At 38.2% G+C, this 72,089-nt stretch overlaps 3 protein-coding genes and 1 long non-coding RNA gene across 8 annotated transcripts; 2 read left to right on the top strand and 2 right to left on the bottom strand.

Moving 5' to 3' along the window:
• Window positions 1–4,893: 4,893 nt before the first annotated feature.
• LOC134225683 (large ribosomal subunit protein mL45) lies at window positions 4,894–6,157 on the bottom strand. The gene is made up of 2 exons (XM_062705957.1): window positions 5,999–6,157; window positions 4,894–5,940 (listed from the first exon to the last, which is right to left on the bottom strand). Exons 1-2 carry the CDS (start codon window positions 6,044–6,046, stop codon window positions 4,981–4,983), a joined length of 1,008 nt encoding a protein of 335 aa, XP_062561941.1. The 5' UTR covers window positions 6,047–6,157; the 3' UTR covers window positions 4,894–4,980.
• A 5,019-nt stretch (window positions 6,158–11,176) lies between these two features.
• Window positions 11,177–46,436, top strand: LOC134220153 (protein krasavietz). 4 transcript variants are annotated; one of them, XM_062699140.1, is made up of 11 exons: window positions 11,177–11,335; window positions 14,422–14,562; window positions 18,948–19,019; window positions 31,483–31,656; window positions 31,724–31,824; window positions 32,076–32,214; window positions 32,701–33,002; window positions 35,230–35,337; window positions 35,667–35,886; window positions 35,962–36,084; window positions 45,982–46,436. In XM_062699140.1, exons 3-11 carry the CDS (start codon window positions 18,959–18,961, stop codon window positions 46,005–46,007), a joined length of 1,254 nt encoding a protein of 417 aa, XP_062555124.1. In that variant the 5' UTR covers window positions 11,177–11,335; window positions 14,422–14,562; window positions 18,948–18,958; the 3' UTR covers window positions 46,008–46,436. The 4 variants fall into 4 exon arrangements, with proteins under 4 accessions (XP_062555124.1, XP_062555125.1, XP_062555126.1 ...); XM_062699141.1 differs by having other exon boundaries at window positions 11,184–11,335; window positions 14,464–14,562; XM_062699142.1 differs by having other exon boundaries at window positions 11,186–11,335; window positions 14,459–14,562.
• A 17,335-nt stretch (window positions 46,437–63,771) lies between these two features.
• Window positions 63,772–65,711, bottom strand: LOC134226890 (alpha-1,3/1,6-mannosyltransferase ALG2). Of its 2 annotated transcripts, XM_062707970.1 has the most exons (3): window positions 65,587–65,711; window positions 65,350–65,508; window positions 63,772–65,229 (listed from the first exon to the last, which is right to left on the bottom strand). In XM_062707970.1, exons 2-3 carry the CDS (start codon window positions 65,504–65,506, stop codon window positions 64,262–64,264), a joined length of 1,125 nt encoding a protein of 374 aa, XP_062563954.1. In that variant the 5' UTR covers window positions 65,507–65,508; window positions 65,587–65,711; the 3' UTR covers window positions 63,772–64,261. The 2 variants fall into 2 exon arrangements, with proteins under 2 accessions (XP_062563954.1, XP_062563953.1); XM_062707969.1 differs by having other exon boundaries at window positions 63,772–65,508; window positions 65,587–65,710.
• Window positions 65,712–71,192: 5,481 nt separating this feature from the next.
• On the top strand, window positions 71,193–72,055 carry LOC134226443 (uncharacterized). The gene is made up of 3 exons (XR_009983480.1): window positions 71,193–71,626; window positions 71,688–71,830; window positions 71,901–72,055. It is a non-coding gene; the product is annotated as an uncharacterized LOC134226443 (long non-coding RNA).
• The last annotated feature ends 34 nt before the right edge of the window (window positions 72,056–72,089 follow it).

The raw sequence follows: 72,089 nt of genomic DNA on the forward strand, positions 1-72,089 counted from the left end.
ATTAAAAAGTATCAACACCCATTTAAACACATTATGCTGTCAGTTCTCAATTTTGTGCTGTGATTTTGTTTTGATTCATTTGTACGGTTTTGACAGTCGGATTAACGAGAGAAACCCCGGTAGTCCGGCCATACATTTGTCGGATCAGCGGGGTATACTGTATTTTTTTTGTTAAAATTTTCTTCCGAAGACACCACCTATGTCAAATCAACCGTTCGCACGTAAATAAAAAAACGCACGTTTTTGGCTTGTTGCGCCCACTGTGCGCCGCTGCAGAGTTAAATACACAGGATGTCATTAACAACAACCACAGAACCGTATGTGCCGGGCACGATCCCCTTTTCCCAATATTTGGAACAATTAGAGTTCCTTTTTGAGCACAATAATTATACAGCAGACAGATATAAAATATCATTTTTAGCCGTTTGTGGAGTGGAAGTTTACAGTCAGCTGAAGTTGCTTTTTCCGGGTCAGAATATTAAAGATTTATCTTACAAACAAATTACTGATGAATTGAAAAAGAGGTATGACAAGAAAGACTCTGATATATACACGTACAAATTTTGGACCCGTAGGCAAGAGCAATTTGAAAAATCAGAGGATTTTGTACTTGCTATTAAGCAAATGGCAGAACTTTGCGGTTTTGGCGATTTTAAAGAAAGAGCCATTCGTGATGCGTTGGTTATAGGGACCTACGATAGGAATGTGCAGAGGAGATTATTCGACGAAGATGAATTAACAGCTGCTAAAGCAGAAAAGCTTATTGTGAACCAAGAGTTGTCTTCAAATAGGACTCGATTTGTAAACCGCGATGAAGAAAAGAGACTTAGCGTAGTCGCTATATTGGGCAGAAGAAAGGAGCGAGATTCAGGTAGACACCTGTTCCGTAGTAGGAGTAGAAGTTATGATCGTAATAGATCTTATTACTCAAGGAGTAGGAGTGATGACAATGGACGTAAAAGTGATAAAACTGGAAAGCTATTTAAGTGCTCGTTTTGCCATAAAACTGAGCACACGAAGAAATTTTGCTATAGATTAAAAAGAAAGAGCCCTCGTAAAACAAGGCAAACCGTTAAATTCATTGACTCCCCAACACCTTCGACTTCTCATACGTCAGGCCTTTTCAAACGCCTTAAGGAAGATTTAAATAAATCAGATTCTGACGACGAAGACATTCACTGTATGATGGTTTCTTCTAAAAATCGAGGAAATGAACCATGCTATGTGAAAGCATGGATTGAGAATAGGCAATTATCATTGGAGGTGGATTGTGGCTCCACGGAGAGTGTTATATCTGAATCGTTCTATCTAAAGAATTTTAGTAAATGCCAATTAAAGGAGACTAATAGAAAACTGTATGTTATCAACGGCAACCGATTGAGTATTTTGGGCAAATTGCGAGTTTCGGTAAAATTAAATGGAATAGTGTCTGTCCAGTATCTTATCGTATTGCGTGGTGCGAATGACTTTGTCCCGCTTTTGGGACGGAGCTGGTTAGATACTTTCTTCGATGGATAGAGGAGAACCTTTTTGCAGCCGATGGCGCCAAATAATCAACGTATCAATGCGATGACAGATGAGAACACAGTAGAGGAAGTGATTAATGATGCAAAACATATCCTTAAACGGTCGGATAATTTCGGCGCACAAGCGTCAAATTAAATTTGTGGAAGACTTTCGCCGACGATCTTTCCGTCGTTTTGTGTTTAATGGAGAGAGTCCAGTCCATTTTAGCACAACCCAGCAGCAACACCAGTAATTTTGATGAATTTTCCGGAAGTGCCGGTCAAAGTAGGAAACGTAAAAGAAGTGAAGATGAGAGCGAACACTCCGATTCGGACTTTTATGGCTTCGCGGCCGAATCTATTTTGTTCGATGAGGAAGAGCTCGCCGGTACGACTTCCGTTCCTGCCTCAAATGTGGTCGAAGTCGATTGCCGCAGTATCGAGAGGCGAGCATCAAGTCGGACTGATGAAATGGAAAATATTCCGGAAGAGAATGTTCGAATATTCCGCGAAGAAGAACGGCCTCGACGTAGCAAAAGACAGACAAAAAATAGAAGAAAAAAGGTCTATGTATATTATTGAAATAAGTTATATGATCGAATTCTGTTTTAGTTTTGAAATTACGGTAGTTTAAAATGAAGACTCGAATATGCAAACACAGAATGAAAAGTTTGCTTTCTGAATTGTTACACTTAAGTTTTTCAATTAAAAAAAATTCTGAATTATAGTTTTGAGCATTGCTATCCTCTACTAGACTATAAACTTAAGGGGAAAAGAGTTGTAGTGGCAAGCGTAGATTACGCTATTCGGTAAAATAGCAGAACCCACCTTGAGGTTCTCTGAGCATACAGATATGTTTGAATAAACAGTTGTTACTAGATTGACCACGAACTCAGACGTTTTATTTTAAAACTAAAGAAGACTCTTTTCGATAGCAGTAAGCTATTACAGTCCTGACGGTTGTCATTCGAACCACGGGTGCATACGTTTCTTGATAGTCGTACCCTTGAAGTTGGGAGCATCCTTTGGCCACAACCCTTGCTTTGTACCTGCTGATTGAGCCGTTATCTGCATACTTGAGCTTAAATATCCACTTGCAGGGAACCGCTCGGGCACCGGCTGGAAAATCTACGTGCTCCCACGTGTTATTTTTCCGGAGCGCATTCATCCGCGAAGATGGTCAGCTGCAGTTATCTCAAGATGCAAGCATTGATAAGCTGATAACCCGTTTCGGAATGCCTGAATGTAATCCAGCGCGAACCCCGATGGAGAAAGGCTTGGTGCTAACACATATCAATAAACCGTACCGGGAATTACTCGGTTCATTAATGTACGTTATGCTTAGTGTTCGATATATGCTATCCCGTTAATTACCTAGGCAGGTTCCAAAAACAGCCGTCCACTGAGCATTGGCAAGCTCTAAAGCAAATCGTTCGCTACTTGCAAGGCACAAAGAAATTGACGTTCTAGTGGAATTCGTGCATTGAAGTCGTGCATTGATAGGATTTGTAGATGCAGACTGGGCTTCCGACACTGATGATAGGAAATCCATCAGCGGATATATTTTCCAAGTGTTTGGGTGTACGGTAGCCTGGTGCAGTAAAAAGCAGACCACTGTTGCCACTTCGTCTAGCGAGGCGGAGTACGTTGCACTTAGTGCAGCAGTTTCAGAATCCTTGTGGCTGCAAGGAATACTTGAAGATCTTCAACAATCGTCCAGACCCATTACAATTTATGAAGATAACAGAAGTTGCATTTGTATGGCGAAAAATCTGGAGAAGAAGCACACAAAACACATAGACATTAAGCACCATTTTGTGCGCGATCATGTGGTCTCAGGGACTTTGAAGATTGAACCAATTAGGACTCAAGACCAAGTGGCGGATATCTTTGCAAAGGCCCTAGAGTTCAACAGCAGGCTTGTAAAATGTCATCTGCATGTCATTTGACTAATTTGTTCCTAACTTTCTTTAGAAGCAAAATTTCTTCCATACTTTTGAATGTACTCATAACGCTTGAGTAGGATTATATTTTTGTCCAAGGGTACATTGCTCTAAGTATAACATCAAAGGCTGGAGAGTGAAAACTCTCCAAAATGTCACGTGTCATTTGACATAATGTCATTTGAATGACATTTTGCCTCCTACGCCCCAGATTACATATTTACAGCAAAGTCGCGTTAGACAAAGTTGTAGGCCCATTTAACCGCTATAAGTTCGTCATACAACATGAATTGGTAGCTACCTTCTGAAAAAAGTTCTGGGAAAATTATACAAACGAATGCAAATGACATTTTACAACACTGTTCAACAGATTCAAGACCCTGAGAACAGAACTAGGATTATCCGATTGAGCGGGGGTATAATCAAGTTAACATTTGAACAATCAAGATACCCTAGCTACACTATGTCCCTAGTTACTAGAACTTGTTATTTTTCACAAACAATCATCTATATATCATCTTCTTCTTCTTCTTCTCTTCTATATACATAAAAATGAATTTCTGTCTCTCTGAACCTTATAGACTCGGAAACTACTGATCCGATTGGCGTGAAAATTTGTATGCAGAGGTTTTTGGGGGCAGGGAAGGTTCTTAAGATGGTTCGAGACCCCTCCCCGCTTTGGAAAGGGGAGCTCCCATACAAATGAAACATTTCTTCATAACTCGAGAATGTATCAAGCAAATGGAACCAAATCTGGCATGTGGAGGTTTTGGAAGCGAAGATATGTTTATGTGGTGGTTCGAAAACCCTCTACCTTCTGGAAAGGGGGGCTTCCATACAAATGAAACAGAAATAACTCGATAACTAATCAGAGAATAATTAAATTTTAGGCGAAACGAAGTTCGTCGGGTCTGCTAGTATTACAATAAACCTCAGTTAAAGCTAGACGCATTTTGACTCTTCTATCAATTCGGTATCCCAAGAGTTCATCAACAGATACCTGTGGTATATAATTCGAGCTCTATCGTCGTTGTCACCGAAGAAATTCGGGATCGGAAGTGGGGCTGGGTCGGCCACACTCTACGTACTGGGGCGGAAACGAAATCTGTTAACAAGCATTAGACTGGAACCCAGCGGGACATCGTAGCAGAGGCAGACCCAGAGGCTCATGGCGGCGAAGCCTCAATAAAGAAATAAAAGAAGTCGACCTAAATCTAACCTGGCAACAGGTTAAAGCAATAGCTGGACAACGTTCAAGATGGACATCTTTCGAGTCGGCCCTTTGCACCACCGGAGGTGTACAGGATCCATAAGTAAGTAAGTCACTTGATTGGATGAAGTTTGCATTTTTCCATACAACTGCGCACCACTCTAATACATAACATGTATAAAAGTAGATTCTGATTGCTTTTAAATGGGGAGTGATATCTAAATGATGTAAAAGATTTAATTATTCTAACATTTTCTCCATGAATCTAAATATTTTGTTATATATGTGTAACAACTTACTTTGAGGTTCCAACGCTAGTTTTCTAAGCATTGGCGGTTGTTAACTTATCCGCATCGGCTTCAACAGTTGCTGCTACATCTTTAGGTTGCTTATCGTTGGAAGGCGTAGGTTCATCGTCTACCCGATAAGTTATGTAAGCTGGCGACTTCGGTGGCGTCCAGTCTGGGATTATTTTTTCGTGTAGCCGCCAGACTCCATATTCGTTAGAAAGATGCTTCTCGAATACGACGTACTCCAAGCAATCTTTCGCGATTATTTCACTTCCATGCATCAATCGTCCAAATCGATCGTAAATGGCGAGTGACTGTTGGGTATGGAATCGCACCGTCACTTGACCGAAAATATTATCCTTACTGACAACATCTGTGCAACGAGCATGAACGACTCGTGGAGGCTCTAACGACTTGATGAATCTCCAGCGTATGGTCTTATCTTTCACATTGTGCATCAACTCCGGATAGGCTCTTTCTGTCACTATTTCACGAATCTTGTACTTGTTCTTCTCAGCCAGTAAGGTATGCGTTTGGATGTATATCTCCTGTGCCGCAGCAGCAAATTCCGGAGGTTCAAAGTCGTCATCAAAGCTTCGTATTTTTCTTACGGCCATCATTGATTTTGTTTTCTTCTCTAGTTGTTCGAATTTTTGTTTAGCACCTTCCTTCGAGACTGCCGACATCTTTCCATCCCCTTCTGGTGGAACGTACGGTTCGAACACCCCTCCAGTACAACTGATGTGAAATGGGCGCTCCATCCACGGACGCGGTGGTAAGATTCCACGCTCTTTCATTCTTGTTTTGGTCTGCTCCTGGCTGAAATCCTCCGCCTTTTCGTTTAAATTTGGAATATCTACCTTGACGAATTTTTGTTTACGCAATCGCTTCCACTTGGGATCGAAATGCTTGGTTCGCCGGTGACGGACTTGGTTTTGTTGAATTGCTGCCACAGCCTGGACATACGGAGCAAGAAAACCCGTGTGAGGCAGCTGGAAATAAACGAAAAAGATGAGTATCAATACAATGGTAGAATAATATTGTTAGCACCTGAAGAAATTTTAATCCAACGCGGCAGATAGTCGAAATCGATGCCATGATCAACAGAGAAAAAAAAAATCCGTGTTATTTGGATGACTGGATGACTGACGTTTATTTTGGATTTTGCCGAATTTGCCCAAAGATTTTTGTCGATGCGGCGCTGTCAAACAGGAGAAAGGGGAGAACCGGTTTGGTATTTTCAAACCGATCTAAAACAGTGCAGGGATGTATGCGGTGTGGTATTGTCGGCGTAGCACCAACTTAGAATTCGGAAGTCGGGACTTCCAAACCGAACTTTCTTCCGAAGTTTTATCTGTCAAACTAATTGATGCGTTGTATAGTGCATCTTTAGGCGAATCCAGCGCACTATATCCGAAGTTGGGAAAGTTGCCTGTATCTGGAGAAAAATCCAACTTCGGTATAAAAAGCGGTATAAATTTATTCCGGATACACAATATATATATCACAGAGAACAGACATACCAGAGACTATTATATATAGAGTTACGCAAAGAGGATATTCTTAAGCAGACCCCACACGACGGAAAAAGTTTGACAAACTCTTGATTATTGAAGAAAAAGATTGATCGTGTGAGTACGAACCCAAAATATTGAAGTAAATATTGAGGGAAATCAGAAAAGTTTGATATTCTTTTCAATATTTCCCCTCATCTCCCCCCGCAGTTTTCCCACAGGAGTCGATGACGGTTGAGTGTGTGCGTGTTTTGTGCGTTATACCGCTATTTGATTCGTATTAGTTTAAGAAAAAATTGAGTTATTCTTCAGCTACGGCCATGCCGGCTAATCAGTGAAAATATTGAAGAAAAGTTTGATGAAAAGTTTGACGAAAAAAGTATTGTCAATATATGCCTCGTGTGGGGTCTGCTTTACACTTATTCTGAATGATGCTCTTGTTATTCTGTTTCCAACTTTCAATTTTGTTCAACCCTTCAAGTGACTTCACGGGAGCGTTCACTTCTAAAGCTTTTTAATTCGATAACCTATAGTCACCCGCAGAGGGCAAACACGTGAGTTTCTTGTTGCTACTTTATTAGGGAACGAATTGATGTTTTTTGAAGCTGTTTCTAGATCAAACCTAATACATTTAAATTCATGCGTTTTAATACGCCATAATAATCATTAGGCGATAACAATACTTCCGCCTCACCAACAAGCATTTGTTTACTTTGCTCGATAGGTAGACGGTTTGACAGTTCAATAGGTAGATTTGGCTTCACTCTTTGCGCAACTCTATATTATATAATAGACTCTGAGACAGACCCCAAGTAACAATCAGTTACCACAAATATGTTGGAATATCAGGTAGTGTGCGACGCTTCGCTGTAGATCGAAGATGGATAAGAAGCGGGCGCCGGTTAGTTGTAGTTGCTCTTTGGTATAGATTAAGGAAGTTTGTTATGGATTATTGTATATACCTATTGTTGAATAAAGAGAACTGCAGTTGCTGGCAGAAGTATCAGTCAGTAGCCTGCCGTGGTGTAGAGAGGGAACTCTAATTGTTATTCTTTGTGAGGGGGTTCCCTTTTTCTGGCCAACAGGTCATGGGCCCAGGAACGATTCCCGTTCTCCATCTTAGTGGGATGTTATTGCCGTCGACGTTATCGCAGTGGGATCATGGATCGGCCGCATAAGTCGCGTGGCGCAGTGGGATCATGGATCAGCCACGTAAGTCTTGGGTAGCGCCGGACGGAATTCATCAGGAGGTTGGAACGTTCGGTAGGATGCTGGCTGGTCAGCAGAACTCCAGGAGGAGCGTCGGAACATTCAGGAGCTGGTCAACAGAGGGTGCTGTGCAAACGTCGGATAGAGGCCATTTGTACGGGCAACGGATTGGGCCAGGAGAGGAATTGTTCGGCGATGAGGAGCTCTGGTCGGGAGGCTCGGTGTTAGAAGGAGCCAGGAGAGTTGCGAGGCGTGCACACTAAGGAGGAGTGTTGGAATATCAGGTAGTGTGCGACGCTTCGCTGTAGATCGAAGATGGATAAGAAGCGGGCGCCGGTTAGTTGTAGTTGCTCTTTGGTATAGATTAAGGAAGTTTGTTATGGATTATTGTATATACCTATTGTTGAATAAAGAGAACTGCAGTTGCTGGCAGAAGTATCAGTCAGTAGCCTGCCGTGGTGTAGAGAGGGAACTCTAATTGTTATTCTTTGTGAGAGGGTTCCCCTTCTCCGGCCAACAAAATAGACATCATTGTCGAACTAACGTTTAATTAAAGTATTCGTAGCTGAACAATATGTAGTATGGAATAACAAATTGGGCAAACATTGTTGACATTTGTAACCAGCTTCTGTTCTGCTTTCAGCTATGTATCTGTATAATACTTTTATAAACGTTACCGACTTATTTCTTTTTTAATCGAAATGTATATTGAACAACTAGCTAAATACAAACAACTTAAACTTGCAAAGTTTATGCTGTTCATCGTGATGCATATGTTTAAATAATTTGTTTTTGAAGCATCGAACAATCGTTTGAAAACTCTATTACGTGCTATTACAATCTACGCACGAGCATGAGTTTATTAGGAAGTCTAATAATTGACGTTATCAGTAAACATCATTGCGTCTGTTTCCGATTTCAATTTTGTTTATTTATATAATTTTGAAACGTTGAATAAACGTTTGATAATTCGCTTATTGCAATAACAACAATGGCTTTTGTTAAACGTTGTACGAACATTTATTCCACTCTACAAATAAATTTATTTTTAGCGGACTTATTCTTTTTAAAACATTTTGCACTTTGCCATTCACTATAGAGAATAAATTATTATTTTTATACTTACTTCGGGAATGATAGAAGAAATCTGCAGGAAAAATCTACCTCCATGATGGCAGATAGAAGGCAGCAGCTTCACTACTTACAACTAAATCAAACAATAAACCAAGACTGATAATTCACTTTTCGGAATGACATTACACTAACTATAACGTCATAGAACTCCTATTAAGCTTTTGTTCGATTGTTGTCAATTTTGTTGAGTAATGACCAACAACTCCATTACAGCTGTTCAACCAGAATTGTTCAACAACGTATAGTTTATATTTCTAATTCAGCTTGGTACTTTCCAAGGTGACAAATATAGCTGATGGTAAACAAGAGGGCTAGGGATTCAAAGGTCGTTGGATCGATACCGGTATGCTGTCCATAATTCATTTTTCATCTTATTTCCAGTATGTTGAACAATGCCTTAATAAGTGTAACAATGTAATGAAATAAATGTATTTAGAAAAGCATAATTAAAAAAGCCTAATCAGTGTGCTGCTGACTAGTTGAATTAACATTATGTTTGGTTTTTGAACAAAGTTGATGAATAAATATTTTTATCTACTATTTAAGTAAAGTTGAAGAGAGGTTGCTAGTTGTTGTTGAATAAATACTCCATTTTTGGGCGAACAATGCTGGGACAAATGTTGTCATGTATGATAGTATAATTTTTAATCAACGCTGGCTGAATAAATCTGACTATACTGATGTTTATTCAACTAGCAATTGTTACTTGGGACAAGCACGTTCTCAATCGTGTGTAAGAAAATCAACGGACGTTTTGAAACGCAACAAAAGTGGCAATCTCGTGGAGGCGCTTGCATCGCATAATTTCTCTCAAACGTCAGCAAATGTCAAACTCGAACAAAAACGATGCGCGCGCCACGAGTGATCGATTGGCCAACTAATGATTATTTGAATTGATCAGTAAATCATAGTGAACGATGAAAATTTTACGAGTGTTATGTCTGTTTGTCTGTGGTACTGTTTTATCCGGGAGCAGGGGGAGAAGGCGGAGCACTGAATCCCTACCCCGACATGTGCGACATCTGGATTTGGTTCTAAACTGTAAACAACAGTGTTAATTCTCTAGCATCTTTTTGTTATGGCGAGGCAATTTTTATGCACACTTTTGTTTTCGATATTTTATCAAAACTAAACACTCAATCATGCAGCAATATCCAGTTTTCCGCTAGCGGTAATGGCCGCCAGCTTGCTTGCGGCTCAGTCTCTGATTTGACGTGTCTGTTTTTTCGTGACGTGACGTGTTTTCCGCGAGCGGTAATAGCCGCCAGCTTGCCTGCGGGTTAGTCTCTGATTTGACGTTTCTGGAGGTCAACTGCGCCCACCATTCGAGAATTTTGATCAATGTGGTATATAAGAAGGCTTGAATTCACTGAATTAGCACCTTCTTATATGCAACATTGGTCAAAATTCTCGGAGCGGTGGGTGCAGTTGACCTCCAGAAACGTCAAATCAGAGACTGACCCGCAGGCAAGCTGGCGGCCATTACCGCTCGCGGAAAACTGGATAAGATATATGTGTCGCCGATATAAATGTTTGCAATAGCTCCACCCTAATATAATCGATATAGAATCACACATTAAATAGTTGCTAATTCGAGACCACACATAAAGTTTATTTGGATATATATTTTATTAGTAGTTTGCATGGAGAATGGTTATGTGTGCTCTGATAAATATACATCATAAGTCCTCGCCAGCAAAAGATGTTCCGGACAGCGACGACAGCGACAATCTTTATCTATCCAGTTTTCCGCGAGCGGTAATGGCCGCCAGCTTGCCTGCGGGTTAGTCTCTGATTTGACGTTTCTGGAGGTCAACTGCACCCACCATTCGAGCATTTTGATCAATGTGGTATATAAGAAGGCTTGAATTCACCGAATCAGCACCTTCTTATATGCAACTGGTCAAAATGCTCGGAGCGGTGGGTGCAGTTGACCTCCAGAAACGTCAAATCAGAGACTGATGGGCCAAACACAATTGATACGTTTGCGTGTGTTTTGACAGATTTCCCATGAGAAAACTGTCAAAACGCACGCAAACGTATCAATTGTGTTTGACCCATGACCCGCAGGCACGCTGGCGGCCATTACCGCTCGCGGAAAACTGGATAGTAACTAAAATATCTTTTGTATGTCTTGTCCGCCGGGAGCACAACGGCTTCGTCAAAGGCGAATATTTGCCGAAACTCAACGTAAATTCAAACCTCAACCATTTTTTCAAGCGAATTAGACCACTTTAGGAAATATAACATACCCCTGTGGTTTCCGGTAGATGTTTCTTTTTTTGTACCGGTTCGTGTTCGTATACAAGCCCTATTCACCTCACACAAGCTCAGAAATGAAAATACATTCAAAGCCATTTCCTCCGCACATCAGGCCCCAAACCGTGTGAGGTGTGACTACTAACTACTCTGCGCCATCTTCATACTTTGTCGAACGGGAATAGGCTCTCTTTCGTCCATTTAACGCGTGTAGTGTCAAGCAAACGGTTGTGTGTTGCGTGTGGAACTCTCCCCTGATAAATTCTTTCTGGTACTTACAATAATTTTACTGTGGTGTTTTAATCGATTGATTTGTTGTAGATTAAACTTGTTAATTGTCTGAATCGAGTGCGTTTCATGGTACATTTAGCTATAGAAAATGTCAAATATAGTGAGATATTCGGTCGATTTCGTAATCGCGACAGACTTTTTGTGGGCGGCAGCCACCATACTGGAAAACGGTGCAACCATGACGAAGCGGAGTAACATCCAGCAATATCGATGCTCGTCTGGAAGTATCTGTGGAAAATAATTATGTGACTCATTTATGTATTCCACGATCGTGATTTCGTACCGGATATTTCATTGGAACGTTTCGTCGCCATGGACAAAGAAGAAAAGTATCGCCTTTTCGATAGCATGCTGCGGCCTTCGATTTCTTTTTCTCACGATGGCGGTGGGTTGGGGAAATTCGCGCAGTGAACGGTATATAGACCAGGGATGCCAGATGCTATTAAACCTATCCATATTTTTGTTCTAGAAGGCGAATTCAATAATCAGTCTAATGAGCCTATAGTTGACGTCATTAAAAGTTCGTTCTTTTTTTGCCAACAAATGGAAATGAGTGGAATGGGAATATTTCCCAGCTATTTCATCTGCAGTCTTCAAAAGAAAAAAAATCATGAAATAATTCCCATAACATTATACCTACCTATATGATATTCAATTATCTAAATAATTTTTAAAATTTCAAAACGTTTTTTTTAAATAATTTAATGCACGATATAGACTTGTTTATCTATATTATGCATATGTTAATCCCGAAGAAGGTACCAAGGTACCGTGTTAAATTTTTGTGATTCTACTTTTCCTCTGATGACAGCGTTCATTCGATTCTACTAGTATTATGCTAAGTTTATACAATATATACCGATTATTATTTAAAAAATGGACTTAGTATTATTTCATCCTTTTTACTAAGATACAAATACCAGAGATTTAGTAGCGATGTCTTTGTCCCTTATCTGCCAAAGACAATATTGCGTTCTATTTAATCTGAAACAAATATGATGATATACAGTGGTGCTCGGAATAATACTAGCAGAGGCCGATTTTCTTGCCAATTATGACGTACTGGTACTTTTCCCGATGACCGATTGAGCTGAAATTTGTGCAGTGAACTACAAATCAAGCATTATTTTTCATAGCAACCTATGTAACGAAAGTAAACAAAGTCAACGAAAAAATCTTGCTTAACTTTTCAAAAGGACCTAAGTAACATTTTTTCATGAATTAATTTGAGTACTGCAATCAAAAGCTTTCATGTTGTTCTGTTGATTGCGCTATTCAAATTAATTCATGAAAAAAATGTTACTTAGGTCCTTTTGAAAGTTAAGCGAGAAATGCTCGCTCTGCTTTTTCTTTTGAAACACTTTCAAGAGTTAATTTGAATATTGCAATCATCAGAACAATATGAAAGCTTTTGATTGCAAAGTTGAATCATGGAAAATATGTTACATAGGCCCCTTTAAAATGTTTGTCATGTTATGAGTGCTGCAACTTTATTGACAATTTTGTGAAACGTTTTATCTTTTCGTCGTATCAACAATGTTTCTGTACAGAGCAGCGTAACATTTTAAAGAAAGTAGCACGACCCCGGTTGTCATGCTGACTTATCAAAATGACGTATGTATATGTTTTATCTGATGCAATATTTTCATCAAAATGATTGAAATATCCACACGCAGTTTAAATTCCTTAGTCAGTGACGCAGGACCTTTTCTTAACCCTCTCCCGCGGACAGGCGTCCCGGAATCCCAAAAAGTACTCGCGTTTCCAAAGGGCACCCCATTCAAACGGAAACATCGGGAACTTAAGATGGCAAAAATTTAGAGTTTGTGATTCGTTAATACTGCCGTAATCTGAAAAAGTGACGTATACGACATTTTATAAAAATGCGCTAAAAATTTTATCGAACAGTAAAGAAAAATGGAGAATAGGTTATAATTTGGCGCATACGTCACTTTTTCAGATTACAGCAGAATAATGGTCCATGAAACAAGACTTTACCGATCTGTCAACAGATTCAGATTGTTATAAGGCATTTTATGAGACGTTTGGCGGTGGCCCGTTTATTTACTTCTAATGTTTTGTTTTGGTATGATTCTGCGTGAACATTCCGTGAGGTCCGAACACAAAATAATGTGTGTAACGTTTTACTTTTCATTCGTGTTTTCTCCAGCATTTCATGCTTAGAATGCAATGGTATGAATTATCTAACGATACATTTTAAGAATCATATGAAAAACTATGTTCTAAAACCCTGGTAGACGAAAAGTAAAACAGGCAGAATTGATGATGGGACCCATGGGAATGTTCGGCGCGAAATTACCAAACAAACGGACTAATTGTCAAAGTAGATAAACACGAGAAAACAGCTGTTTCGATCTGTCTCATAAAATGCCTTATTTGGTCCTCACGCGTTCATTCGTGTCAGGACCAAAGAACAATCTAATCGCAGCGTAAGAAAAGTAAAAACCCAAGCAGAAATTGAAAGCACATCTGGCACCCCTGATCACGGCATCCGTCCGTCATCGACGTTCAGGTTGATTGTAGTGTGTGTGTTTCGTAAAAGCATACGTAGATAGTGGGAAAACGTCGACTTCGCTAGTCGATAATTATTCCGGTTTTCAACTGAATCGTGTATATTTTTGCATCAACATTCAACCATTCAACTGTTCTACTCGATTTTCTATCGCGTTTCCGTCATAGTGAATGTGAACCGGTTATGTGAGGACTGTATCAACGATGAAATACAGACATTGAATGTTGTGTAGTGACAGGAACAAAGTGGGAGAAATTGCCATCGTTTTGAAGACTGACAGAGACCTGCAGTACAGTACCAATATTCGGATGAGTATAATAGCGAAAGAGCGAAATAAACAGCGACGACAAAATTCCACGTTTTCCGGGTTTCTTGGGTTCGATGTGTTCGGTATTTGACAAAAGAAGAAAGTTTAATACGTGTTCATCGCTCTTCGGATTGTTAGCAAGTTTCATCTAAACAGATCGGTTTTGTTCGACGATCGCCTAAAAAGTCAGAAATTGATAGCATTTCTCTCTTTCTTTTTGTCCTAGTGCTACCTAAATTGTGATATTTTTTTTTTTATTTGAGTTAAGTTTATTTTTGTACCGAATCCGGAAGTCAATAGGAACCGTTATAAATTAAGTTTTATTTGAATTCGGAACCGGTGTATTTTGAGGAAACCCAGTTACTAAGTAAGATTTTGTTTGAAATTTCTATTATTTCCTAGTGTTAAGTCGAACGTAAATCGGAATGTTAAATTTTGCATACAGCTTCATTGAACCCTTTTTTTTTGTATGGGGCACCCTGTGACAGTGGTGTGACGACCGCACATGGATGGATGGATTTCACGCAGCAGAAACGGAATTTATTCCTGTTCCTCATAGAAGTTGGTCTCCATTTTATTTTCCTTTTGCTTTCGACTAGATTTTTCTTTGTAATAACTTTTGGTTACAATGGCGCACGTTGAAAGGCTAAAGACAGGAATTGTATATATGAATAGCTGTGCCATTTGATGCCTCTAAAAACTATACGATGTTTCTATAAATTTTCCATTTACGGTGACTTCATTTAAACTGAATCATTGTATTTCGAAGTTTCGAACAGAAATTAGTTGTTTGTTGAACTTTTGTGATGCCCCACGACAGACAAATACACGTGTGAAATACATGCGCTCATTTGGGTGATCTACTACGCGGTAGGCAAATATAGTACGTAACTGCTTCCGCATGGTAGGTACTTGTTGAATCAGTTGCTTATATGTATTTACCTGCATCGTGAGCGTCGTATTTTAATTACAACTCTTATCTTAAAATTTGAAGAAGAAAGTGAAGAACGGAGCTTTATTTTTCAAAGAAAATTGTGGCTCTGAGATTATTTTTATTCATGCTTTTTTAGGTTTTTATAGTGCTAATTTATATCCGTCTGCATCTTATGGGACCTGAGCTTTTCTTTATCTGATAAGGGGATGAGTTTTGGAGAAAAACTTTAACATAATGGAAATCGATAATAGTAGTTTTGTGCAACTAGTTGCAAACAGATGATTTTTTTTCTGCACGAGTTGTACGTTTATCCAACGAGGCTTGCCATGCATAGATCGATAGTCCATGAAGTGATTGACAAACTTGCCTTTGGAAAATTGTGATGTCATGTACATCAAACTATTTCATTTATTACGCGACGCAGAGCATGCACTATTTGAACACCTACATAAGTCAATTCAGTAAAATGTAGTCATGTAACTACTGTTCTGATGTTAATTTTTCGTTATAGCACCCAAATGAGTACTACAATTATTTGTTTTGCAATTCCTGATCATAATATTATCTGGTTTTCAGTTCGTATTTGAGTGATAAAACGGCCTACTTTTCCATACCAACGAAATGGGTGCTTTAATGAACATTATGCAACTCAAATAAGCTGCATAATATTCAATATAACACTTATTTGGGTTCTATAATGAAAAACCAACATCAGAACAGTAGTAACATAACTACATTTTGCTGAATTAGCTTGGGTAAGTGTTCAAATAGTGTATTCTCTGCGTTGCGTTATAAATTAATTAGTTTGATGGACATGACATCAAAAATGTCCAAAGGCAAGTACATCAATTGCTTTACGGCTTATCGAACTATGCAATGTAGTACGGTAACATGGCATCTGATTGTTCTCTGTAGCAACATAATTTATTGGCAAGAATAATCATGTGGAGTAAATTAGATTGTACAATTTTGGTACAGATTTATGAAATTGAAGTCCATTTTTCGTCATTGCAAAAAATAGCGTGTGCAACTCGTTGCAAAACTCAGTTTTTTCAGCACTCGTAGTATTTATCCAACTCGGCAAGCCTTGTTGGATAAACGTACAACTCGTGCTGATAAAATCATCTTTTGTTGCACAAATTACAACAACGTGCAAATTTTTTTGGATGTAGGAAGAATAGTTATTTAGCATGGTCTTGCTTTGTTCATACGGTTTGTACTATCGACAGTCGTGGTCCACTGATGGAATAAAACATTGTTCCTTCCGTGGTTATCCCCATTTCCGGTTGGGAAACTGTCAGATTAAATCACGGCCTGTGCTTAGCTATGTTATGCGAGCGATTTATCCCGCTCGGTTGTAACACGCAGCCTCGCCACATATGACCTTATCAAGCCATGTTATCATAGTTTCAATAGTCCTTAGTCAGGCCTGGTAGCGGGTCACTTTTTAGTGACTTGGTCACTTTTTTCGGCCTAGTCACTAAAAAGTCTCTTTTTTCGACCTCAAGTCACTAAAGTCACTTTTTCTCGCAAAAAGTCACTATTTTCAACTATTTTGAAACTATTGACCAAGATTTATAAAGCTTTATGTATCCATCGGATGATGCTTTGTTCATGGAAGAAATGAAATTACGGATCTTGGAAAAATGAAAGCTCTAAAACTACCCCAGCCATTTAACTCGCTGCTCTTATTGGCATTCCACCAGTAGCTAGTTGAAGGTGTTTTACGTCACAATTTGATAAATTGGTTTACAGTCATGCAAGCAGGCGACCTTTCGATTTCAAGATTGTAAAACTCAATCTTTATACAGTAGGGGAAGGTGGGGAGACTTGACCCCTTGGGATACATGCTTTTCCCCTGTTTTACCAAGAACTAAAGTAGTATTGGTATACCGTATGTTTATAATAGATCCTCTAGACAAATGATTGTTATGTGGCGAGTTTTTTTTTTGATTGACAAGACAACCTCATTTACTCTGTTATTTACTGTGTTTTGTTCCTCCTCAAGATGTTTTTAGTGGCCACGCAAAATTTGAATAACTAATGATCAAATGCTATCATTTATGTCAGAGCACAAATCCATAAATATGCTGAATGATCTTCATTGATGCCAACATTAAATCCCCAATTTCAGGATTTTTGCATTTTGACAAGCCTCAATTTGAGGAGACTTGATTAGTCATCTATATAAAAATTTGTCTAAAAAAATCAAGAAAATATAATTTGTTCTCTTTTTTGTAACTGGACAGATGTAATGAAGGGTTTGCTCTAAATAAATATTTATTGATTAGATATCATAGAAAGGGATTCAAGTCTCCCCAATTTTGAAGATTGCATGTGCTATTTAATTCCATAGCAAAAACCGTTCATGAATACACAGCAAGTCGGAAAATCTGCGTATTTTGTAGGAATAATATTTAAAAATTCAGAGAACATGGTCGTCATTACAAGCAGGAGGACGAGCGTTCACTCCCAGGCTCGTTGTACATGAATCTTCATAATTTTTGTTTCGTTTTCTTCCAAAACGATCCGCACTGTTGTTCCTGTCGCACTAAAATGCCAAAAACTTACGTGGTACCAGTGACAAATCGTAGAATTCTCTGCTTTTTTCTAAAGTAGGTGTTTAGCTAACCCAATTATTTCGCCGAGAAATCATTCTCGGGAAAGAAAAACAGGTACTATGTGCGATCTGATAACCATATTTCGGTCACTTCCAGCGGCGTAAAAATGTGATTTGCTTACAAGACTACTCATAGTTTTGAGTAGTCCTGCTTTTGACTGATCTTGAGTAAAATTTTCGTGGAGTTAAAAGAGAGGGCTATACAATTTTACTTAGTCACTGAGTAGATAAAAGTTAGCGTGTACGATTTTCGTTTCTCTTCTGAGTTTGTTCTAAGAGATGTTCTAAGAGTGGTGAGTGAAAGATGTTTTCCTCCACAAATTACGGAAAAAATATTCTCCTTCGACCCAAAAACGCTCGATTTCGTCTCATCGAACTTAAACTGAAATTGGAAGTCACTATTTGGTCACTTTTTCTGCAACTGAAAGTCACTATTTGGTCCCTTTTTTCGTCAGCTTTGGTCACTAAAGTCACTATTTTGAGTGGCTTCGATCGCTACCAGCCCTGTTAGTACGTTCATGTGCCATGAATCGTTTACAACTCCATCGTGCATTGCATTGTTTTGTCATCAATTTAAACAAACGAGTGCGGAACATACACACTTGGCCATGTCCCAAAACAGAAAACCTCAAGTATCAAGGACAGTCGTGGTCCACGGATCGAATATCAAATTCAAGCCAGTTCTTTTCGTGGTTATCCCCATTTCCAGCTGGGAGACTGTTAGATTAAAACACGGCCTGTGCTTAGCTATGTTATGCGGGTGATACCCCCTGCCCGATTGTAACACGCAGCCTCGCCACATTGCTCTTATCACACTATTTTACCGAATCATTCTAGATTGGGACATTGTCAGGAATAATTTCACATTGTTGTAGTTAAGAAATCATGACAACTAGGATGTAGTAGTCAAGAAGTATTATCGACCAAGGTGACACCATGCGCTCTCTCATCCATAAAAAATTAGGGTCAATGAAGCTGGCTGGAATTTATGACTACGTTAACATTTGTTTCGATTCTTTTTATTTCTTTACATTGTATTAAACTATTGATCGTCCTTCGAATAAGTGCGTGTGGCCTCCTTAAGCACGCAAGACATTATTAGAATGAACTTATCGTATATGTCGAATGTTAATCGTTCACTGTTTTACTTTCTCTCATTTTTTTCATCGGACGTACGTGGACGATTGTTGGTAAGCAGTAATTTGTTGTATGAGTCAGAAAGCCGAAAGACCAGTGCTATCAGGTCAACGCATCAAGACCAGGAAAAGGGGTAAGTCTAGAAAGCGATTTGATAATGTTACACTGGGGTAGTTTTTTGTTGATTTAATGAAACATTAACTCAATTATTACCTGTAATTTACAAGACTTTCAGCCTTAGGCTGGCTCATTTTAATCAATTTCACGAAGAATTCCACAAAAAATGGAAAAATTAGGTAGTATTGAAGAAGCGACCCAAGTGTAATGTTTTTGCCTTTCTCATCCAACAAAGTTGTACCGAAAGGCTATCATTTTAATCCAAAGACGACTTTTTATACAAGGCTCAGAGACCCATTATGTTATGTACCAATCGACTCAGCTCGACGAACTGAGCAAATGTATGTCTGTCCGTGTGTATTAGGGTGTCAATGGAATGTATGGAAAATATTGACCATCGAATTTCAAAAACGGGTAACGGTAATGCTCAAAAATTTCATCTCCTCGAAAAAAGTCCCTATGCAAAATGTCAGGTCAATCGGACTTCGTCTAGTATCAAAAGCGGTCAAAGTTTGACTGTTTTGAAACACAAAAAATTGTAACGAAATTTTTTTTTTTTGAAGTCACAAATTTTTAAAATCTTAAAAAGTCAATTTACTTTGATTTTTTTTTCGATGTAACACCATATTTGAGTTTAAGTTCTAAAAATTCCCAAAAAGTCAATTTTTTCTATTTTTTCTAGATAACACCAAATCTCGAAGTTTCATGCATTTCTCAGACATTTGACATAATAAAAGTCTCAAAAAGTCAATTTCCTTTGAAAAAACCATATTTGACTTAATTAAAAATTTCTGTGTAGGGAAATTTTTCGTGTTTCAAAACAGTCAAACTTTGACCGCTTTGGTCAAACACTTCACGAAGTCCGATTGAGCTGAAATTTTGCACAGGGACTTTTTTCGAGGAGATGAAACTTTTAAGCACTACCCGTTTTTGAAAGTCGAAAAGTCGATTTTCGTTGGCACCCTAATCTATACACCAGCAAGCTTCGTATAAACCAACCGAAAATTATATAAAAGTTCACTGAATCATCGTAAAATGTTCTTTTGACATCCAACCCAGCATGTTCTTCCTTTGTTGTCGCGCATCTAATTAGGAGCAAATTATTATTTTATAAGGCGTGTTTCATCTTATACAAAATATTTGTTTTGATTTAATGAAGAAAAAATCGGAAGAGGGAACGAATTTGACGAGTTATTAAAAAAAATGACAAAAAATCTCCAATACCAAGCGTAACGTAACAAATAGTTACTGTTGCCCGATTTTGTCACTCACCGGTTTTGTCTACCCCCGATTTTATCACGTTTTCGATCCGATTTTGTCACCCCAAATTTTTTTTTAAATTTTAGTCATGCTTTTCATTTCTGTAAATCATACCGCAAACAACATTGATTTTCATGAAATAACTTTCACCGCCTGTAGTTTATTATGAATGACTTCTGAGTACCTGGAAAGAATTTTGTAAGCAATTTGGACTAGAAATAACGAGTTCCTCCTTCTAATATATTTAGAATTACGATTTATAATCAAATAAACAACTCCACCCTCTACTGCGTTTCGTGAAATTTCAACATGCCCCAGCTTATGGATGTATGCCTTCGACATCAATCAGTTGCTGCGTGATCGAGTACAGTCGAACAAGTAAACAACTCGCGGAGATGTGTTTGACTCCCATATAATAACGAGTCAGTACTCAGTAGTGTGACAAATAGACTAACATATATTGTTAGCGTAGTTGTAAGGCTATAGTATAATCTGTAGGTAGTGTACGCGCTTGACCTTGTGAGAATCCAATAAATGGCAGTACCGATGACGACAGCGGACTATGACGGAAGAGTTGATGGTTGAAGGCGAACAACAAATGGTGTCATTGGCAATCGACGTAGAGCCCACATTTGCGAGACAACATTTATGTGCAATTATTTCCATATCCGACTAGTGTGCTACAGCAATTCAATCTGTAGTAATACTGAAAGTTATGGTATATTAGAGTAGATGAGTTTATGGTGTTTTTTACTCTTCATCGATAGCTTATGAGGTGACCATTTAGATACACCTTCCTCATCACATTTGTTTTCACAAAACCAACAACTTTCGTATAAAGTGAGTAATCAGGCCAATGTTCCTAAAATCCAGCGTATTTTAACTTAGCTTCCGGCGATTTTAAGGGAAATACGTATTCATCTTGCTGATATTAAAGATCATCTTGTAGCACCCACCAATTCCCGAATACAAAAGACCACGGATAATTAGTTTTAAAGATAGGAGAACATTAAGGCTGGATACCCACGTTGCGTATTTTAAATGCTTTCGGCACACGGCGTTAAAAGGACGCAGATATGCATCGTGAAGAACAGTAACGCTGCGTAGTCGCACCGATCACGCCTGTGTTTTGTCAATGCCACGAGCACGCAGTGTTGAAAAACGATTCGAACAGGATATTCTACCGTTTTCACCATGCTGAGATCAAAAACTCAAACATCTTGCCCCAGCCTTTACTAGCAAAAGTATGAATCGCGAGTGGCTGAATAGCTTAATATACATTTTTTTTAATCGTTTTGAATTTAATTTATTAGAGCAAAATCAGCAATGATTCTAATTGTTCGGGCTGTATAAATCTGGAACATTCATTTTCCTAGAAGCTGATCTACACGGTAAAAAACCAACACGTTCAAATTAACTGTTCCATCTATTGAATGATCAACTTTAGAATCACTATTATTGAAAATGATATTCCTTTGATTTAGAAGTGGTGTCACACCTTTCACAAGTGTGTTTAATACAGACAATTCCATAACATCAACACTGTTGACCAAAGTGCTACTCACTGGATGTTGAAATGATTAGCACTTCGATCAGCACCAATAATGTCTCCACTAGAATTGAAAGTGCTATGCTATTGAATTCACAGGTTCAGAGCTATTGATTTAAGAGTGGAGCGATATTGGTGTTATTCTAAAAATAGATGACAGTTCTTTCATCTGTTCTGCTTAATTCAAGGGATATTTCGAAGTGTGAGATGGAGTCATGGTAAGACGAAGGACTTTCAAGCAAAAGGTATGTTATTCAAATCTGAGCTGAGGTAATTCTATTTTTTTTATTTTGTTGGTTTATATTCAAAACATTGTGCACGTCAAATGGAAGTGATGGTCTTTGAATTCGACGAGCTCAGCTACACGGTAAAAAATATACACGTCCATGCGAACTGTTCTGCATTTGAATATGCACTACTTTGGAATCAAATCAATATCAATAGCTGAGCTCGTCGAATTCAAAGACCACCACTTCCATTTGACGTGCACAATGTTTTGAATATAAAACAACAAAATAAAAAAAATAGAATTACCTCAGCTCAGATTTGAATAACATACCTTTTGCTTGAAAGTCCTTCGTCTTACCATGACTCCATCTCACACTTCGAAATATCTCTTGAATTAAGCAGAACAGATGAAAGAACTGTCATCTATTTTTAGAACAACACCAATATCGCTCCACTCTTAAATCAATAGCTCTGAACCTGTGAATTCAATACCATAGCACTTTCAATTCTAGTGGAGACATTATTGGTGCTGATCGAAGTGCTAATCATTTCAACATCCAGTGAGTAGCACTTTGGTCAAAAGTGTTGATGTTATGGAATTGTCTGTATTAAACACACTTGTGAAAGGTGTGACACCACTTCTAAATCAAAGGAATATCATTTTCAATAATAGTGATTCTAAAGTTGATCATTCAATAGATGGAACAGTTAATTTGAACGTGTTGGTTTTTTACCGTGTATTGATATTGATTTGATTCCAAAGTAGTGCATATTCAAATGCAGAACAGTTCGCATGGACGTGTATATTTTTTACCGTGCTATATACATTTTCATATCACTCAGTCAACTGTCAAAAACTTAAAAATGGTGGTCTAATGGTCCAATACACCGAGTTTTCATCATTGACGTTTGAGCGGTGCATTGTTTACTAAGAATGAATACTTTTTCATTCATTGAGTGTTCATTCAAGTGTTCATTTTTAGTAAACGGCGCACCGCTCAAACGTCATTGTGTTCATTCGGTGCATTGGGCCATACGCGAGGAGAAGTGGATGAACGCTGTCATCAGAGGAAAAGTAGAATCACTGAACTTTAACATAGCAAGGTATAGGCAATGGAATTGAAAATAATTTTAAAAATTACAAACAGAGATTTTTTTGAAAATGATTTATTAGGCTGGATTAGAAATTTAATAAAGATTAAAAGTAGTACCATCTCCGGAATCATTTTAAGAAAAAACTTTATTGTCATTAACAATCAAATTAGTTTATATATAAAGTAGATAATCAAAATTCTAACCTCATGCTATAAATTATTTGTAAATAAATTTCATTTTAAAATTTTGAAATTTATTTTGAAAGCTGCATCCCATACCTCGCTGTGAAATTATTTTCATGATTCTACTTTTTCTTTTGATGACAGAATTCATTCTTCTGCTAGCGTATGCTCAGTTCTACATATAGACGAATCCAAGTAAAAATAAGAAGAAGACACACGACGGTGTTAACTTTGACAGATCCTACAGCACAGCATAGGAAGATCAATTTAGGCTGTGAACCATTCCACCGATTCGTTTAACTTTTAGTTAAAATTTGACACTTCGATGGTTATTTTCGCATCGTGGTTAAAATTTTACTCCGAAGCCGACCCATTTGAGTTTTGACAGATTGATAGTTATTCGGAACGAACGCCAATTTTCTCGCGAACAAAGTTTAACTATCGAACTGTCAAATCTAACCATGCTCCGGAGCAGGGTTATTTTTAACCACAACGAAATAACCATCGAACTGTCAAATTTTAACTAAAAGTTAAATGAATCGGTGGAATGGTTCACAGCCTTAAAATACTTATAATAAATTCTAGGCAAATTGTAATTAAAATCTGATTGATGTACGATACGGAAAATGTTCTAAATTACATATTTGAAAGCTCATCTCCATTTTTTGTATATTTTCCAGAAATGTACTGCTATTATACGCATATATTGTGTTTGCTGGGATTCCCTATATACATGGGCATGGGACAGTTATGCGTATAACGGCAGTGTATTTATAGTTCAGAACTTTTTCCGTATCATACATCAATCAGATTTTAATTGAAATTTGTCTAGAATTTAAAAATGAAGTATTTTAAAATGATCTTCCTATGCTGTGCTGTAGGATCTGTCGAAGTTAACACCGTCGTGTGTCTTCTTCTTATTTTTACTTGGATTCGTCTATTTTTTTGCATATTTCTTTGAACCACGAACGAATCACAAGATTCAAATATTTCTCAATGGTTTTGGTATATGAATGCGTCATTTTTATCTATGCATCAATCCTCATAGCAATTACGGCGCCTTTCTTGAAAGCAACATAATTCTATCATATAATTGAAAATTTTAAAAACATGAATTAAAATTTGGAATGAAACTAAATCATTATTGATTTTAATCTCACACTTTTGAAGTACAACTGGAAAATTACCAAGTCATGGAAACACATACATATGTCCAAAAGAGCGCTAGCAATATTCAATTCCCAAAAACAAAAGAAAGACCAAAGAACAGCATATTCTACCGGAGTGCCCTGTGATTCCGAGGGCATTACGTTTTCACCATGCTGAGATCAACAATTCAAACATCTTGCCTACCCTCCACTCGTAAACAAAAATAAGCCCGCGAGTGGCTGAAATGCTAAAAAGCTCGATGTACAGTCTTTTTATTCGTTGCGCGTTTTATTTATTTAGTGCTGTCTTTATTTACCGCAGATAGGAAAAAAACACGAAAAAACTAATCAAGATAGTAGAATAACTTGAAAATCACTTATTGAGTATTCAGACTATGCGTGGGGTATGTCACAAGCATTTTGTAGCTTGATGTCTTACACATAATTTTAAACAAGACAAGACACATATACAAGATACCATTCACGTGCAGGATCTCGTAGCCTAAACTGAGTGAGCATTTAACTAGTGGAAATGGCGAATATAAGATAGACCAATCAAACAGCATATTCTACCGGAGTGCCCAGTGATTCCGAGGGTATTACGTTTTCACCATGCTGAGATCAACAATTCAAACATCTTGCCTACCCTCCACTCGTAAACAAAAATAAGCCCGCGAGTGGCTGAAATGCTAAAAAGCTCGATGTACAGTCTTTTTATTCGTTGCGCGTTTTATTTATTTAGTGCTGTCTTTATTTACCGCAGATAGGAAAAAAAACACGAAAAAACTAATCAAGATAGTAGAATAACTTGAAAATCACTTATTGAGTATTCAGACTATGCGTGGGCTATGTCACAAGCATTTTGTAGCTTGATGTCTTACACATAATTTTAAACAAGACAAGACACATATACAAGATACCATTCACGTGCAGGATCTCGTAGCCTGAACTGAGTGAGCATTTAACTAGTGGAAATGGCGAATATAAGATAGACCAATCAAACAGCATATTCTACCGGAGTGCCCAGTGATTCCGAGGGCATTACGTTTTCACCATGCTGAGATCAAAAACTCAAACATCTTGCCACCCTCCACTCGCAAACAAAAATAAGAGCCGCGAGTGGCTGAATAGCTTGATGTACAATCTTCGTTAATCGTTTTGAATTTTATTTATTAGGCTTTGAAAATACAACTTGAAAATTGTAATATCCTGATTTTATCATCTCTTCCCGGTGAAATAAATAGGAAATGTGACATAATCGGAAAATTTTATTGTTGATTTTTTTTATGCAAAATTCGTGAACGGTACTCATTATTTCTTGTCCAAAAGGCTTACAGAATTCTTGACAGAACCTCAGAAGTGATTCATAATAAATCGGCGGTGGAAGTTATTTCTGGAAAATTATTGTTGTGTGCGGTATTACAGTAATATCCCGATTTTATCACCCCCTGGCGAATTTTGGGGTGATAAAATAGGAAATGTGACAAAATCGGAAAAAAATATTTTCAATTTTTTAATGCATTTCACAAATATGAATCAGTTTATGCCTTGGAAAGGTAAATTCCCTGATTGGCACCCGTCATTTCTCGACGAAAAGGCTTAAAAATCCTTGACAGGTACTCAGGAATGATTTATAATAAACCACAGGCGGTGAAAGTTATTGCATGAAAATCATTGTTTGCGGTATTATTTATAAAAATAAAAATAACGACTAAAATTTCCAAAAATTTTTGGGGTGACAAAATCAGGTCGAAAACGTGACAAAATCGGGACGTGATAAAATCGGGTTGAAAACGTGATAAAATCGAGGGTAGACAAAATCGGAGAGTGACAAAATCGGGTCGACACTGTATTTACGAGAATAAAAATAGATATTCTAGTGATTTTACATGATTTTACAGTGATTTTACTATTCACATGCTGGATCTCGTAGTCTGAACTGAATTAGCATATAACTAGTGAATAATGGCGAATATAAGATAGACCAATTAAACAGCATATTCTACCGGAGTGCCCTGTGATTCCGAGGGCATTACGTTTTCACCATGCTGAGATCAAAAACTCAAACATCTTGCCACCCTCCACTCGCAAACAAAAATAAGAATCGCGAGTGGCTGAATAGCTTGATGTACAATATCCTTTAATTGTTTTCAATTTTATGTATTAAACTTTTAAAAAACAACTTGAAACTTGCCAAGCCATGGAAATACAGTATTGTACGGATTTTATCACCCCCTGCCAAACTTTGGAGTGATTAAATAGGAAATATGAACAAATTGGAAAATTTGATACTTGATTTTTTTTTAATCATTTCTCAAAAATGAATTAGTTTGTGCATTAGAAACAGAGCTTCAAATATTCATCTTCATGAAGCAACTTCGGTCCGAATTTTGACTAACATCGCATGAATATTCAAAACATAGAATGACATAGTCAGACGACTACTCCACGAACTAATTCATTCGACTGTCACTGAATGTGTTTACTATGTGCAGAAAAAAACATAATTAGCATTGTTTATGCTGATGTTTACCACTGAAAGTGCCTCGAGGATGGAAATCGGATTCAGTCCTGTGTGATAAATCACTTTACTCATTTGAAACGTGTTCAGATTTCAGATAATTAATCAATTTGTAAAATGTGCATAAATATTCAATGACTAATATTCAACTGAATATTGACTGTCCAGAGCCGACTATGAATGTGTCGGAAGTGAACTGACAAATGAAGAAAAATGGTCTTCACTAAAAAATTTCGATTATTTTACACTCTGATTAGAAAGACAAATTGCGTGAACAGTATCCGTTTTCTTGTCCAAAAGGCTTACAGAATTTTTCACAGTTACTCAGAAGTGATTAATAATAATTCACAGGCGATTATTTCATGAAAATCATTGGTTGCTGTATTATTTACGAAAATAAAAAGAACGACTTAATTTTCAAATTTTTCGGTGAAAAAAATCGGGTCCAAAATGTGATAAAATCGTGGGTAGACAAAATCCGGTCAACACTGTATGTCTAAAAGAGCGCTAGCAACATTCAATTCCTAAAAACAAAAGAAAGAAAGACAAAAGAACAACAAAAAACTAGAGTCACTAGATACCAACTGATTACATAATCACTAAGGATGGTCATTTGTTAGTGAAGTATTGCGCAGGAAAAGAGGCTAATCGAACAGCATATTCTACCGGAGTGCCCTGTGATTCCGAGGGCATGACGTTTTCACCATGCTGAGATCAAAAACTCGAACATCTTGCCACCCTCCACTCGCAAACAGAAATAAGAGCCGCGAGTGGCTGAATAGCTCGATGTACAGTCTTTTTTTTAAATTGTTTCACGTCTTTTTATTTCTATTTTCTTACCCGTAACGCGAAGATCTCGCGCTAAAAAGCGTAACTGCATTGAAAATGCGGTGAACGCTGCGTCGCCGCACCGATACACACCTACATTAATTCAACGCTACGCGGACATCGGCAATTACGCGGTTTTGATTTACGCGGTACATATTCTCACGTAAAAATCGATTTCAGTGTATATTAAAATGTACAGCATTGATTGTTGCTTAAGCCCAAATCTTTGGCGCATTGACCTTTCCCGTCTAATATTATATGTCGTTTTATTGTCTCAGCCGATTCTTTGGCTTATGGTCAACTTTCCAAAAGAACCCATATTTTATGAAGCCTCTAACTAGTTTTAAAATCGAAAACAAAAATAGAAAAAGTGCTGTTTTATTTAAGATTGGCCCGATTTTGAACAAGTTGACCTTAAATAAGCAAAAAATCGATTGAGCGAATAAACACTTTTGACAGGAACAGTCAATTTCCACATTAATACGAGAACGACGTCACCGATGAATGCAGGTAGAGATGTCGTAAAATCCCGAATAATCGATTGGTAACTAATCGATTCAAAATTAATCGATTAATCGAAGTATTCCATTAATTTGCGACACCTCCAAATGCAGGTAGTAAACTGGGTGGTGCGGATAGAATCGATTTGGTTGTCAAACTGAAACCAAAACCAAGATTTTTTTATATACAGGTTATCCGACTTCGTCAGTAGATGGGAATAACCAGCGCGGGGGGGAAACATACATTTTCAGTGCAAAACGTAAACAAACGAGCATAAATTCCATACAAAAATCCAAGATGGCTGAGTTGGGGATATTGACAAGTGGGATAACCTGTACATAAAAAAATCTTGGCCAAAACTTTCTATTCGCTTTGACGCAGCCGCGCCATCTAGAGATCAGTGCGTGATTTCTCTTGTTTCGGACTGCAGAACGATGAGGGTTCATTCACAAATTACATAACGCTAAAATAGATCATTTCCAACCCCCTCCCTCCCCCTCATAACGTGTTTTGTATGGAAGGGTTCTAAAATTTGTATGGGCCGTAACGCTCGGACAGACACCCTCCCACCCCCTAAAGCGTTATGTAATTTGTGAATGGGCCCTGACGCGATCGGCCGAAATATTTGTTCTGCATTTCGCGGCCGGTAATAAAAATCAGTTCAGTGCGTGATTTCTCTTGTTTCGGACTGCATGACGATGACGTGATCATCCGGAATATTTGTTCTGCATTTCGCGGCCGGTAATAAAAATCAGTTCAGTGCGAGATTTCTCTTGTTTCGGACTGCAGAACGATCGCACGATCGGCCGAAATATTTGTTCTGCATTGCGCGGCCGGTAATAAAAATCAATTCAGTGCGTGATTTCTCTTGTTTCGGACTGCAGAATGATCGCGCGATCGGCCGAAATATTTGTTCTGCATTGCGCGGCTGGTAATAAGAGTAGCTATCGAACAAGTAAGTGCAGTGCGTGTTTTAGTCGTCGGGAAAGAAATAAAGTATCCATCTTGTGTTCGGTGGCTCATGCGCATGTCGCGCGCGTTCGAAAAAAAAGCGAGTTCTTCAATAGTTTGCTGTAGCCATCGAACAAGTGAGTACAGAGTGATGCGCTTCCGTGCGGTCGTCCAAAACGCGAATTTCTTAACTTTCATATGCCAGCGGGCGTGCATGTTTTTTAACTTTTAACTCGTATTAGTGTCATTTCCCATCCCATAGATCGCATCGCATACCAAAGTGAATCCAGATAAATTATCCTTTGTAACTAAGACGATATCCTTTCCCAAGACAATCGTGGAGATGCAGAGGTATACTCGGTCTCTAGTAGCAACGAGAGTCGGACTAACAATCCTTCCATTCCTATATGACCGTAAGGACGTGGCCGGCGCCGTTATTGACTTTAAATATTTGAACTCCCGAAACGTGTACATTGAGAATGGGTAGCTAATCCCAAGCTCCATTCATTGTGTTCTCTGTACAATTTCGCAAGTTCAGTCAATCACGGAGTAGCAACTACGAATTGTGCGGTCATAATGCTCATGCTCATGCTTTGACGCAGCCGCGCCATCTAGCGGCGACGGCCGTGTGCGTGAAATCACTGTTTTTCAACATGGTGAAGTATAGGAAGTATATTTTAAAATGCTTTTAAAATGTTATTAACAGTGATATGTTGAAAACTTTTTAATACGTGATTAGAATTTTGAAAAACTACATGTTCGGCTCCTTATCTACACATGTTTTTTTAATCAAAATAATTCAACTTTCGTGTTACCTATATGAAAGTAAATTAAATTTCTAACCCAAAAAAGTGAACAATTTTAGGCTAAAATGTGTTTTAACGCTTTAATAAGCATTTTAAAATTGACGTCCTATATCCCTTAGGGCCGTTCAAAATTACGGCCAAGGTTTGAGGGGGGGTCAGAGTTTTGTGACAGTTTGTGACAGGGGAGGGAGGGGAGTTCGTCTTATGTGACGTCCATCCACAATAAAAAATACTGAAAGCATTTTAGAAACAACTTGCATTTTAAAACATTCAAACTGTTAGTAAGGGACATAACTCACTATGTTATTGTGAAAATAGTGTACGAAAAAGATAAACCACAGTAATCGCTAAAATAAAATGAGACATGTACGTACAGGGGAGGGGGTCAATTATTTGTGACAGATTGTGACAGGAGGGGAGGGGGTTGAAAATGCCGAAAACGATGGACGTAATTTTTGAACGATCCCTTGCTGGGTGAAATAAAAAAGCATCAGCCGGCCTCCATTTTGTTTTCTCGCTTTCGCCAGGGCCAATTGTGCCGGAGCCAAACATTGAAGATTGTGGTTATGTTCGTTTCAGATCTTATATTGAGAAGAGTTGAGAAGTATTGTTATTATTTGGGAAAAAATATAAATAAACTATTTTTGAGTTTTGCATTCTTTGTTACAAATATATTCACATTATATTTCGAGTGGAAAATTAGAAGGAATGCACTTAAAACGCACTCGTTACGAGATTTCACGAGATTCAGCAGCAGATTGGAGCAGGAATGTATGTTAACCATCCTAAAGTCATGTAGACTCTCCCGCAATTGTGCGCCTTCATACAGCATGGAAAGAGAAAGGCCGATGACATACTCACGCGTGTGCGTGCGCAAACGCGTCCAAGACAAAAGAAATTCTCTTGCTGATATTCTGCTTTACGAGTGCTTGGACGCGCTCCGCATCGCTCGACGCGTCAGTATGTCATCGCCCAAATTGGAAGAGCGGAAAATGTTTGACAGCCAAGCAAAGCAACTGCAAAATTGTTTTGCTTATGGAATTGATTTCAAAATATCCCGCTACTCGTTTGAGAGCAGAAAAGCGGCTCTATCCGCAGCACCCAGGTAGTAAATAATGGTAATTAATTATTGGTTTATGGCTTCTATTATATAGTTACGCTGTTAAGATACTAAGCGCGTGAAATGTTTTTTAATTCAATCTTGAAAGATAATTCTTTTTTTTAACTGTCACTTTCACATGGGAGCACAATAGTTAGACAAACTACAAACGACTACCCTACACTTATGCCCCGCGAAAAAACGACTTTAATGAAAGGAGTCTAAATATTATCAAAAGTATATCAATCATTTTTCAAAATATTCAGCCATGCAAAATCACTAACAAAAATTATCGTGTCCCGTTTCGACAGATGAAAGAGAGAAGAATGACCCCACGGGATTCCGTGACGCGGTCATTGCAGGTCTTGAAGCAGCTGAAGATCTAGAGCAGATTTCCAAGTTTCTTGATAGTGCTGGCAACAAGCTCGACTATCGCCGTTACGGAGAAGTATTATTCGATATTCTGATTGCTGGTGGATTACTTGGTAAGCACTTTCGTGATGCAAACAGCTTCAAAGTTCGCTCTAATAGGCGCTTCAATTTTTTTTACAGTTCCCGGAGGATCTATCTCACAAGATGGCGAGAAACCACGTACCGATCGCTGTCTATTCGCAGCACCGGAAGACATGGAATCGATGCGTAACCATGAGCAGGTATTTAGTTTATATTAGTCTACTAAATTTTTATTCGCACACAATATGCTAGAGCCAGCTAATGCATAATTCAAGTTTTCTGGTGTGGACAAGTGTGCAATATTAAATAGGAAGCCTCTTGCTTGATACCATCCACTCGATCAACAATGGGTTTGGTTACTTTCTCGGTTTCCAACATACTCCCTAATAATGTTGAATCTAGTGAACAGTAAGTTGCTAATTACGATCTTCCTATTTTTATCTGATCACAGATCTTTACTCGGCTCATGCGCCGATACAAATACCTCGAGAAAATGTTTGAGGAGGAAATGAAGAAGGTTTTAATCTTCATCAAGGGTTTTACTCCACTGGAAAGAATTAAGCTTGCGCGTATGACGGCTCTCTGGATTGGTAAGTGTCATCATATTTTTTTTTATTTACCTCGAGTAGGCACTAGGATCCCCGGATATTTGAATGATCAAACAAATTGAAGGTTTTTAAAATAAAATGTGCCAATAGTGATTGATTCTAGTTTTTTTGCTTACATTATTTCTCAAGAAATATACATGAGATTTGATGTCAATGAGAACTAGAACAATGTTCCTAAAACAACTGTAAAAACGGTAAAAACTGTAATTCTCGGGTACTTATTCAAAAGGACGTATGTGATTTTGTAAACAAAGATTCAAACGTTGATTTGTCCGGTCTGATAGCCCTCCCACGCAAACCATTACCGTAGACAGATAGGGGGAGGCTTCGGCTACCTGTTGGTGGTTTTGGTTTGCGTGGGAGTGCCATCAGATTGGACAAATCGACGTTTGAATCTTTGTTTACAAAATCACATACGTCCTTATGAATAAGTACCCGAGAATTCATTATCTCATTTTCTTCCTACAGCTAACAATTCTGTGCCGCCACATGTGTTGCTCGTCCTGAACAACGAGCACCTGACCAAAGATGGCCTGGCGCTCGAGTTTCTGCTGGAAGTGTTCGTCACCTTCAAGCAGGAAAAGGGCACGGCCCCACTGGTAGCAACACTACGCAAGGGTGGCCTCGATAATCGTCTACTGGACTTCCTGCCAATTAACAAGCGCAGTGAGGAGCACTTGAAGACCGTATTCATCGAGAAGGAACTGTCGGACATCTTCAAGCTTCACAAGGCTCAAGCTAGCCAGGAGGCGAAGCGTGAACTGACGCAGGTAATATACTTGAAATTTGAAATTGATTATTTTCCGTTGTTATGTTTAAACGCACCTAATTAGAGCCTATCGAATTTGGCTTTACCCGTCCAACGATAGGTGTCGTCTGTGTGCGATATCAAAGGTAACGAATGTATTTTTATACGCAGCGTGTTTTCTTCCATGTTGGAGTGGAAACGCGTAGCATTGTCCTCAAGGCGTGTACGACGCAAGAGAATTTAAAAATACATCCAACAAAACGACCAAATAGAAATGAAAGTCAAACGACACCGTTTATGTCTTTTCTTCTTCTCTGATGTCGAAAAAAGTAGAATGTCAGACGAATAGAATAGACTTTGTGTGTGCAAGGAATTACAATGCAAGGATTGCCAATAATGAATGTGAAAACGTAGACTAGGGTGTTTTAGAAAAAAAAATCTGTAAATCAGTTTCTGCTATCGGAATGTTTAAAAAATGTAACAACTGGCTATCTTTATCGGTTTCCATGGTATTGAATATGTTATTTAAAAAATCGGAGAGTTCAGTGAATCATTTGTAATGTAATAATAAAAAGTCCATTTTTACAATTCCCAGGCTACAAACATATTATTCTAAAGCAAATGGGCATCACAATTTCTGAATCGGCTTAGATATGTATTTATAAGAGAAAATATTAGTTTTTGTTATAATAGGTATGTGTTTTTGAACGATGTTCTTGACTAGTATAGAATTCCAGGTACATGATAAAAAACCAAAGATAGAAACATAATTTTGCCGAAACTCCTGTATCGTGTATTTTCATTCGAGATTTCACGATGCAGCCTAGTTGAAATTGAACTTAACCCTCTCTTGCACCATCTAATTTTACATCTTCTAACATATCGAATTGTCTCAAAAACACATTCCTTATGGTTTCATTAGACTGAAAATATAATCAATTTTGAGTACAAATAGTTAAACAATCACGTACCTATTCATTTACAATCAAAAACATTTTTTCCTTTTCCACTAATTTTAGCTATGCCAATGCCAAACTTTTGTTCTATCATTTTTCTCAAAAGTGATTTCTTCCGTTTGAATTTTTCGGAAGAAGTCTCGCTGAGGCTTCTTTCGAAAAGGGTATACTGAGGCGCAATAACCTGCCGGGAATACCTGCCGATACTAATTATATATACCTAAATGTAACTTTCTTCAAAATTGTTTCAAACGTCCTCTTCATTTTAGACGCAGTCAAAACTGATTGAAATTGGTGACGTTAAATATAGGATGTCTCTTTTCTACATTCACCCTAGTCAAGTCAGCTAGTGGAAGCGTGATACTCTCGGGGGTTTTCAATAAGAGGGAAGCACAAAGTGAAAAATGTTATAATCAGAATGCACTGCAAAATGCAAATGACCAATGCAAATAAAAACATGTTTTCGACAATGTGATATTGATGATGGCACCGCACCGTCGAGTAACTCTTGTTATGTGCTTTGTGATTTATTGTTTACGGTTTCCTATTAAGCAGGACAAACGCATCACTGCCAGTGCCTTGTTCAGTCCGGAAACCAAGAAAAACAGGTTCCAATCATAGTGCTTGCTGGGAGAAACTCACTTCCGTGCAGGTCTCTAATGGTTCAGACAATTTAGCTTCGTAACATTGAGAAACCCTAAGAGAATCGCTTAGAGAATGGCACTTTAGTAGAACTGGCCGCAAGCCCTGTATCTTTGGCGTGGCCAGTGTGGAATCTGGTGCCAAATTAAGCGACGTCGTCAAACTGTTTCAGTGGATTATCCTTTTGCCGGTATGGTAGATGTGGATAATTCACCAGCCTAAAGTTTGATACACCATGCAAGAGAATATGTTTTCACGTTCATAAAAAATACAGTAGTAATTGCATTGCGATTCAATCCAGAATTTTGGTTTGCGCGTTAACGTCCCACTGTGGCAAACGAGCCTATGCTAATTCTGGAAGAGTATTATCTAGATCATACTGAATTCAACGGTTTAATTGTATCTTTGAACACATCAAGATTTAGGACAATTTTCTAAAGTAATGTATTTTTAAAGCTTTTTGTAAATCGTTAATTTGCTGCACTGAAAAATTATAAATATTAATGGTACACATTTGTTCAGGAATGGTTTCAGAATAGAAAAAAACGTTTTTTTTTTGTTAATAGTATGTACAACATTGTACATAGGCTCCTAACAAGACATTTGTACCAAACTAATTAAAAGAATTTTTTAACCTTTTTTTCTCCACAGCTACTGATCGATGATATTAATGACAACAAGACAACAAAAGATATTATTGCCGACGTCAAGGACATGGCAACAAAATCAAACATTCCTGAACATGAAGTTATCGGACTTGTAAGTATTTTCTTGTATAAATCCTTTTTAATCCAAATCACGGCACCTAGACAAATCCGTGATTGGAGATTTCGCAACTCCAGGATGGTTCAAATGGCTGCTAAAGCAAATACAGCATTCAAAGGACAATTGTGCTCTACGGCACTAGAAATTGAGGAACGTTATCTCAATCTTAAATCCTTTGGAAATTACACAACTGCCACAAGCATAACTGTCTCATATTTGCTTTATTTACTATCTTTATACGACAGTTATTGGCCGTACACGTGCTCACGGAAGGAGGATGTTTTGCCAAGATATGTAAATATAGTTTTCCTTCAACCTTTCAGATATGGAGCACCGTGATGTCGTTAGCCGAATGGAACAAAAAAGAGGAACTGGTGGCTGAGCAAGCGATGAAACATCTGCGCAATTATACGCAGTTGTTCGGTGCCTTCTCGACAGCACAAAAGGCGGAGATGGCCTTGATCCTCAAGGTGCAGGAGTTCTGTTACGAAAACATGAACTTCATGAAAGCGTTCCAGAAAATTGTGCTAATGTTCTACAAAAGTGAGTGATTATCGCATCTATGTTGTCAAACAATGATCACAATCATTGACGTTTGTTTTTACATCTTTCCTACAGCTGAGGTTGTTTCCGAAGACTCGATCCTGAAGTGGTACAAGGAGGGACATTCAAACAAGGGCAAGATGCACTTCTTGGAGCAGATGAAGCAATTCATCGAATGGCTACAGAACGCCGAAGAAGGTAAGATTGGTAGCTGAATATAAATCATGCATCACCATCTGTGGCATCATGTAAACCCCGGACATTAGGCCTTTTTTCTGCTATTGTCTGGTCGTAAACTGTTGCTAGAGCATAATTTACGATTCTGTTTCACCGCTAGTATAGCGATTGTTTGTGCTTTCTAGTGGTTAAAGGAGTCTATACAAAACAAAACTAAACCATATCAGTTTTTTTTTCTCTATTCTGTTGTCTGTTCAATATTGTTCGCTTCTATTCCGATATACACTATCGGCCAAAAATTTGGGTTCACCCTCGAAAAATATAGGCAAGGATGCTATGGATCATTTAGTAGTTTGCTTTCGATCATTTAGTAGTTTGTCAATAACTCATTCCAAAAGCTGAATTTGCACTTTTTTCATGACAATCAATGAATTCCAAAGTGCACAGCCCAACTCCTAATAAATCATCCAAAAATTAAAAAAAAAAGTCATTCAATTATCGTATAATGTTCTGTGTAATTGATCTTTAACATATCAACTGCCTTTGTTGCCATTCTGAGCTCAATCGGGCATACTGAACGAGAGTGACGGAGGTGTATTTTCCTATGCATTTTGACTGAAACCATCATACAAACTTCAAATCAAATGCGCCAGATTATGCAACAAGCGATTGAGCTGAAATTTTCAGAGAGGCCCAAAGGCACAATCCTGGGCGGTTTTCAGTTATAATTAGCTAAAAAACGACAAATATTTTTTTCCTTTTGATATTAACTAGTTTGAATCTCCTGTGTTAGATGATGGCGTGATTAGCGTAAAAAATGCTTTGCCTTTCGTTATATTTGGTTTAAGGATTTTTGACGAAATAGTGTTTTTTTTTCAAGGCCCCCCCCCCCCCCCCCCTTGGGAATAAAAGCGCAAAAGCATTTTTTTTTCAGTTATAATGCGTTTTCCGACTAGGATTCTTCACTAAAAAATGTATTTTGTCCCTTGATTAGACTGGTTTTACGTAAAACCTAATTTTTTAAAATCTTTCATTCATTTTTGTTGCCTGTTTTCCCGCTTGCAAGGCAGTGGCAACTATATTGCCACCAATGTTGTCCCGCTTGCCGTGCAATGGCAACTATATTGCCACCAATTTTTCAATGTTTCTGAACTGTTCAATATATAACAAACATTCATTTGAGTTTAATACCATATGAACATTGTGTCCTATTGTTGTTCTGCTAATTTATTGTTTAGATTCGTCTGCCTTATAAAGGGTTAAATTGTGAAAAAGTAAAATAAAGATTCGTTTAAAAATTTCGCATGGGCAGTTCACCTACTATGCAGGATAATGTCTACCGGGTCGACTAGTAGCTCTTAACAGCCCAAAAGGCGAAATAAAGTGTTAATTGTTACCAGGGTTATTTGCACTAACCGCATCAAAACTACCGCGCGACTTCTTCATACGTACATTTCTATAGGAGTGGTTTTGATAGAACAAGTCTACGGTGGGAACATTCGCTCATTTCTCGTTAGGGGCTGTCCATATACCACATGGACAAGATATGGTCAGTTTAATATACCCCCCTCCCCCAGCGTGGATAACTGCTCATATAAATTCTCAAAAAAAATTATGGACCATGGACAGTTGCCATACACCCCTCCCCCTAAACTGTCGACGTGGTATATGGACAGCCCCTTATTTTGGGCACATAATAGGAATAGGCATCATTGCCGTGAAATGTGATCCTTCCATGATTTTGAAACGCTAGCGAACCTAGCTGTGGAAGTCAAGTTTTGCTGATCAACAGGCATAAGACAGAGCAACATCGCATGCTTTACTGCCTCTTTCGCTTTTTTTTTTATAAAAAATGGTATTTTGGCCATAACTTCTGAGCCTATAGTCCGATCTGGCCTGTTCTGAATAGGAAAGCAAATTGGATAAGTGGATAAGTGCCTGAAAAATGAATGAAACTTTTGCTACATTTTTTGGGTAGGGTATTTTTTGGGTATTTTTTTTGAAAACAGCTTACTTTACTTAACTTTTCAAACTTTTTAATGATTTATATAATATTGATTATAATACTTATCTCGCATTTAGCACCGATTGGTAATGTTTGTTTACTTTGCTCGTTTGGTACCGTTCGATTGGTACTTTCGGCTTCACTCTTCGCGGGTCTCTATCTATAAACAACGTCTCTGGCAAAAACCTCTTCGAATCATAACAAGCCATGAAATCAAAACTATCACACTTCTATTCAAGGTGAAAAAAAAATGATTCGGATAGGCGGCCCCCACCGAGAGAGTACAATAAAACGCTTTGTTCTCGCTCATTTTATGTTGGGGACCATTTTTTTTTCGCACAGCTGTGTAAAATAAGTTGAAATGCATCTTCAGAACCGGTGCCCCGCAATTGGGGCTTATTAAAAGAAATTTATCATGGGTTGTAGCACCCCGAATCAGTTCATTATCGTAACAGCTACCGAAAAACGTCTTTCACTGTATGCTACCTATCGAGAGTGTATACAGACATGATAAGTGAGAGATTTTCTCATTCTCCTTTGGATTCAAACCCTGTTGAGGTACCATTATTTTGCCAATGTAGTGAACAAAGTAAGTATAATGCTTTATGTTCGCAATTCAGAGATATTTCCGGAACCCATAATGTGATTGCAAATAGGTTCAATGGCCATAGCTTTTGTTTAGAGACGAACGTGTCTAATTCGGTCCACAGACTACTGAGATCTAGATGTGATATTATTTTGCTAGTTTTCTGAAAATACACTTAATGTTCGTATTTCACGAATATCTCTCAAAATAAATGTCCGATTGCAAAAAAATGTGTATAAGCCAAATAAGACTATTTGGGAACATCTTTAACCCTTAAATGCGCAATGTTGTTTAAAAACAACAAACCGAAAATACGTTTTTGCCTTTCTCGTACAACAAAGTTGTACCAGAAGGCTATAATTTCACTCCAAAAGCCAAATTTTGATAGAAGGCTCGGAGACCCATAGTGTTATATACCAATCGACTCAGCTCGAAAAACTGAGTAAATGTCCGTCTGTGTGTGTGTGTGGATGTGTGTAGCCCCGGGAATTTTTTAATGTTAAACACGTTTCATATAGAATGACTTGACCGATTCGAGTGCAACTAGTTTCATTCGACGGAGAAACTTTCCGTTGGACACTATTGTTTTTGTTTGTTAATGACTCATTCGGTTTGAATAATATTTCTATTTTTCTTTTAACAAATACGCTGTTTACATGCACACTTTAAGTCATTAATCAATTTAGCCGTAACGCAATCCATTACTCTCAGAGTTGAGTAATTCTTAAGTAGCGTGATACAATCGCATCAAAGCTTTTAACCGCCAAAATGTAGGCAATTTACGTTGCATTTACCATATTAATTCGTATTCAACACATTGAATCGAGAAAGGCATAATCACCACTGGTGGATAAATTTGGGTTTTTGTTCATGATTTCCATGGTTATTTACGGTAAAAATATTTCCGACGATTTCTTAAAAAATCGCCTTGCGCCTTTAAGGATTAAGAGTACAATAACCTGTGGTAATGCCCTAGCCAAGGTCACGGGGGTTGACGGTACTGAAGATAATATTCATCTGTGTATCATATCACATTTGGAGCACTTCAATGCGCCTCTAACGATTCACAGTGGATCGGCTGCTTTGCAGACTGAGCCGCTGATCGTATGTCCCGGCATACTTATCAGGTATAGCTCTTTACATGGAGGATCCGCTAGGGCTCATTAGCACTCTCCAAGGGGTCGGGAAATTAATAAATTTCTCGTCAACTGGAAGTAGCGAAGCCAACGCGTGGCCATAGGTAGGATAGGATAGGTTGTAATATAGATTGAAATTGAGAAGTCTACTTTGTATTTTAGAGACATTCAATTTTCAGAATGTTTTCAATTGGGAGTGGAGAACTATTTAGACTTAGCAGGATTTACATCAGGTTGAAAAATTCAAAATAGTAATGTCATAGCAAACCAGAAATCAGCCAAGAAAAACGCAGGATTAAAAAAAAATAGATTGATCACAAAATGAAATAATAATATTGAACATTTTAGATTCAGTAATTAAACAGAATTTTATTTTTTTTATTTTTGTTTCAGAAATGGTTTAGAGCAGCCAAGGTAGAAGTTTACTGTATTATTGGATAGAAAAATATTAAATTGAAAATCTGAGATAGAAGAGAGACAGAAGAAAAAAGTGGAGGTTGAGATTATAAAAGAGAAAAAGAGATTGATTAAAGGAGAAATCAGATATTGATAGATAGAAGAAGGGCATAGGATTTGTATGGCAATACTCAACAATTCTTTTGTAGTTTTATACATACTGTATCTAACAATGACTAAAACACTAATAAGACAAAGTTATAAAAGACCTTTATGTTGAAACATAACAGACAGACAACCGACAACAACACAATGACAATAACAGATCTAAAATATAGAAGACAAGTAGTGTTTTACATTAATTATACAACTCACAATAATAGAAATGACTATCCAACGAGTAGTACATATTTTTACACGCAGGAAAACATATTGTAGAAACAACAATAATCTGGATCAAATTCAACAATAAATATTGTTAACTCAGGGCTAATAATATTTATCGTTTGATTCAATCCATAATATTGTTGTTTTTACAATCAAATCTGCTTATGTTTTGATTCACAGTATTGTAGAATCAACAATATTATTGTTGAAATAATCTTCGGTGCATTATTGTTTCAATAATATATACAGATAAATTCAACAATATAATATTGTTGAAATAATAATACATTTTATTTGAAAATGTTTTGTTGTCTTTTTTTTTATATTCAATGTGAATAAATAAAACAAGAAAATGGCCAGTTGAAATATGTACTTTATTTCATTATACATGCATATTTGCAACAACAAAATTACACGTTACATATTTTTTGTTGTGAATGGTGTTCGTAATAAAACCATTAGGTACCTGATTTCTCGCAGTTCCGACCAGCACCGCTATCACTTTGAGGACGTATGTACTGTAGCTCTGTGAATGAAAATTATATTTTAAAAACGATTTAAATTAGTTTTCGTAATACTTACATGTAATTGATACCAAACGAATTGCCTCCACGCTGCAACACTGGATTGTTTCCATCTATTTTCTAAATTAGTCATTAAATACAACTTATTTTTGAAACAAATTGAAAGCGAACATACACGCCTTACACAAAGAAAAAAACACAGCACTTGGTTTTCAAGCATTTTTGGCAAAAAAAGAAATATTGTTGAAATAAAAATAATATTGTTGTTTCAATCAAAGATTATTGTAGAAACAACAATCAAATACTTTCGACTCAACAATAAAGCGATTGTTGAAATCAACAATATTTACATTTAGTTTAATCATACAAAAATTCGCTGCGTGTAATGATGTTATTCATATAAATCAATGCTTCATAATCGTAAAATTCATTCATTTAGCTAGGAAATAGACGCAATGAAGCATTACCATACCATTGATAGATGAATCTTGGACCAGACTTTAAAGACTTGAATTTTGAAGAGCGGAATAGAACATGACCATTTGACTACTGAAATTTATGATATCAGACAGTACTGTAAAGGATATGACGCCATAATCTTGATCAACCGCCAAAATAATGGAAGCTCTCAGATTAATATGTCGATTTATTGCAATAGTACTTAAATTAATTTATTGTATATTTACGATACTATTTAAATTATTCCATGCTGAAACAAAGGGCAGCAGGGACTATGTCCAAGGGCTTGACGATCCCTCCCCAGGCCATCTGCGAGTTGTGGGGCTTGCCTAGGATGTGGTGGGGTTTGACAGTGGGCCCTGTTAAACCTCTATAAAAAGCTGCATGTATCCGCAAGTAGGCCCCACCAAAGCGACCGTGTGCCGCTCAAAGCGCACAAGCCCAAGTCCTGGTGTTAGGTGGGACGCTAAACAGCCCTGACACGACGGCCCTCCGACGAGACAGGAGGTTTGCGCTGGCCCAATAAGCCGCCTAGAAAACCAATCATTACGAACAATATAAGAGATAATGCGACTCGATATAATCGGCAAAGACCTAGGCGACGAATACAGGATCACGATTGGAAGCTTGGAACATGGAATTGCAAGTCGCTAGGTTTCGCAGGTTGCGACAGGATGATCTACGATGAATTACATCCCCGCAACTTCGACGTCGTGGCGCTGCAGGAGATTTGCTGGACAGGACAGAAAGTGTGGAAAAGCGGGCATCGAGCGGCTACCTTCTACCAAAGCTGTGGCACCACCAACGAGCTGGGAACCGGCTTCATAGTGCTGGGTAAGATGCGCCAACGCGTGATTGGGTGGCAGCCAATCAACGCAAGGATGTGCAAGCTGAGGATTAAAGGCCGTTTTTTCAACTATAGCATCATCAACGTGCACTGCCCCCACGAAGGGAGACCCGACGACGAGAAAGAAGCGTTCTACGCACAGCTGGAGCAGACATACGATGGATGCCCACTGCGGGACGTTAAAATCGTCATCGGTGACATGAACGCACAGGTAGGAAGGAGGAAATGTATAGACCGGTCATCGGACCGGATAGTCTGCACACCGTATCGAATGGCAGCGGCCAACGATGCATAAACTTCGCAGCCTCCCGCGGAATGGTAGTCCGAAGCACATTCTTTTCCAGCAAAATATCCACAAGAACACATGGAGATCACCTTACCAAGAAACGGAAAACCAAATCGACCACGTTCTAATCGACGATAAATTCTTCTCCGACATCACGAACGTCCGCACTTACCGCAGTGCGAATATTGAATCCGACCACTACCTCGTTGCAGTATGCCTGCGCTCAAAACTCTCGACGGTGTACAACACGCGTCGAAGTCGGACGCCGCGGCTTAACATTGGGCGGCTACAAGATGGTAGACTAGCCCAAGAATACGCGCAACAGCTGGAAGTGGCACTTCCAACGGAAGAGCAGCTAGGCGCAGCGTCTCTTGAAGATGGCTGGAGAGATATTCGATCCGCCATTGGTAGCACCGCAACCGCTGCACTTGGCACGGTGCCCCCGGATCAGAGAAACGACTGGTATGACGGCGAATGTGAGCAGTTAGTGGAAGAGAAGAATGCAGCATGGGCGAGATTGCTGCAACACCGCACGAGGGCGAACGAGGCACGATATAAACAGGCGCGGAACAGACAAAACTCGATTTTCCGGAGGAAAAGCGCCAGCAGGAAGATCGAGACCGTGAAGAGACGGAGCAACTGTACCGCGCTAATAACACACGAAAGTTCTATGAGAAGTTAAACCGTTCACGTAAGGGCCACGTGCCACAGCCTGATATGTGTAAGGACATTAACGGGAACCTTCTTACGAACGAGCGTGAGGTGATCCGAAGGTGGCGGCAGCACTACGAAGAACACCTGAATGGCGATGTGGCAGACGAAGATGGCGGTATGGTGATGGACCTGGGAGAACGCGGGCAGGAGATAATTCTACTGGCTCCGGATCTCCAGGAAATCCAGGAGGAGATTGGCCGGCTGAAGAACAACAAAGCCCCTGGGGTTGACCAACTACCAGGAGAGCTATTTAAACACGGTGGTGAGGCACTGGCTAGAGCGCTGCACTGGGTCATTACCAAGATTTGGGAGGAGGAAGTTTTGCCGCAGGAGTGGATGGAAGGTGTCGTGTGTCCCATCTACAAAAAGGGCGATAAGCTGGATTGTAGCAACTACCGCGCAATCACATTGCTGAACGCCGCCTACAAGGTACTATCCCAAATTTTATGCCGTCGACTAGCACCAACTGTAAGGGAGTTCGTGGGCAGTACCAGGCGGGTTTTATGGGCGAACGCTCCACCACGGACCAGGTGTTCGCCATTCGCCAAGTACTGCAGAAATGCCGCGAATACAACGTGCCCACACATCATCTATTCATCGACTTCAAAGCCGCATATGATACAATCGATCGGGACCAGCTATGGCAGCTAATGCACGAACACGGTTTTCCGGATAAACTGATACGGTTGATCAAAGCGACGATGGATCGGGTGATGTGCGTAGTTCGAGTTTCAGGGGCATTCTCGAGTCCCTTCGAAACCCGCAGAGGGTTACGGCAAGGTGATGGTCTTTCGTGTTTGCTATTCAACATCGCTTTGGAAGGGGTAATACGAAGAGCAGGGATTGACACGAGTGGTACGATTTTCAATAAGTCCGTCCAGCTATTTGGTTTCGCCGACGACATAGATATTATGGCACGTAACTTTGAGAAGATGGAGGAAGCCTACATCAGACTGAAGAGGGAAGCTAAGCGGATCGGACTAGTCATCAACACGTCGAAGACGAAGTACATGATAGGAAGAGGTTCAAGAGAAGACAATGTGAGCCACCCACCGCGAGTTTGCATCGGTGGTGACGAAATCGAGGTGGTAGAAGAATTTGTGTACTTGGGCTCACTGGTGACTGCCGAAAATGACACCAGCAGAGAAATTCGGAGACGCATAGTGGCTGGAAATCGTACGTACCTTTGACTCCGCAAGACGCTCCGATCGAATAGAGTTCGCCGCCGTACCAAACTGACAATCTATAAAACGCTAATTAGACCGGTAGTCCTCTACGGACACGAGACCTGGACGATGCTCGTGGAGGACCAACGCGCACTTGGAGTTTTCGAAAGGAAAGTGCTGCGTACCATCTATGGTGGGGTGCAGATGGCGGACGGTACGTGGAGGAGGCGAATGAACCACGAATTGCATCAGCTGTTGGGAGAACCATCCATCGTTCACACCGCGAAAATCGGACGACTGCGATGGGCCGGGCACGTAGCCAGAATGTCGGACAGTAACCCGGTGAAAATGGTTCTCGACAACGATCCGACGGGCACAAGAAGGCGAGGTGCGCAGCGGGCAAGGTGGATCGATCAGGTGGAAGATGACTTGCGGACCCTCCGTAGACTGCGTGGTTGGCGACGTGTAGCCATGGACCGAGCCGAATGGAGAAGACTCTTATATACCGCACAGGCCACTTCGGCCTTAGTCTGATTATAAATAAATAATAAATGCTGAAACAAAGTCCACTAGTATGATCCCATCACATTACATCAAAGTGTTATGGCTCGGCTGCGGTGGTGGGCGCGGTGACGCGTTTTGACAGAGAATACAGAATTACTGTCAAGATGCGCCGTTGCGTTAATCGCTGTAGAACGGCCTTTACTTGGAGATGGCATCAGTACCACCCGTTGTCAACATAGACTACTATTCGGTATTGAATGTCGGCTCCAAGATAACATTAAATCAACTTTATATGTTAATTATTCGGAAAACATTCATGCGCGTGATGAGCTTTCATTATTATTATTATTTGTTTTTAAACTGACAGACTGCGGGAAGGGAAATGTATCGGTATGATCACTATACAAACCCAGACCGCAGTGACCTAGTGAGCAACATAGCTTGAGTCGTCTGCTAGTATTGTGTATCACATGGAGAGCCCAGTCGAGATACCAGTCTATTAAGACTACAACTGGTCAACCCTCGAAAAAAAAAAAATTACCTGTGGTAATGTATTCACGTTGGCCGCATAAATATTTTGTTATTCAATGTGTAAATATTAAAGTTATGACTAAATGAGGATACACGGATAATTCCCACCCTGTACATGTTATCCATCAACAAAGCTATCTTTCGAAAACTCATTACGCATCTTTAGGCAAACACAGTCAATGCAGAAACTTACTCGTGAGACTGTCTTTAAGATGATGCAAAAATAAAGTTGGTAACACTGGTTTAATCATTGAACGACCACTGCATGGTTCTCTATGACAAGCTAGGCTTATCACAAAATGTATTCTTCCATTAATGGATTCCAATAAAAGAAATTCTTAACATCTATTTTTCCTGTATTTTTATTTCAATTGCAGAAACCGAATCTGAAGAGGAGGATTAAGTCATGCCCTAGATAGACTAAAATGGACGATTCATCGTTGAATTGCGATGGGAGAGAATATCACAGACACTGGACAAACACACAACCATACATGAAACACATTATATTAGCAAATGCAACGTATTTATTCTATACACCAATAATAGTTCTCCTACATGGAACTACACGGAGAAAACCCTCTTTTTGAGATTTGAGACCTCATACATCAAGAAAAAAAAACACGATTTAAAAAAAGGAAAAGTAGCGCAACGATTTTGGGGAAAGGAGTAAAACAATCGTGGAGATTCAGCAACAACAGGTAAACTCTTAACAACTAAATTATCTCTAAATTAATGTAATTATAAAAAACAGGAAGCTAAACGGAAAACACATTTATACAAAACAACAAAAATGTAATAAAAACTGCTACAAATCAACCAAATCAGGAAATTATGTGACCATTCACTCACTTAAGAGAAAACAAATTCTCCCACTAAGTTGAACGAAAAAGAAACCAACATCACACAAGAAATACAACATCCCCCAAGTGTAGGAGTAATCTGTTTGCTTGTCTGGCAAAATTTTTGCTCACTCAACATCCTCCATGTCGAAAAAATTCTAAACTAGAAACAACAGCGCAATCGTGTGGTAGTTAATTTTTGCTACACAGAAAGTAAAGCTTCACGAAATTAGAAAATTAACTCCTCGATTCGAGTTGAGCAAATAACACACACTACAACTCAACTGGAATGTGTTGTACGTTTCAATTCGGAACATAATTACTTGATAAACGACAACGCAGAAACAGAGTCTGGAGTCTTCCACTTTTTGCTAAACGAAACTAGAAACCAAATGAGATAATTAATGAACACCGTAAATCAGACAGAAGAACAAATTGGCGCATAAAGACCACATAGTGAGTGGCTTTGACGAGGAAAAACATTCATTGGTGTCGAAAGATCGAAATAATGTTGAAAAAATCTTACCACATAGTTGGAATTAGAATTGATAAATAAATTATTTAGCATAATGTAAAGAACTCACATAGGGGAAATGACGGATTTGATAGGTCCTTTTCTATTATCACGATGATATTTTTATGATCTATTAATTATAATAGTTGCATTAAAACTGAAGAGACTGGACAGTGAACATTATTCGCATATCACAGGTCATAAAAATCCAAAATTTACTTTTTTCTTCGATGCAACATTTTCTTGTAACTTTTAAACGTGATGCCCGATCGATTTCCAATTCAATAATGATCACCTTCGCATCCTGCCGAATGCGAGAATATCGTTTGGGAATTGCTATATAAACGGTTAGTTGTTTTACTTGGCTTTTGTACATGCACACACACGGACAGACAGCCATTGGCTCAATTCAAGTTGAGCCGATTGGTATATAACAATATGGGTCTCCTTTGCGGAAAAGTTCGCTTTTGGAGCGTGCGTAATGATAGCGTTTCGGTTCAACTTTGCAAAACAAAAAATAGAACAAACCCTGTCGAAGTCATTTCCCGTATGAATCGTAGTAAAATTATTCCGAAAGAAATTTTCTCACTCTTTATATGATACAGTGTTAACCCGATTTACCACCGATTTCATCACGTTTTCGAACCGATTTTTCTTTAATCTTTTTATTTTTGTAAATAATGCGACAACGATTTTCATGAAATACCAGAGGGGCGACAACGGATTTTTGTCATATGGAATTTGGCAAGTATGACAGTACCCTCTTATTTGGCGCATAAATTTATACTCCAATGTCAAAATGCTCATATACTATCATAAACTGTCGTGGTATTTGTGAAAATTTGTATTGTTTACCGTTTACACAAGAGAAAGTGGTGTAGAAAGCAAATATTAAAATAAAGATTGCAACGAACAAAAATACTCCAAATCCGTAAAAATGTAGTGTTTTCACTTTATTCCTTACGCGAAATATGCAGATAAATAATTATGTTGGAAGAAGAAACTCTGTGCTGAGCAGAAACAGTTGTTTCTTGCATCATCCAAACTTTGTGCGTTTCAGAACATTCTCACTCACTGCAGTGTTTAGTTTTCAAAGACTACGGCGTAGTGTTAGTGCCGTCGGCATTCGCTTGAGATAATTATTGAAATGTCACTTTTAAGTTTAATTTCAGTTTAATTCTCCAAATGAGACAGACCTTAGTACCCGCCTGTGAAATACCTTTTACCGCCTGCGTTTTGTTACCATTCATGCATTTTATTTTTCCATATCGATTTGTCACACGCCCTATTTTATCACCGCAGAAATCACGAAGGGGGGGGGGGTGTGATACACTCGGGATATTAACTGTTAATAAAAAAAACAGATTAACCCACCTAGCGGTGATGGAGCCTCTCTCGTGTGTTACAAAAATAGTATTTTGGCCATAACTTCCGAGCCCATAGTCCGATCTGCCCAATTTTGAATAGGAAACAATGGGACAGGATTCTGCGTCGAATGCAGCTTGTTAAGGATAAGTGCCTGAAAAATGATTGACACTTTTTCCACATTTTTTGAGTGGGTGCGCACAGACATCAATTCGTCGAACTGAGTCGATCGGCATACAACACTATGGGTCTCCGGGCCTTCTATAAAAAGTTTGTTTTTGGAGCGATTATATAGCCTTTACGTATACTTAGTATACTGCACGCATATTTGTCCCATGTTTGCTGGGATTCCCTATAAACATGAGACAGTTATGCGTATAACGGCAGTACACGAGAAAGGCAAAAACATTTTAGACTTCGAAAGAGTGTGAATAGAATTTACGCGAATTCCTCAAAACATTTTTTCACGGTTTTTAAAAAAGGTTAGGAAACCGCGATTTTTTGATCAAGTTATTTTTTACGCGGTTTTTGGGATTTACGCGGAACTTAAAAACCGACTTCAGTGTAATGATAAAACACTTGAGAAAGTTCAAATTTTTTTTCGACTTTAATATTTTTTTCATTGAAAAGAACATCAGACATATTCACCCTTATTCTTGTTTACGTACGAACGCGCTTTCGAACGAAAGCTGATGCGCATTCTCGTTTACGCCAGCAAAATCAAATGGGGTAACGATTCGAACGAACTGCATTCGTTCGAAAGTTTCGTTAGTCCGTAAACAAGAATAGGGATGATTCACGTTAGGGGCTGTCCATATACCACGTGGACAGGTTTTGGTCGGTTTAAGATACCCCTTCCCCCAGCCTGGACAATTGTTCATATAAATTTTCAGAAATTTGTAGTGAACGGACATTCGTAATACACCCCTCCTCCCTAAACCGTCCACGTTGGATAGCCCCTTAACGTAACGTTTCAGTTGAAAATAATTATAAAGCCACCACTTTTATATGTAGCTCCATACAAGTGGAGTAGGAGTGGTTTTATAATTACAGCAACAGTTCGCTAACTGGGCGCCTTTTAACTGGACTGTTTTTTAACTGGGCGTTCGCCAACTGGGCCATTATTATATATTATTATTTCTATATTATTTCTAGTGCGCTTATCTTATGGACTTAAGGTGACTCGGGGAGGCACTAAACATCGTGTTATTTTCCCTATCTTTCGTCTCTTTCTAGCATCACCTCGCAACTTTGGAGCGGCGTATTTCGGTTTTCAGTGTAACTGTAGATGTATCGGCATGTAGTTTGCGAGTAAGCACGCGCCGGTGATACTTTTTCAAAATCATATTTGTTGTAGAAAAAGTTACGCTTTTTTATATACCTAGTACATATAATGTCACAAAATCTTAGACCCCCTCCCCCTGTAAAACCTGTGACATCATTTTTCAACGACCCCCTAGCAGTTAATGCTAGTCGACGGCATAAAATTTGGGAGAGTACCTTGTTGGCGGCGTTCAGCAACATGATTGCGCGGTAGATGCTACAATCCAGCTTATCGCCTTTTTTTGTAGATGGGACACACGACACCTTCCATCTACTCCTGCGGCAAAAAGTCCTCCTCCAAAATCTTGGTAATGACCCAGGGCCCCTCTCATTTACTCAATGCGTGGTGCAGTAGCAAATGTTCATAAATGGGAACTGCATGTTTTTCTATGAACGTTTCAACTTTGTCAGATCTTAGGTGCGCGAAATTACGCGGGTACTTCACGGTGTCAAACAATTTTCATATTTTGAGTTATGCCAATTTTGTTTGAAACCAATAAATTACTTTATAATATTGAAGAAGGATGGCACTACACTACTCAGTTTGTTGCAAACGGTTCTACACTATTCCCCAGAAAACTATACCCCAGAATTCCATTTCCCAGAATGTACCGTTCCCCAAAAAATCATTCCCCAGAATGTACTGTTTTCCAGAAAACAGAATATATAAATGTACATGATTTCATTTTCTTGTTTTGTTACAAACATCATCGCAAGACCATACATAAAATCATTTGTCTGTGATAATTGTTAGAAACTTTAGTTTCAAATACAATATGCCTTTTGTCATAATTACCATAAAGTGCCCGCCAGAGTAAACGCGAGGTGCGATTATTGTTTATCAATGAACTGTCAAACTGCACTGTCGTGTCATGTCGCATCGCGTGGTCACGTCTATTCTGGCTTCGTCCTAAACAGAAAAAGTGAATTTCTTTTTACTTTGAAGCACGCCTTGATTGAGGAAACCAATAGGGACCTACGCATTTTCCCGGAATAAGGGTAAAATAAAGAAGACTTAAGCCCCAAACGCAATACAACGGAACGGCGACGGAAACGGCAAATTTGACAGTTAGCCCATATATTTTCTGTCAGATTTTCCGTTTCCGTCGCCGTTCCGTTGTATTGCGTTTGGGGCTTTAATCTTTTGAAGCTCACTTTTTTTCTAAATAGTGCATATGAGTGTCCACTTGTTTGTCCAAAATAAGGCACAAGAATAGAAAAAATGATTAAATAATTCCTTTTTGAAAAGCACGAATTTGCCCGAAATTATGTTAACGAATAGATGATTCCATCTTTTAAAATATGCATTTGCTCGGGAAAATGGAAAGGAGTGATACATTCTTCTGACACACATTTCCCTGAAATACGCCTTATTTCAAATCACGCGATTGCCCGGAATATAGCAAGTAGATGCTGCCTTCTTTGAAATATATATTTACCCGCACTAATAAAAATCAACAGTTTTATTGGATAAACCCGTAATGCTGGGTAGACACCTTTACGTGGTGTGTTACATGGTAAGATCTACCACGGTTACATTGCCAGCTACAGGCAAATCCTGACCCAACGAATACCTTCCTCATTATCCAACTCCGTGGTACTTATGAGGGTGTCGCTAAGTCGGTGGCCTCTCGTTAAGTATTACATCAACACTTCCTTCCTCACCCTAGTTACGGTGATGGGCGTGGCCAGGAGTAGTAATCCTCATGCTTTTGTTATTTTTGTTTAAGACTGGAATCAAGGACCACTCCCCTTCTTGATTTCTGATAGCATTCTAGATAAGGATCTCAAAAGTAAAACATGAGTATCACTAGTGTCCAATCTACGAATTACACCGTAACAATGCTAATGCTAATGCTAAACTAATAAAAATCAACAGTTTTATTGGATAAAATTTTAATAAATTTTCAAATACTTACTGCCGTTACACGTATAACTGTGCATAGGAAGCCCAGCAAACATGGGAAAAATATGCGTATGATGGGAGTATAGGGGAATCCAAAAGATATTTTAGTTACTAGATAAAGATTGTCGCTGTCGTCGCTGTCCGGAACATCTTTTGCTGGCGAGGATAGGGGAGCTAAATGTCAAAGAAGGAAAATCCATACGATTTGACAGGTATGTACCACACATGTTTCGGACAGCAGAACAAAGGGAACCGAAGCGACAATCTTTATCTAGTAACTAAAATATCTTTTGGGAATCCACATAAAGGTTACTATACACATTTACCGAGAATAAGGCGAATCATAATTGAACGCTTCTAGAGAAGCACACGTTTGCTCAAACATTTTACCGCATGCGTTTAAGGTGAAGGTGGGTTGAGTACCAAAACAAAGCTTTGAATGTATTGGTACAATAAAAAATGTCATATACTGTAGTATTTAGTGTTGGTGTCGTATTTATAAAAACAAATAATATTAGTAGGGTGGTTCAAAAAATGACCCAGCTCCCCCACGCTCAATCAATTCCGTCCCATGCTCCGAGTGTCCTCCAAAAGCAAACAAAAACTGATTAAGCACAAGTAAGATAAAGTTTGTGTGAAAGCTAGTATGGGAAACTAAACCTTTCATTACACTGGCTGCAGTGCCTCTCCTCCAAACGCTGGCGAAAAGAGAAGCCACATAGCTGAATGAAAACCGCACCTTGGGAAAAATCCATTGATAACGTAACGCGAAAATAGCTCACTCTCATGTCACACTTTTTGTATGAAGTATCTGCTCCTGGTGCGATGGATATCACAGACAAATCTAGACCAACATTTGAAAAGGGCGTACAGCCAAAATTTATTCCTTCTGATTCTCCGTCTACATATATAGCTATATATGTTGGCAAGGAATCAGAAGGAATACATTTTGGTTGTTACGTCCTTTTCAAATGTTGGTCTACAAATTGTGGCTATTTTGTTGAATTACACGTTTCACTGATTCTTTCTAAGAAGCCTGTATGGAATCAAAGCTCTTGAATATATATTCCAGTCATATGGTCTCCCCCTCGCCAGGGCCCAATGCCGAAGCGCCACAATCAGAATAATGTAAAATTCAACCTCGCCATAACTACTCTCATACAAACCTGAAACGACCTGTGCACGGTAAGCCTCTATTCAAACCAGCCCAAACCATCGGAGGACACCAAGAATATGAAACATATTCAACTGAGCGTGGCGGAGCAAAATAATGTTCGAGCCACCCTAAATATTAGTTTGCTGCTGCCGGTTCCGGTGTTTACATTCGCTCCGCGATTCGTTTTAGTGTTTTTTGGTCAAAATAGCAGCTTTTATTAAGTTTTCACTTCAAACAAGTGACTGATTTCAAAAAGTGATGTCTAATTGGCATTCCATCAACATTTCGGGCAGCTCATGTGCGGAGAAGTGTGTGAAAACTTGATTTTTTCAACGCCCTTTGAGAAGAAGTGAAGTGCAGTGATAAACCCATCAAATGGCGGACGGCTTTTAAATTGGCACGAAACTGCTGAATAATGCTATAATTCGTGCCGAAATGCATAAGACTCTTTGAAGAAACATGTTCATTATCACGGGAAATTAATAAATCTGTTGTGAGCAGGTTAGTAATTTGAATATCAAACTTTTGTTCGGTGCTGTTCGATGCATTCGAATGTTGGTGGGAGAGGAGTGCGGGAGGTGTGATATTGACCCGTGGAATATCCGGTGCCATATTGACTGCCATCGTGGTACTCTTCCAACTATGTCCTTAATGTTGCATTGCAGATTCTACATTCCGGCAAAGTTTGCTTATGCCAATTAGAAGTGACCATTCATGTCATTCAAAAAAACGGCGTGAACTTAATAAGGTCCATTTTTTTCAATGATTGATTCAAGCTTATAACGGGTGGCATCTAAAAAATGGAATGACTCCAATACTTTTCTATCAGAATAATGATGCTTTCACAGAAATAGACTAACGCAAAATGAATTCCCCCAAGAAATGATTTTTGAGCGGGTCGCATAATGAACGCAAAATGAACTTTTGTTCGAGAAGACGACCTGCTCAAATACGCTACACGGTTAGATGACTTTACCCATTAATGGGTACTATGTTATTGTTGATATTATTCCCACCGTGAAAAATTCACCCATTTTCTTGAAAAAGTGCCACTACCCATTTTAATGAGTAGTGGCGCTTTTTAAAGAAAATGGGTGAATTTTTCACGGTGGGAATAATATCAACAATAACATAGTACCCATTAATGGGTAAAGTCATCTAACAGTGTAGGAGAAGAATGAATGCTGTCATCAAAAGAAAAAGTAGAATCATGAAAAAAAAATTCACAGCGAGGTACAGGATGCAGCTTTTAAAATAATTTTCAAAATTTCGAAATGATATTTATTTACAAATAATTTATAGCATGAGGTTAGAATTTTAATTATCTATATTATGCATATATTAATTTGATTGTTAATGACAATGAAGTTTTTTCTTGAAATGATTCCGGAGATGGTACTATTTTTAATGTTTATTCAATTTCTAATCCCGCCTAATAAATCATTTTCAAAAAAATCTCTGTTTGTAATTTTTAAAATTATTTTCAATTCCATTGGCTATACCTTGCCGTGTTAAATTTCAGTGATTCTACTTTTCCTCTGATGACAGCGTTCATCCACTTCTCCTCGCGTATGTCAAAATCCATCCGGTGAGTGAATTTGATGAACTCCTGCACAGGTCTATTGACTAACGCAAAATAAACTCCCCCAGGAAATTATGACGTTTGAGCGGGTCGCATAATGAACGCAAAATGAACTTTTGTTCGAGAAGACGACCCGCTCAAATGTCAAAATCCATCAGGTGAGTGAATTTGATGAACTCCTGCACAGGTCTATTGGACCATAGGGCAGTGCGCCGAATGAACTCTTTGACGTTTGAGCGGTGCGCTGTTTACTAAAAATGAACACCTTTTCATACATCGAATTCATTCTAAATGAATTTCGGCACCGCTCAAAAGTCAAATAATGAACCTATGCACTGCCCCATACGACTTTATGTGAATGAATTCTTAAAATTGTTGCACACCACTTTCACTCCAACATTGCTTACAACACCTCCATTGTTACCCGGATACGAGCCAGATAAAGATAAAAAAGGCCAAAGACACGAAGCAACTCATAAGCAGGATCAGAAGCAGCATTCCGAAATCAATGTGGCAGAGTCGTACAGCGATCATGTCATACCAGCTAGACAAGCTGCGCCCACGGACCTCATGCTAATATTCATTAGTCTAAGTTTGAAGTCTAAGGACAACTCTTTGCAGTTTTTTTCTCGAGCCATTCTTTTCATTCCGGTTTTTTAGTTGCCATCCGTTAGAAACAAAATATTTTTTTCTTCATTGCAGGAAGCTTCTTAAAGGTATAACAAAAATCTGGGGATTGGTTTTCGGGGGAATGTTTCATTCTGGGAAATGGTTTTCTGGGGAATGACATAGAATCGGTGCAAACTGTTTTACGCAGCTTACGTCGGGCTGTCGTGTCTTGTACATAACCCTTCTGATGTTTTTATAACTAACGGGTGAAAGAAAACTACAAAGCAGTACAGTTCAATCTAATATACGTTATATAAAGAGTTGGCCTTAGTCTTTAAAGTTAGATTAATGAATAATAGCATATCCTTCCCCTCGGATATGTTACCTTGCCGCGGTGGGTCGGCTTACGCCATTAGCACTGATATGGCAACCAAAGACATATCCTGTCGTGGTGGTATCACATGTTGACTATTTTTATTTGGTGCCGCGTTGCATATCTGGCATTGACGCACTAATTTACGGCATTTGCATGTGATCCAACGGATCTCGTGTCTTGGAGCCTTGAATGGTAGTGCAGCCAGGCAGAGGCCTTTTTCATCAGTGATAATGATGTGAGTTCTCTTCTTTCCGGCAATACTTTTCTGATGCGTTCCCTGTGACGATGAGTCGTAGCCACGCTTACATTTAGCTAGCTAGGCATTTATTTAAAAAACAAAGTATTCAAGACATTCGTAGGGAATCGACTGCTGGATTCACTGAGTAGAAGTTTTTTCAAAACTAGGAACGTGGTGCCAGTTTTATTTTGTTACCTCACTTCGAAGAGCAATAATAAAAAATACCGCAAATTATAATGATGGTATATGAACAATCTTATGACGGCTTCATTCACGATAATTTTTACTTATAGTAGGGAATAGGCGTGATGAAGCTTTACTTTACCACCGAAAAGTGAATCCTATAGCTGACTCATAACTGATCATTAGTACATGATAATGACAGTTAGTTTGGAAACGATCAAGCTACTTATCAGAACATAATAATAGTAATGCCTTGACAAAGGAATAACAATAAAATAGACTAAATGCACGAATAGTTTCCACTTTTTACAAGACATAACTTACATTGTGTTTGATAGTATTGACACAGGATGAACCAGTAACTTAGACAAACAAAGTAATTCAAGGAACGCATACTTCATACCTTATGACCATAAAGACAAGAATGACATCGTACAGATCAATCTATATGATTCGGCAATTGAGCCTCCAAAATAAACGAAAGATTAAAAAAAATCTATATGATTAGGAATGAGATAATGGGAGAGAGTATCTATCAGAGTTGTAAATGTAATGTCTTTTGAGCCAGTTCAACAGTGTCTTAATGGACGACATGATCCTTGTACGGCTGGAAAACTGCTTCAAAAGTTATTAACTTGTCATTTTTTATAAATCGGGGATTGAACACTTTCTTATACTTGATGAAAAAAAAAAACTTCCGGCTTAGTTTCTTTGATGAAGCATTGGGCAACATGTTCCATGTGAGTTGAAAAAACTGCTTCGGTCGATTTCGAGCGCGTACAATGACAATAGCCGTCTAAATAGCATAAAAACTGACAAAATAGTTTGACTCTGACAAGAAAATGACAAAAATGACTTTAAACTATAACGATGTTAGTTAGCATGAGACCTGTCTGACTATTTATGAACGTAATTCCCTCTGATTCAGTTGCAACAGCGTCTTCTTGGACGACATGTTCCGTGTACGGCTGGCAAACTGCTTCGAAAGGAATTATGCAACGGTATCATCAAAGGCCTGGTGCAGACGTTTCTACTCTATTCAGAGTCCCGCCAGTAAACCTTAAAAAAAAAATCAGAAGGGTTATGTACAAGACACAACCGCCCAACGTAAACTACGTAAGGCAGTTTTTTTCATTGAGGATTGTAGTGCCATCATGCATGAATATTTTTAGAAAATTCATTTGATTACTTATGTCACTGGTTTCGAACAAAACTAGCGTATCTTAAGATATGAAAATTGTTGGATACGACAATTGTTTAAAAAATTTACTATGAAAACCCAAATTTAGTCCTCAGAGGTAATGATGCCTTTCTTGGATCCGAATTGGCTACATTTGGGTTTTGAAGCATTTGATGAAATATTTCAATAGAAGAAGCCCTAGGGAAGCATTCTCTTTTCCGTTTGCAACATTTATTATTCAGAAACATTCCAATCATAGGCATATCTTGTTTTTCGTGCATCACTAGAAATCATAAAATGTCAATCATGTACCAAAACCCAATTAATTTGGTTGTGGTGCGCGCGAGTAGTAAACGTTGCGGACGGGAAAAAAGTGTGTGTGTGTTATTACATTCTAACTCCTACTGCCTGGCAGTGTCACCAGTGTTGGTAAAATCTCAAAATCTCAAATCTCATCGGCGATTCAAACCATGTGTGAGTCAAATCCCATCACAATTATGGCCGAGAGATTTGCTCATGATTTGAATCGCAATTTGCATCATTGCATAATATTTACGTGTTCTTCATTGTTGAATGCATTGAATTAACTATTTTTCGTCTAAAACAATGGCTAATAATTATATATAAACAAATCATACGTCTCGATTGCGTTTTGACGCTTTTTAGAACGAAATCATTTTTCAGTGAGTGAGCGAAGCGATTCGATTCTGGCCGAGAAACTCAAGCGCGATGCTTCCCCTACAGAATCGCAGGCGAGTTAGCTCGTGCATGAAACCTCGATGATTCAGATTTGAGTATGATTCTATCAACACTGAGTTGCATCATGGATAAAATATTCGTGCAAACATTTTATTAATATCATTGCAAGACTTTTGAATCAGGGAGCAAGAAGGTGATAGCTCTATTGTATCTCATATTGCCCGGTTCAAGAACGTATGCGTTCGAAGCTTTTGTCGTGTACAATAAGTACAGCATTATTGCACCCACGTATTATAAAAATATCTTAAGTGCATTCACACTTCCTGAATCAAAGTTAAATCTTTCTGATTCAGGCGCGCATTTAATTGGACAAAATATTATTAGGGCGATATAAATATTTTTTTTTAAATATGTCTCACACAACGTTCCACCCCCACCCCATCCAAATTGTTTTGCTCAAAATAACAACTTGAGGAGCAACAAAAAATTCCGGTAAATTTTGAGAACTTTCAAAACATTCTTTAACAAATCCGAGGAGTTTTTTTTATTTTTTTTTCCATTTTAATATTTAAAAAACTCCTAAAAAAAACTCCTCGGATTTGTTAAAGAATGTTTTGAAAGTTCTCAAAATTTACCGGAATTTTTTTTGTTGCTCCTCAAGTTGTTATTTTTGAGCAAAACAATTTGGATGGGGTGGGGGTGGAACGTTGTGTGTGAGACATATTTAAAAAAAATATTTATATCGCCCTAATAATATTTTGTCCAATTAAATGCGCGCCTGAATCAGAAAGATTTAACTTTGATTCAGGAAGTGTGAATGCACTTAAGATATTTTTATAATACGTGGGTGCAATAATGCTGTACTTATTGTACACGACAAAACCCGTCGAACTTTGCTTCGCTTGATTTATTCTCTGATTAATTCTCGAGTTATGCAGAAATTTTTGGTCCATTAGTATGGGAGGCCCCCTTTCCAGAAGGGGGAGGCTTTGCAAACCACCACAGAAACGTATCTTCTCTTCCAAAACCTCCACACGCCAGATTTGTTTCCATTTGCTTGATCTCGAGTTATGATGAAATTGGTGTTTCATTTGTATAGGAGCCAGGTTTCAAAGAGGAGAGGGGTCTCTAACCATCTTAAGAACCTTCCCCGGCCCCAAAAACCTCTGCATTCAAATTTTCATGCCGCTCGATTCAGTAGTAGAAGAAGAAGAAGATTACCTCCTCCCCCTTGACTTTGCGAAGACCATAATTTTTAATAAATATGTGTAACGGCCTTATTAGTTTTCAGTTTGCAAAAAAATGCATTTTCCAAAGTCGTTTTTTAATATAAATTGATTGCATTACTATATTCATATGATACAATCGATCGGGACCAGCTATGGCAGCTAATGCACGAAAACGGATTTCCGGATAAACTGATACGGTTGATCAAGGCGACGATGGATCGGGTGATGTGCGTAGTTCGAGTTTCAGGGGCATTCTCGAGTCCCTTCGAAACCCGTAGAGGGTTACGGCAAGGTGATGGTCTTTCGTGTCTGCTATTCAACATCGCTTTGGAGGGAGTAATACGAAGGGCAGGGATTGACACGAGTGGTACGATTTTCACGAAGTCCAGTTATTTGGTTTCGCCGACGACATTGATATCATGGCACGTAACTTTGAGAGGATGGAGGAAGCCTACATCAGACTGAAAAGCGAAGCTAAACGGATTGGACTAGTCATCAACACGTCGAAGACGAAGTACATGATAGGAAGAGGCTCAAGAGAGGTCAATGTGAGCCACCCACCACGAGTTTCTATCGGTGGTGACGAAATCGAGGTGGTTGAAGAATTCGTGTACTTGGGCTCACTGGTGACCGCCGATAACGATACCAGCAGAGAAATTCGGAGACGCATAGTGGCTGGAAATCGTACGTACTTTGGACTCCGCAAGACGCTCCGATCGAATAGAGTTCGCCGCCGTACCAAACTGACTATCTACAAAACGCTTATAAGACCGGTAGTTCTCTACGGACACGAGACCTGGACGATGCTCGTGGAGGACCAACGCGCACTGGGAGTTTTCGAAAGGAAAGTGTTGCGTACCATCTATAATGGGAGTTGCAGATGGCGGACGGTACATGCAGGAGGCGAATGAACCACGAGTTGCATCAGCTGTTGGGAGAACCATCCATCGTTCACACCGCGAACAAAGACTGCGGAAGACTGCGGTGGGCCGGGCACGTAGCCAGAATGTCGGACAGTAATCCGGTGAAAATGGTTCTCGACAACGATCCGACGGGAACAAGAAGGCGAGGTGCACAGCGGGCAAGGTGGATCGATCAGGTGGAGGACGACTTGCGGACCCTCCGCAGATTGCGTGGTTGGCGAAGTGCAGCCATGAACCGAGTTGAATGGAGAAGTCTTTTATGTGCAGCACAGGCCACTCCGGCCTTAGTCTGATGATAAATAAATAAATGATTGCATTACTAGCAAGGGCATTGGCATTGATAACAATTGATCGTCTCATGCCTGCACAAACATGCCCCTATCTGGATCACTTTTTATACACCATGCACTACATTACGCATTTTTGTTACATTTGTTTCGACCGCGGTCACTGGTCCGGCTCCATTATTCTACTTTTGTGCGAAACACCGCACAAAAGGAGAGTCCAAAAGCAAACCGCACTGAACGGCGACGGCCGAAACGAGACTCTTGCGGACAAGAAAAGAGGGTGCTGCCAAAATGATCCAATACCCTATTTTAACATTCATAACACAAAGTTTCAATATAATTGATAAATTGGTAGAGAATTTCTGAATCGATTGATACATAAATCTCATAAATCCATCGGAAGATAAAGGCGCTATTAATGTTCAAAATCTTACATGATTTCGTGACGGTCTCGAATTTGGAAATTTTCATTTGTCACCCTGTATCCGAGTCTTCCCCTTAGACGTAGTTTACGTCAAAAAAAAAAAAAATTAATGAATAATAGCATATGGTCCGTGGTCCGCCATGCGGCGTAGTTTAATCTTACAGGTATCACATGACCGTTGGGCGGCGGCCATTTCCGGATGATACTTCTGATCCTATTGATGAGTTGCTTCGTGTCTTCGTGTCACCTTTAAGTACAATGGAGCTTGGTCTACTTAATATCCTTTAACAGTTTTCGAAACATTTTCACGTTCAAAATTGTCCACCGTGTACTTTTCCAACGATCTTTGTTTGCTTAAAAAAATGTATGATGTGGCGCGCATCCTTCCTATTTTGATGGCATGTTTGAAACAACTGAACATGTTGGAGTAGGTAAGAGTGTGGGAGACAATTTTCTGAATATTCTAAGGTTTTATTCACATATGGAAATATTTCTCTGAAAGCATTAATGTTGTCATAGAAAAGTATTGAAGTATTTAAATTCCCGTTTTTAGTGACAACCCGTTATAGGATTTTTTTGTCTTGTGTCGTCTCCCTTAGATCGTATTCTAGACCAACCTTTGAAAAGGGCGAAACGGCCAAAATTTATTCCTTCTGATTCTTTTTCTACATATATAGCTGTATATGTGGACGAATAATCAGAAGAAATAAATTTTGGCTGTAACGCCCTTTTTAAATGTTGGTCTAGGTCAAGGATGTTATCAACCATTTAGTAATTTGCGTTCGATCATTTAGTAGTTTGTCTATAACTCATTACAAAAACTGAATTTCAAAATGTGTTGTATGGTGGACTTCTAGTGCGAAGGTTTTTCTACAACTATGCCTAATGGTTCGTTGAAAGAATTCAACTAATAACAGAGTTATAGCGATAGTTACAGTAACATAAACTAATTGATTGGATTTTTGTTATCATTTAGTCTAAGTTACTAAAACTATATCTATAACTCCGTTACTAGTGGAATTCAAACAACGAACCATTAGGCAGAGTTGTAAGAAAGCCTTCGCACTAGAAGTCCACCATACAACACATTTTGAAATTCAGCTTTTGTAATGAGTTATTAACAAACTACTGAATGATCGAAGTCAAATTACTAAATGATCGATAACATCCTTGGACTAGGTAGGGCCGATGCCCACGTAGCGTTTTTTCAACGCCACGTGCACGCAGCGTTGAAAAAACGCTACGTGGACCGGCCCGTATAATGTTTGTGATATGAAATAAAAAATCACTATTATTGGTATTCTTATCTGTTTTTTTAATTATTTTCAGCATGTAGTAAGCTTCTATAAATAATTATAAATATTGATTAAAACACTTTATCAATTGATATTGTTTTGATTATATTAGCTAACGATCGCATTAATGGGGCTGCTCTTTCGGAAAGGAGTTGTTTGTATTTTTCTCTCTAAATCAAATTTTATGTCTAAATTGCCTATGAGCGATATCAGTATCTAAGTTGAATTTATTTGTGATTTGAAACTGATATAATGAATAACATGAAGCAAATGAAAATGTAACACATTTGAACAATTTCGATTTTCTAGTTTCTAGTAGGTCATTGCAATAGAACACTATTTGTGATCTACCTACTAAAAATTTGGTCAACCAAAACTATTGGCGTAACTAGCCCTGATGCCTAGGGAAGGGGGGGGGGGGAGTGGGTTCTAAGCCCCTCTATATATTTTCTATATTTTAAGCTTCTTTTCAGAAATTCTCGAACATCTTATCATTCTTATTTACATGAAGGAATCAATTTGAAATTCAAGTCAAGTAGATATTTTATGTTGCATTTTTATTCACCAGGCTCGTGTGCTATAAGGCTTAACAGAGCCGATTTTCTTTTTTTTCAGCTTTTCGTTTTGATAAGCGCCTATCCATTCTGAAAAATGTTGCATATAGGAAGGTGCTGATGAAGTGGATTCACGCATTCTAATTTACCAAATTGATCAAAATGCTCGGAACACTGGGTGCAGCTGTCCTTCATAAACGTCAAATCAGAAACTAGCCCACAGGCAAGCTGGTCATTACCGCCTGCCGATTGGATTGCTCGTCGCTTTGATGAAAACCACTTCTGTTTCTTAGAGGCACTTTTTAATTGGGTCAAAACCTGATATCCGCTAGTTGGTTTGAGGCCGTGCTCCAATTAAAGAACGAAACTTCTAAGGTTTTCTCGAATATATTCTGACGACCTACCCGTGTATTTCAGGAGTTATTTAGGTAGAAAAAGGGGAGTTTTGTTAGTTTCATTATCCGTTTACATTATAGTGCATCTTTCCTTGTGTTAATAATGTGAATATGATGCTTCCTGATGCTACAATCGTTGTTGGCGATCTTGCCCCACCTTCCCCATATCTATCACTTGCATGAAAAGGTATTTTAGTTACAAGATAAAGATTGTTCGGTTCCCTTTGTTCTACAGTCCGAAACATGTTGGGTACCGAACTGTCAAAACGTATGTATTGGCATTTAGCACCCTATCGTATCCCTAATAGTATGATATGGGGCAAGACGGTAACTTATAGTAGGGCTAAGATGGCCACCTAATTTCAGAAAACTCTAGCTTCGAAACTCGCTCCAATTATTTGATTTCGATTGTTACCAATGCTTTTTATTGGTTTAGAGATAATCTACAACAAAAAAATATAATATTGGGCCTGTTTTATCGTTTGTAAAAAAAATTCTTTAGCGAGAATAGACTGTTTGAAAGAATAAAGCTCTTTAAAAAAATTAGAATAATTTTACAGGATAAATATGTAGACATTGATGAGCAAGAATGGACAAAAACATGAATTATCCTCATGTAGGACCTTATTATTACAATCTCTCGCCTATGGACATCTTGATCCAGAGGGAGACATCTTGCTCCATATAGTAAAAATAGATCTACGAAACAATAAGTTTTCAAATCGCTAAAACGATACTTAACTACCTTGGGCTTATTCTACGAGTGGAGTGACGTGAGATTGCTCGAATGACGTGAGAAGAGTCGTATAGCCCCATTTGAATAACATGGTCACTTTACGTGAGAATTGCTAAAATCGACTCACCTCACGTCACTCGACTCGTAGAATAAGCCCAACTACTAGTTATGAATATTTGTTCATGCTAACAAAATAGATGAAATCCGGGAATTGATTAGATTGTTATAGGGGAACTTTTCGGCACTTCATCCCATAGCTCACATGCTCATCTCTTAAAAAACTAAGCAATGAAAGGAGTTCGATTTGTTTCGTATTTTTGTGATTTTTTCAGCAGTGAACACGCATGTTAGTAAAAAAAGCGACGAGACTGGTGCTGTATTTCTTTGTTTTGGGATGCGACAAATATATGTTCAGTGAGATGGTTAACGGAACCCTATACCAAATTCGAAATCAATTCACAGATCCGGACGCTCCACTGATTAGGGTGACCCCACAGTCCCCTAATTTCTACGGCAAAATTCAACTTTTATTGCGACCAGAAAACAAGCATTTTCAATATGTACATAATTATTAACTACGCCTAGTCATACCTTATTTAGCAACTTTATTAAACTGTATTTGCTGGCTTAAATATCACATAGGTAAAATAAATTTGGACTCTTCAGTCAGGGTGCAAATCAGTGCAGCTGTGCAATTGGACCAGAGATGAGAGATCCCTGCAACCTTATATAACACCACCGTGAAGGAAATAAATTGCCAGACAGTATCAGTTCAGTCATAGTTCAAGTTCCGCATATTCTGCAGTAGCAAAAACGTCGATAGCGGAAAGGCAATTCTTTGCTATTTCTGCTTTTTCGATTCATCGCCCTTGTTTACCAGATCGGTAACGATGTTGTCCAGTTTGTTACTGAATGCCTCAAAGGCAAACCGCTGCTGTACACGCTTGCGGCCCATTTCACCCATTCGTTCACAATTACGGTCATCTTTGACACACTTGGCCATAGCTGCAGCAAAGCTGGTGGGTTGTGGATCACAAAGGAATCCGGTTTGATCATGAATAATTGTTTCCGTTGGACCGCCACTGTTGGCTGCAATGACCGGCTTGGCAAGATACATGCCCTCAAGAGGAACTATGCCAAAGTGCTCGTTCTCCGGAGTATAAACTAGAACCTGGGTGCGTTGAAGTAGGAAGAGCTTCTCTCGATCGCTCGGCGAACGGAGGAGTTTTATCTTAGTACGAAGGCCCATATCTTCGGCTAGATCTTCCAACTCGTCAAAATGTTCCACGTTCTCCAGTACGCGATCATCGTATCCTCCGGCCATTATGAGTAATAGTTTATTCCATTCATGTGGCGACACATGTTCTTGTAACTTCTTGAAAGCATGAAGAGCGAGGGGAAGATTCTTTTTCCTTTCATAACGGTTTATGGAAAGAAACACAAAAGACCCTGGAGGAATACCGGAAATTTGATCTTTTTCTTGTACAATCGTTTCATCAAAATATTTGGTATTCAAGGATGGATAAAGAATGTCCGGATCAACGGATATACGTTTGAACGTCTCCTTAAATACACGACTAGTAAACTTGCTATTCACCAGTATTCCATCTGCCTGTCCAGTTGTGACTTCCTCTAGGAAATTCAAAGGCATCCGGTAGTATTTCTTTAGCAGGTTACCCGGCTTGGAAAGCAATTGATCCGGGTAATGGCAATAGAACAAAATCTTCGGGTTTGGGCGTGCCAGTCGCATAATGGGGATGCCTAGCGAAATCAGGTCGCAGAACACCACATCGTATCGTTCCTTTTTTGCTAAGAAAAAGGTAAAGTAGAATGCCGCATATACCATCCTGACGTAAGCACAAACTGCGTAACATTTGCCAAAAATATCCCTCGGAATCCAATCACCCACGGTTGTGACCGCTAGCTTACCATCCTTTGTTTCTTCAAAACAATGTTCCGGATCATAATGGTTAGTCAGGAAGCTGACCGTATGACCTTTATTTTGTAGGGCAAGTGCCGCGTCAACTACCAGCCGCTCTGCACCACCGATTCCCAGATCCGGATGAACAAAAAGAATGCGAACCATACCTACAAAATATAGATTGATAAAATTTATTTAAGATATAATCTTCTCATTACAGTAATAAAAACAACAAGTACTCAAACCTTTTTGTGATTTTTCACCCAATATGGAAAACCTCAACAAAAAATCCAAAATACAGAGATGATTTCTTGAGAAGGTAGTGACCGAGAGTTCATAAATAAATACGTGCACTGAAATAAATCTATTACGATTATCCATAAGAAATATCTAATAAGTTCAACGTGTTGCTCAACACGTAACCATTATATGAATTCCTAAAAGTACTACGTGTAAAAGTAATCATATTCATAAGTGCAAATATGAATAATAATGATAACAGTTCATATTGAATGTATGTGCTCTTTACATGTTTGATGTATATGCTGTGCACATAACTCCGACCGATCGGCCTTGTTGGCGTGCAGTTAGCGGTGCTAGTGGTATTGTGCAATGGCGAATCAGCAGAAACCAGTTTCGAAATTTCCGCTCAGTAATCTTGATGGTAAGTATAGCAAATATTTCCTTAACTTTTGAATTGAATAAATAATTGAGTAAACCGAAATGACATTATTTTTTTGTGTATAGCGAATAAATCATCATCAACGCTTGGACTCCTGCTGGACAGGCTGCCCCCTTTTTCGGAACACGCCGAAGATATAGAAAGCCGCAGTATTTCCAAAAATGTAAGTCTTTACTATAATTAATAGATAAAATTATTTCCATATCTCTGTTATTCATTTTAAGGGAATTTGAGATATGCCTATTAAGAGACAACGTCAAAATAGAATACAAATCTAGGAAGGAGCGGGTGGAGAATTGTCTAAAACTCATGCAGAGACTCCGAAAAAACTGCTTCTTTGTATCAAAAAGTGCTGGCTGTTAGTTGTGCACAAAATCAGTATTGATGAACAGAACAAATCAAACTCAAAATAAGTCGCACAACAAAAGATAATATAAATATGTATAATAAATCTAAAACTATTTCAATGATAGAAACAAATATATAAAAGCCAAATGTAACCATGTTATAAGACTATATCGAATCCATTATGGATTTAAATTTAGAATGACTGCTCAAATAAACGAATATATATTTCTTAAATCTATACTGTTTATTTTATTTTTTATTAGAAGCATCCGAGGATGCAACTCTCTTAAAATTAACATGTTTTACAATTTTATACTATATATACTGCATTTGAAACAAACCAACTTTGCACATAACTTTCATTACAAGCTGTGTTAGCTTGTATATAATAAGCAAATGATACATATACGCTCCATTATTTAATATTTGCATGTATCAACGAAATGTATTGCACATAACAATGAAATGATAACCCTGAAGCAAAATCATGTGGGATGCATATAATCCGTACTGACTATTTTACCTCAGAGGTAACATTCATATGCCATTCCAATAGTGCAGAATTATATGTCTATCCTATAACATCGATCGAGAAAGTTAGCTCAGTGTGGGAGTGCCAGCAAAACAATGCAAAGTGCGGGTGTGTGCGCGACGTGCGCGTGTCAACCAAAACAGCTTTATGACCCTTCTGGCAAATTTACTTACACGGAGAACCTCGGAAACTCATTAATCACGGAGAAACACGTTTACTCATTAATGGGTACTTTTTCTTTGCTATCTCTTTCCATCTGCTGGAAAATTTACCCATTTTGGGAGAATAAGTGGATCTACTCATTTATATGAGTAAATCCACTTATTCTCCCAAAATGGGTAAATTTTTCAGCAGAGAAAAAGTACCCATTAATGAGTAAACGATTTTTACCGGGATGGGTAAAATTTCACTCATTTCAAAGAATAATATTGCCTGATTTTCTCAAAATTGCACGCGGCGAACCCTTCATGAAAGGTACCGCCGCGCTTTCTGCACCCCGTTTACTTGATTCTTATGGGTGAATATAGCATTGCGGTGTATCGTTTGGCGCGGCCGTACCTTTCGACAGTCATTCGCCGCGCGAAGTTTTGTGCAAGTACCCATTTGGGAACATTACAAACGCTGCGCAGTGTATCATATCCAGAAAATCTGGATATAGCCTATTTAGATTGGGCTATTTACAAGGGGCACGACACAAGACAATTCTCAAAAAAATTCCCATAGGGTAAAACGACCTATTATGGAGGGGTTAAGCACCGTGTCGAAACAAAATTGATTACAAAAATTCTTCGAAAATTACCTGTTGGTCGATTTCCACATTGTAGTAGTTGAATAGGATGCTCGTTAACTATAGTTTCGTAAATATTACGTCAATTGTGCTGAAGTTATGTTGTTTTGTTTTATCACCATAAAACAAACTACCGCAATAATAGGACGCAGTTGCCTATCGTTGCGATATTTTTGAAGGTCAGTCCTATTGTTGCGGTATTGCATGTAATTCTTATGGAGAGCGATACCGCAACAATAGGACCTTAGCACTACCGCAATAATAGGCTCAAAAGATTCAAATTTTTAACGAAAAATGTTAATTTTTCATCGTTTTGAACGGAATTTTGTCAAACAAAAGCTGTTCTAGTCGTTAATCCGAAGAGTTTTAGCGTACCCACAATTGTTTGCAATGCTATTATATCCAGAATGGACTTCTTTAACACTACCGCAACATTAGGGCATACCACAACGATAGGACGTTTTACCCTACCTTTCATCGGATTTTTTGAAATATTTGTTCCGAACGTTACTTTCAGTGTCTTAGATGAAATTAGCTTAAATTAACTCAATTTGGACTATCTTTTCTGAGATTAGAAATGCTTACCCGGATAAAAATGTACTATTGGTTCAATATTGTGTAAACAATTGAATTACCATAGAATGTACGGTATACAATAGGATATATTGTTTCTTGATGGTTGCACAGATTGTATCCACACTGAGGATACAATACATCAACATATTTCACTAATGTAACAATACTTGCAATTGTTTTTTTAAACATTTTCGTACATAAGATTCATACATTGATAACTTTTGAAACGTGTCTTTACATTGCATACACACAAAAAAATAATACTGTTTTTCTAAATATGTTCTACTTTAGAATTAAAAAGTGATTTATTTTCGTAAAATTTAAAGTTGAATTGTTCATCGCAAAAGTCAATTATTTGTTTTTAAAGTATTTTTTGTCACTTTCAATTATACATTTAAAAGTTCATACTTTCCCCATAAAATTGTCGAACTGTCAGATCACATATTAAAAGCTCAGCACAAAATTTTAGATTGGGACACCTTAAGAAAAAATAAATGTATTACTCATTTCACATCAAGTGGTAAACTTGGGCAAAAAAGGCATTTCAAGTGATGGCAAAATATGTATTAATACTTATTTAATTACATTTCAACCGCTTTCAACTGTTATCATGCATAAGGACAATCAAATTAGCAACAAGTTATTTATATAAAATGCAATTTCATTTATACTTAACTTTCGAATACATTTCTCACTGTGTATTCATCTCGTCTAAGCATTCAGGTTATCGGTGTATTTTATTCCGTCATCGCAAAACAGAAGTATCCGAAACTGGGTGACTTCTGAAACGCTAACCGGATTCCAACGGGGAATGCAGATCTCAAATAATCGGATACTAAAGCAGGTTCGTTTGATTGAAATTACAATTTAAGTTTTGTGATCAGAACCAGTAATTCTTTTTACAGAATCGATGCCGGCGAAAGAATTTTTATATCCAGATGGTTTATCGAAGGAAAAAACAACCTTTTTCAGCACTAAGCGGATACAAAAGTGGGCATTTTTCTCAAAATTGTATATTGCCATCGAGTGGAAGCCGATCAACAGGTTTGTTTGCATGATTTATTAGACATCTTTTTAAACTTGATCGTAATAAAAACTTGAATTTGCTCTATAGGTCTAAAAATGCAGACGAAACAAAATTTGAAACAAATGGTTTACCGACGGAAAAGCAGAATAGGAACAGTCTATACACACATGGCCACAGAATAGTAATGCTGTAAGTTCAAATGGAATATAAATAAAAGAATTTTCTCATGAATACAAATGAAACTGTTATTTAAAATAAAATGGAGGGAAACCCCGTGGGGAAGGGATGGGTTGGCAGGTTTGGGAAATTTTCGATTATTAACTAAAAATTACACATACTATTTTTACAGTGCAATCATTTCATTTGACAGTTCCACAATTTATTTTTAAAAGTTCGAACTTTTAATTTCAGAACGGCAAGCTACTTTCATACCATGGTTGTTGCAAAAGTTAACGTACTTTTATTTTGAACATTCGCAACTCTCTACGAAAAAGAACCAACGCAACTTTTTATTTTCACCAACGTTTTTTTTAATTTTAATAGTGTTTTTTCTTTCTGTGTATAAACTATATAACAATCACGCATAGAAATTTAGCTTTGTTGAATCAACAACATTGTTTGTTGAATTCAACTCATTGTGTTTGTTAAAGCAACAATGTTGTTTTGTCGTAACAACAATTCAATTTGGTCTGAATGACAATAATGTTCTCTATTTCAACAAACAAGATTGTTGAATTTGGGTACACACCAAATTTTTTTCGCCGAAAATCAGCAAAATTTTGCTGAATTTTGCCGAGCTGAAAAGTCAGCAATGATTTCAGTAAAATAAATTACCGAAACTTTCAGCAAACCGTACTACTGTCATATCTGTCAGTCGTTTACTGAGTCGTCAGCTTGTTTTGCTGAAAATGCCGCGTTTCGGGCTAGAATATGAATTGACAGCACTTTGCTGAATCAATTCAGCAAAATGCGCAAAACTGCTGAAAACCAGCTGATTACATATTGTATTTATTATCATTATTATTATTATTCTTCATGATTTTTATGGCTTTTATTCTAAGCAGTAAAACAATAAAAAAAAACAATTCGAAAATCAAATACATTTATTAATATACAATGAAACAATTATTGCAAGTAAATGTTTAGTTTGATGCGAGGATAAAGTATGCATGCATGGATTTGTATCAATGACCTCATGCATTTTGACTCGTCTTCGAAGTCCATCGACCATGCAATTGATTGAAGACAATTAAAACACTTGTGTCCGCCATTTTTTGAAAGCTGAAAGAAAGACACCTTATTATTTTTACTGCTCAACTTACGGATAGCATTTTTATTGCTCCACTTCACAACTCACGTTGTAACGGTTGGACTTCCAGATTCAGCACTTCAATTTAAGATGATATGTATTACGTTTTTAAAATTTGCTACGCGAAACTACACACAAAAAAATAATACTGTTTTTCTAAATATGTTCTACTTTAGAATTAAAAAGTGATTTATTTTCGTAAAATTTAAAGTTGAATTGTTCATCGCAAAAGTCAATTATTTGTTTTTAAAGTATTTTTTGTCACTTTCAATTATACATTTAAAAGTTCATACTTTCCCCATAAAAATTGTCGAACTGTCAGATCACATATTAAAAGCTCAGCACAAAATTTTAGATTGGGACACCTTAAGAAAAAAATAAATGTATTACTCATTTCACATCAAGTGGTAAACTTGGGCAAAAAAGGCATTTCAAGTGATGGCAAAATATGTATTAATACTTATTTAATTACATTTCAACCGCTTTCAACTGTTATCATGCATAAGGACAATCAAATTAGCAACAAGTTATTTATATAAAATGCAATTTCATTTATACTTAACTTTCGAATACATTTCTCACTGTATACCGTGGACCCCCGATAATTTGAACGGTACCTCATTCAAATTAACGGGGTTCATTTTTAATTTGAACTTCTGGTTACTCTATTTGCATAAGAAAAACTGGTTTCTGGCTGCTCTCTTGGCTGGTTTGTTTTGATTCTGCATTCCGTTTAACGATGTTCCATTTTTCTTTTCCGATTCCACGTGTTGAATGACGTTTGAACCATTTTTAATTTGAACGATGTTCAAACGAACGGGGTTCAAATTAAAAAGTGTTCAGATTAAAAGCGGTCATATTACCGGGGGTCCACGGTATTCATCTCGTCTAAGCATTCGGAGTTATCGGTGTATTTTTATTCCGTCATCGCAAAACAGAAGTATCCGAAACTGGGTGACTTCTGAAACGCTAACCGGATTCCAACGGGGGAATGCAGATCTCAAATAATCGGATACTAAAGCAGGTTCGTTTGATTGAAATTACAATTTAAGTTTTGTGATCAGAACCAGTAATTCTTTTTACAGAATCGATGCCGGCGAAAGAATTTTTTATATCCAGATGGTTTATCGAAGGAAAAAAACAACCTTTTTCAGCACTAAGCGGATACAAAAAGTGGGCATTTTTTCTCAAAATTGTATATTGCCATCGAGTGGAAGCCGATCAACAGGTTTGTTTGCATGATTTATTAGACATCTTTTTAAACTTGATCGTAATAAAAACTTGAATTTGCTCTATAGGTCTAAAAATGCAGACGAAACAAAATTTGGAAACAAATGGTTTACCGACGGAAAAGCAGAATAGGAACAGTCTATACACACATGGCCACAGAATAGTAATGCTGTAAGTTCAAAATGGAATATAAATAAAAGAATTTTCTCATGAATACAAATGAAACTGTTATTTAAAATAAAATGGAGGAAACCCCG

The sequence above is a fragment of the Armigeres subalbatus genome, chromosome 3 (assembly GCF_024139115.2).
Source record: "Armigeres subalbatus isolate Guangzhou_Male chromosome 3, GZ_Asu_2, whole genome shotgun sequence".
Lineage (NCBI taxonomy): Eukaryota > Metazoa > Arthropoda > Insecta > Diptera > Culicidae > Armigeres > Armigeres subalbatus.

Coding starts and splice junctions, on each gene's coding strand:
- LOC134225683 (XM_062705957.1), bottom strand. CDS start 6,046: ATGGCATCGATTTCGACTATCTGCCGCGTTGGATTAAAATTTCTTCAG. Junction 5,941..5,998: donor TTGGATTAAAATTTCTTCAG/GTGCTAACAATA, acceptor GTTTATTTCCAG/CTGCCTCACACGGGTTTTCT.
- LOC134220153 (XM_062699140.1), top strand. CDS start 18,959: ATGAGTCAGAAAGCCGAAAGACCAGTGCTATCAGGTCAACGCATCAAG. Junction 31,825..32,075: donor CGATGCGTAACCATGAGCAG/GTATTTAGTTTA, acceptor ATCTGATCACAG/ATCTTTACTCGGCTCATGCG. Junction 35,887..35,961: donor TGTGCTAATGTTCTACAAAA/GTGAGTGATTAT, acceptor TCTTTCCTACAG/CTGAGGTTGTTTCCGAAGAC.
- LOC134226890 (XM_062707969.1), bottom strand. CDS start 65,506: ATGGTTCGCATTCTTTTTGTTCATCCGGATCTGGGAATCGGTGGTGCA.